Source organism: Megalops cyprinoides, chromosome 6 (assembly GCF_013368585.1).
Source record: "Megalops cyprinoides isolate fMegCyp1 chromosome 6, fMegCyp1.pri, whole genome shotgun sequence".
Classification (NCBI taxonomy): domain Eukaryota; kingdom Metazoa; phylum Chordata; class Actinopteri; order Elopiformes; family Megalopidae; genus Megalops; species Megalops cyprinoides.
Window position 1 is genome coordinate 3794754 of NC_050588.1, and position 72089 is coordinate 3866842.

General features: G+C 41.4%; 2 protein-coding genes and 1 non-coding gene across 4 annotated transcripts; 1 reads left to right on the top strand and 2 right to left on the bottom strand.

Moving 5' to 3' along the window:
• The first annotated feature begins 2642 nt into the window (after window positions 1–2642).
• LOC118779504 (bridging integrator 2-like) lies at window positions 2643–19083 on the top strand. Of its 2 annotated transcripts, none has more exons than XM_036531649.1 (13): window positions 2643–2838; window positions 3381–3536; window positions 5971–6051; window positions 8683–8737; window positions 10301–10395; window positions 11291–11386; window positions 12130–12237; window positions 12435–12520; window positions 14484–14559; window positions 15766–15848; window positions 16882–17575; window positions 18018–18113; window positions 18459–19083. In XM_036531649.1, exons 2-13 carry the CDS (start codon window positions 3444–3446, stop codon window positions 18570–18572), a joined length of 1677 nt encoding a protein of 558 aa, XP_036387542.1. In that variant the 5' UTR covers window positions 2643–2838; window positions 3381–3443; the 3' UTR covers window positions 18573–19083. The 2 variants fall into 2 exon arrangements, with proteins under 2 accessions (XP_036387542.1, XP_036387543.1); XM_036531650.1 differs by having other exon boundaries at window positions 3411–3536.
• Window positions 19084–25820: 6737 nt separating this feature from the next.
• Window positions 25821–34103, bottom strand: LOC118779823 (DAZ-associated protein 2-like). The gene is made up of 4 exons (XM_036532106.1): window positions 33909–34103; window positions 31391–31509; window positions 29257–29505; window positions 25821–27972 (listed from the first exon to the last, which is right to left on the bottom strand). The coding sequence occupies exons 1-4, from the start codon at window positions 33919–33921 to the stop codon at window positions 27844–27846; spliced, it is 510 nt and encodes a 169-aa protein (XP_036387999.1). The 5' UTR covers window positions 33922–34103; the 3' UTR covers window positions 25821–27843.
• A 21165-nt stretch (window positions 34104–55268) lies between these two features.
• On the bottom strand, window positions 55269–55430 carry LOC118780010. Its single transcript, XR_005005050.1, has one exon. It is a non-coding gene; the product is annotated as a U1 spliceosomal RNA (small nuclear RNA).
• Between the last annotated feature and the right edge of the window lie 16659 nt (window positions 55431–72089).

Genomic DNA, 72089 nt, shown 5'->3' on the forward strand with positions numbered 1-72089 from the left:
TTATACAAACATAAAAAATCACGAAAAAGAGAACGCCGAGTTGCAACAAAAAAGACGAGAGGAGGAGAGAAATCCCCCAGGCAGACCGCTGCCGGCACAGAGACAAAAGTCGCTGACAGAATCTTTTCTGTCAGTAAAAGAATATCCAGGTAGCTCCTACACAGTAGTGAAACTAATATTTTAGTCATATCGGGTCTTCAGTTTTAGTTAATGTTAATTTTCAAAGTGATACTAGTCATCATAGTTGTTACTTTAGCAGACTGATTAAATATACACCATATTAAGACATTCAAATAACACAGTCAGCTCATTACAAAGTGTTATCTAAATGAATTATTTCATTGGAAGTAAAAAATATTTTAAACCTGAAATATGAAAATGGCAGAATATAATAATCCTTTAGTGTTAACTGTCAAAGGGGCACTGGGATGTATTTAGGCTACATTTAGATATTTATATATATATATATAGATATATCTACATATAGATATATTTTCACCTTATTTACTTTATTTTTCTCAAACGTTTGTGTGCACTTTATTTATAAAAACTAGAGAAGAAATTTTTATTTTGTTATATTGTTTCTGAACAAAAACTGAATACAAAGTCTAATTGAAAAAGAGGAATTTAAGTTTTACAACATGTTCTCCAGTAATAATTTTGTAACTCTGTAACTTTAATAACTTTGTTTATTTTTTCAAAAAAGCCAGAGAAGAAGTGCAATGTTATTATATTTTTGTTTTTGAACAAAACCTCTAACTGGGAAGGAAGAATTTGACTTTTTTAAACATTTGTTCCCTAGTAATAGTTTTGTGCATTTTGTTCTTTAAAAAAGTCAGAGAAGTGTAAATAAAGGGAAAAATTGTTTTATTATATAGTTATTTCTGAACAAAAACCTCAGACTGAAGGGAAAAGGAATGCAAATTTTCAATATTGATTTTTCTTTTGTGCAGATTTTATGTTAATAAAAATATATTTTTTATTTGTCTAACTTTGCTTAAAATCTGTTATGGGTTTTAACATGCACATAATTAGTTAACAGTGGAAAGCAAAAATCACAAACACATTTAGTGGTCAGTAAATGTATTCAGATTTAACATATGATGACACACTGCTTGCCCCTACATGAAAGCACATAAGCTGCTTGTTTAAGTACAAAGTATCAGTATCGTATCGGTATCAGCAATACTGGCCCTGTATTTACTTGGTATCGGATCGGTAAAAAAAATTGCAGTATCGCACACTCCTGGTGTGCATACTAGCTATACAGTCCCTATGTCCTTCTGCTTACATAGGCACACTGCTAACAACTAAAGCTAGGATTTGACGTTAGGTAGTGTTAGTTAATAGTTGTTTTCTTATCTTCGTAGCTGTGTATATATGACGCAGCATATAATTTACATCCTTTGTCTAATTTGCTGGTTGGAGCTTTAGTGATCCTGCAAATCCGATGAACATCGGTTAATTATATTCAACTTTGGTAGCTCTTTGTAGACAGAGGGTGTAGAACGTCGCCATTGTTTAACCGGAAACAACCGAGCAGTAATAAGTAGAACGCGGAAGTGATTGTGCAACCAGCGGATTGAGAGTAAGAAGAAGAAAAAAAGAGACAGTTCATAGATCACCCACAGGCAGCGTCAAACAACAACAATAATAACAACAACAATAACAATAATATAAACACCTGAATAACATTGAAGAGATCCAGTGCTGAAGCTCGTCAGTCCCATTCAATTTTTAATCCAATGATGAAGATAACGTTTCGATTAAATTACTCACATACCTTACCAAATTCATTACGTTATATTACATTACATGCATTTAGCGGACGATCCAGCGTCTGCTAAACTCCATCACAAAAGAAGATGACTTGAATGTTGCACTTCACCTCCCAGTGGAGTTGTTTCTGTTTTTCTCCAAACAAAACAGAATCGTATTTCAGTAACTAATGTGTGAAATATTGCCCGCCAACATCGACAAATTTAATTGGTTTCGTCAGACTTGCATTTCCTGTTGCAAGCTTTTGTCTCAACAAGCCATTGAAACACGGCATAATTAGTACCACCTGAAATGTTTAGAAACAGTGTTGTGCGCCGAGCTCTGTGTTGACCTCCTAACGGGATATTATGATGTAGCCAGTTAGCTTATTAGTTTGTACATCGCGGTGGCCACGAGAACGACAGTGACCAAATCATCTCCTCACACAAGCTGGCCCTTCAGTCAGGATGCAGGCGCTCCTCTGCCGTGGGATGTCGATATTTACCTATATTTTCATTTCCTTATCAAACGCTTAATTCGATCGATGTTGTGAACAAATTTCTTACAGCTACACATCAAGATAGTGATAACCACGGTGAGTTAAAAACGCACCTAAATCACGTTTGTTAAAAAAGACCCAAAAAAGTTTGAATCAATAATTTTATTCAAAGGCGGTGTCCTAGTCGATAAAGTGGTGAATAACTCGCAAATCATACACTCACTCTGTAAGCGGCTGCCGCCCTTCCGACAGCAACCTGAAACGAAACTCAACGAATCGCTCCCAAACCGGGTTTGGTGGGCTAAGATGAGACAAGTTTGGGACCCTACCCGTGTGACAAAATTTGTTTAAAACCATCAAGAAAAACCTGTTGCGGTCACGGGGCGGGCGCTTGTCCAAGCTTGTTCTGTTTCCTCTTGCTCATTCGTCCTCATCTGCAGCTCCTTTCGGTGCAGCTTTCCGACCCGACTATCAAACTCCCCTTTAAACAACGTTGGTCAGCAGTGTCTCTTTTCTCTAGTCGGTGTTCATCAACATTTCGCTTACGTTCATCGAACCGCACACCAACAATAGCCTTTCAGGTGAGTTTTTTCCCCATCTTTTTTCGGCTTACAGGTGTCTGGTAGTCCTTAAAATCGTACGGGGGAGATCTTGAAGGATACTTGTGGTGAATATGTGAAGTAGTGAACATTTGGAGTTAGAAACTAAACCACAATTGTTTGGTAGGCTTCACACAGAGCTGTCAAACAGCTCGGACTAACCAGGAACTAGAACGTAATGTTAAATAGTGTACTGTTACTAACAGCATAATGCTCATCATCCATAAATCCCATTGTTCTGTCTCAGTCTGGCCCCCCTGGGTAGGCTACCATCTCTCTGTGTTCTCAAGTTTATGGGCTAGTGGTGCCTGTCACAGCATTGAGATTAATAGTTACAGCGGCATGTTGAAGCCTCTCATGTTTCATGGAGGAATTGAAGATCATGCTTCTGCTCTGTACAGATTAGGGTTACCCACTCGCTATGAGATAACGTGGGGTGGATTTTGTGTGGAGGAGAGCGTCTGCCAAGCCTTGTATAGTTCTGTCCCCCCCCCCCCCCCCCCCCCTTCTCTTTTGAAACTCAGATCTACAGTAAAACCGCCACACGACGACAGTTTGCAGGAGGAAGCAGAGAAGAGAGAAGAGAGATGGCGGAGAGCAGGTCAGCTGGCAGTAGTGGTGGGACGGCAGGGTTCTTGGCCAGACGGGTTCAGAAGCAGCTGAGCCGGGCCCAGGAGAAGGTAGGCAGTTGCAGGCAGGTCCAGCACCACGCTGTGTCCCTGTATGACTGAAGAAAATGTTGCATTACTTTGAAAGCGTGACTCACTGTGACCAAATGGCCACAGAGTTTTGCAGCCCTATTGCAAAGCGCCAACTTCTTGAGCAGTAGTGTTCAGCTCTGTTGGGTGTGTTGGGTAGGGTTCGTTTACACGCTGGAGGTTGGTAACAGCAACTATACACCATCTGTGGTGGCCACAACTGTGCATGCTAACCCTCTCTGAATGGGCAGAGCGCCCTGATGCCACACGTTCCCTGGACACACAGCCCTCCGTGTTTTACCTAACAGACCGAGGGGACTTTCCTAAGACCACCAAAAAAAAGTCATGTTGAGAGATTTTATTGTCAGCCCATTCATATACAAGCATACAGTAGGGTTTCCCTGGGACCCATGGTGCTACATTCATCAGAGAGCTTCAAAAAGAGCTACGCTTTAAAATGTATGCAACAACGCATGTGCCATTGCAGCTGTTTGGATGCAAATGTATGTGTCACAACCATTTAATACTGTACCTCTGGCTGTGAAAGCAAATCTCTGACCCTCCTTGTGCTTGAGGTTGTGAGAGCTTGCTTCTGTTGTGTGCTACTAATGCTGAAATTTATGGAGAAAGCATCATGTCTCAGGAAGGTTGGTGTACCCAGTTTCCAGAGAACAGCTGACTATTAAACTGGGAGAGAGACATCCAAAACATGCCAGGATGTTCCACTTTCACTCACCTATAGTAAAGAGGTAGTACAGTATCTGGCCCCCGAAGGAAAAGCAGCGCAAGTACCCTGGGTTATTGAAGTGTCACCAGTCAGAGCACTCTGAATTTTGAAACTGATACAGTTGCTGCCAATTATGCCTGGATGGCCTTTGCATAAGCGTAGCTTTAAAACATATGTGATATGTACTGTAGGGAAAACTGCTATATTTATAGTGCACACATCATAGGTCAGCTTGCATGATGTACAGAAAAAAGAATCTCAGAGCTGATGAAAGCCTGAAACACACACGTGTATGTATTTACTATTTACTTAAAACCAAGGCTCCTTCCTCCATAGTCTGACTTTAGTGGTGAATATCCTGTGTCGTAAACCCAAGGGGTAAATGGAGCACGGTTGTGCCCAGACCTCCTCAGCCTCAGAGTCCAGTTGGCTCCAGATTTGCTGAGCAAATAAATGTGTGGAGATGTTGTGTTTCTTGCCGTTGCAGCTGTTTGGACACACAGGCACAATGGAGTGCGCTTCATAGAGCTGCTGCTTGCTGCTTCCTGCCATCTGTTCACTTCCTCTCGCATGCCTCGCTGTGGCTTCTGGTCTGCCACAAAGGCAGAGCCATGCTTAATTTTCAGCGCTTCAGAAAGCATCAACATATTCACACCAGGGTTTTCGTTATCCAGTAATTACTGGTTTTTGCCTGGTAAAATTAATAAAAAACTGTTAAATTAAAAACTTGCCGGTCAAAATGTCTGGTAATAATACTCGTACAAAACGTAGCTATAATGAAGGCTATCCCTAAACAGCAAAACATGCTTATTTATGAGCTCAGCGAGGTGTACCCTGACTTGGCTACACTGGCTAAAATTGCCTGTGTTCTGCCCGTGTGAAGTGTGCCAGCAGAGAGGGGCTTCTCTGCAGAATTGAATTAAGACAGTGCAGCAAATTCGTCTGGAGGAGGAGAGAGTGACGCGACTTATGCGCATTGCAAGCTGCAAAGACACATTGGACATGTTTGATTTCAAGTTGGCAGCAGAGGACTTTGCCGTAATGAAAAAAAGGAGAAAATAAAATGTTACCTGGTAGCCTATTGGATACATTTGATGCCATGTAGGCCTAGCCTTTTTTTAACAGGTTACAGTTTACAGATGCTTCGTAATAGCCTACATTTTAGTGGCTAATGATGAGGTTTTGCTCAGTCATTACTGTTCGTTTAGCTTAATCGTTACTGTTCATTAAATAGTCAAACTGATTGGAGGTCATTGTCATTCTTTCGTCAACCTAGGTGTACATTATATTTGCTGTTATTGAAACATGACCAGTAAGTTTCAAATTTGTCCGCTAAAATAAATTCTCTCCGGACACCAGACTGGCAAGAAAAAATCCTAGCGGAAACCCTGATTCACATAGTGGTTCTGTGCTCACAAAAAACGCAATAAAAATGTTGTAACAGAATTTGATGGAAATGCGCCAGTTTGGTTTGATGCATGTTTTTGAAACAGGTAGAGCTGGCACTTTTTTGAATGAAGCAAACAGATGAGATTCCAGCTGTGATGTATGGATGTGTTTCTGAGTTGAAGCTGTTGGATGTGATGTATAGATGTGTTTCTGATTTAAAATTGTTGGATGTGATGTATAGGTTTGTTGCCGAGTTGAAGCTGTTTGTTCGAAATGACAAATAGATGTGTTGTTTTGCAGGTCTTGCAGAAGCTGGGGAAGACAGTAGAGACCAAAGATGAGCAGTTTGAGCAGTGCTCTCAGAATCTCAACAAACAGCAGGTACTGTAAGCATGTCTGCTCTGGATGGATTCTGCTGGGAGTGCAGCTACTCTGGCTAACTCTCAGTAACCCCCATGTGAGAGTTGTGGCTCAGTCAAACCCAAATCTTGGGCCATGTATCAATATCACTGCGTTCTCCTCCACCCTGTCCCACTTAACTGGTTCAATAAGTAAAGTAACACCTGTTAACACTGCAGCAAAAATATCTTAAGCGTTAGATTCAAGCCCAACCTGTAATGCAATATATACATCCATACGTTTGCAGAAAAGGCTGGGAATGCTTGGGCTTATTAAGTAATTAGGAGTGGTAGGAGTGAAACTCAGCAGCAGACAGATGGTGTGCTGGGAATGTTTGATGGCTGTGGCATAACCCAGCCCTTCATCCTTACCATAGAAGCTCAAGGTATCCCACACAGTCTCAGATTCACAGTAAGCAGCTGCTGTTCTTGATATTAATTGGAAATTCTATGTAGATGTTAATGACACATTTCGTTGCTATGGCCACTGGTTACATATTAGCAGCAGAGCAGGGCAGCTAAGACATGTTAGAGGAGACAGTGATAATCGTTTTGCCTACTGGCCTCAATGTCAGTGGCTCTGGTTTGCATTCTTAGCCTCTTTCTGGTTATTTCATTTGGATAGGAAGTCTGTTTTCTGGTGTTGGGCACTCAGTAATTTGAAAGACACCTGTAGAACCGGCTTCATGTGGATTAGGATTGGCTTATTTCCCTGTGGAAGGTGCAGTAAAAAAAATTGTACCCTGCTAGACCCAAAACAGACAGTTACACAGACTGATGAATGAATGGAGGATATGTCCCATATGCCTGAATGTCTTTGACTATCAGTCACTTCTTCATTTAAGAAGGCTACGATGACAGGTTTTTAGTGTGATTCACAGCTTTCACAATGCATTTAAACACACACATGTGGCTATGTGTTTGTGTGTATGTATGTGTGTGTGAGTGTGGCAGGGGAGTGGGGTTGGGGGAGCAGCCAGGCATCAGAGTGAGGTGGTAAAATACTGTGCTTGGTTGATTAGTTTGAACACGCTCCGCCTATGACACAGGAAGTGTGTCTCCACCCAAAGAGGAGTAGTGTTTTACCGCAGCACAGTGCTGAGCTCTGAACTTTTCCTTACATTTCAGGCCTTCAGTAAAAATTAACTCGCTCACCAGGCATGATTTCCTGCCTTCAGAATGTTTCTGTACCTATTCCATGTGAAGGATTTGTGAATTCACTGACTTATAGGCTCCTGCTGATGTTTTCCATTATGTTCGAATACAGTACATTTGTTTAGAAGATGCTCTTATGCTCTTCACCTTACTTTACAGGTTAAAGTTCTTTTAAGTCATCCATTTATACAGTATATACTTCCATGTCAAATAGGAAGTAGCAGATGATTTTTAAGAAGATTAAGCAGATAAGGTGACTTGAAAAAGCCACCTTACCACCTTACCACCTTACCGTTCCTTCTTATTCCACCCGATTTGTTGTCTGTAACTCCTCCTACAGCTTTTCCGATACAGTTATGAAATATATATATAAAGTAGCATGGTTGATGGATAGCATGCAGTTGATGTCACAATGGGCCTACTACAGCAGCCACAGATGCAGACCTTCTGAACCAGAAAAGCTTGTAAAGACTAACTACCACCATGTTAGGCTTTTTCATGCCAGTTTAGTTTGTCCTCAGAACATTCTAGGTGTTGTATTTCTCTCTAAATGACCCTGTCAAGACTCAAAAGAGAGATTCATAATCAAGACCAAGCGTGATTAAAGGCAGAAGGTGCCTGTGAATACAGTAAATAAAGAATGCATCTGGTGGAACATGTGGTTAATGTCATATCAGAAACCGCTCATTTTAACTTGCTCAGAAATGTGAAATGGCAATAGTGCCAAAACGGAACTGTTACCAATGAAATACATAGCAGATTCTGAATAAAGGTGTACCTCTATATCTCAAAGAATCAGAGTGGATGATTTCACTTTTGTATTGTAAGACTTAGGCTGTACATGCTAAATATCACAATAAGTTTACCACAAACTGCTTGATAAAATGTAGAATCCAAGCAAATCATACATATTCCTATATTCTAATATTATAATGTGAAGCATTCAGAGTGTCTTGGGAAGACAAATCCATCAAAATGCTGACCCAGGACCCCCAAAACCCTGACTGTGGCCGTCCCACCAGTCCAAATCAGGGTCATGTGTGTGGGGTTTTATGCAGACACTAGACAGTATAGATCCTCCTATCCATTTTCACATTATCAGTATCATTTTACGACTTGCCTTTTTATATCTGTTGGTTTAAGATCTGATATTTCCTCAATATTTTCTGAATATCTGGTGGTTTCATTTCCCCCTCAGCTTTTCTTTTTACCATGAACTTTTCACCAGAATTTCATACAGTTTCTGTCTTGGAGCTCCTAATGTTTTTTTTTTGTTTGTGTGTTTGCTTGCTTAGCTGTTCTATTTCTATTTTTTTCTCTGTTCATCTGTTTTACTTATTTATTTTAATTAAACTAATGTATTTATCCTCAGCGAGTTCAATTATTCATTTTGTTGTATCATAATGAAGCAACAGAAAGCAAATTGAAAAGTAATCTCTATGCTCTCCTCCATTTGCAGAATGATGGGAACAGGTTGTTCAAGGACATAAAGGCATACTTCAGTGCTGTGAAAGGTACTGTGGCTGTCTTACTTCCATATGGGTTTTTCTTTAGCATGTTTAATAAGCACCTGCTGGATTCTAAGGAGAACCTCATGCTCTGGTCCCAGCAGCCCTCCTGGGGTCTAAGGCTGTGGCTCTTACAGCTGGAGTCTACATCTGGACAGCTAAGACGAGGTTGACTTTGGCCGCGCCCTCACAGGAGGAGCCTTTTGTGATTTCTTGCTTCTATTCTGGGCATCGGGAGTGAAAGTAAAAGGAGAAGGAGAATATTGTTACACCACAAAACAGACTGCCTTTCTCACTGGAATTTCTGTGGTCCATTTCAGATGAAGGCTAGACATTATGTTGTGTTTCTGTGGTCTCTGAATGTGCTGGTCTTAATGAATGAAAGCCAGCTGTATTGTATTTCTAACTGTTGGTAAGGAGTGGTGAAAGAGACTGAAAATGAGAGCAGCAAGAAAACTTGCTGTCTCCATCCTAATCCATAGTGCTATGTTTGAAACTTGTCACAGGAAACCACTGATAGTGTGACCTTCTAGACATGGCCCAGAGAGCCACATAGCACATGGCAGCCAGCCCAAAATAACTGTCCTGAAGAATGCTACTTATTCCCTTTCACATAATTGTAACTGTCTTAGATTTGGCACAGTGCTTACCTGAATTAACCACAGTCCCCCAGTGAGCCCCTGGTAAACGCCTTCTTGAGAGAGAGGGAAGAGAGTTCTGATTAGAGACGACGAACCTCATTAATGTTCTGAAACCATTAGATGACCCGTGCAATCACACCAAACTGCCAGGGCAGGATTTTGAATTCCCTTTGAAAGGAGTGCATGGATTCGTCTCCAGTCAGACTTGTCAGACGGATGGTTGCATTTGACGGAAGATTGAAGTTTTAGAGGTGTGTGCGCTTTGACTCAGACAGCTGCCATGGAACATGCTAACATTGGCTAAGTTGCCCTGCTCTCTGATTGGCTTGAGTGGCCCTGTGATTGAGGTGGTGATTCATCATGCTGGTCATAGGTCATAGGCAGCACTGTCCCATCTTGGCAAGCCATAGTGTAGTGTTAGGAGACAGTTTTGTGGAATGGCATGGCGTTTGATCCGGAGACACGCTATGTGTATTCGAATACAAACGCTGGAGACAAGCGATGTGTGTTCAAATACAAAGCGATGTCGTTACATCCGACCGGAGCCAAACGGCTCCTCTTGTGAACCCTATGGAGCCAATTAGGTTACAGCGCTCAGGAAATACCCAATTAGAGAGGGAGCTGTTTAGCTATGCACAGCTCCACAAAACCAATCAGAAACAGCACCCCCTGTATAAAAACTGTATAACTGTATAAAAAAGAATGAAATGTTATACTAGTTGAACTTCTGCTCAATGCGAATGTTCCCACGGCCGGCTGTGCAAATAAACCTACCTGTCCTTTGCTGCAAACATCGAATCTGCTTCTTTGTTGTAGCGAAACCCGTTTGGGTGTTCCGGACTTTTACTGACAGTAGTCAGGTGAAGGCTGTGCAACGGTGCTCCCACGCTGGCTGTAAGTGATACTCTGGTCTTGTCCTGCTCTGCAGGAATGCACGAGACCTCCAAGCGTCTGTCCCAGTGCCTGAAAGACATCTACGAATCAGACTGGCAGGGCATGGAGGACCTGTCCATCATTGTGGAGGTGAGTCCCTAATGCTCCTTGTCCTATGTCACAGCAGGGTGGCGTGGTAGGGCACCCTGTAGCTGCTGGGAGTAGAATTATACTGTCTCTTGGCCAGTAAGATCTCCAGCTGCTGCATCAGTCAGGTGGCTGAAAGCCGGATCAGAAAAATACACATTTAAAACCCTCAATCTTGTACAGCCAAGTTACGGAAGTGTTTCTAATAATACCAATGCAATGAGCAGGAATATTATGACTGCGGTGATGTCAAGCCGCTGTAGAGGGGCTCAGGAAAGACCCTTGCTATGAGCACAGGGTGAGTCCTATAACCCAGGTTTGACCCATACCATGTCACGGCCCAACAATAATTAGAAGTTCACAACAGTGGAATAAATTCAATTTGCTCCCTTGGGGATAAGGATTGGGTAGTATGTCAGGGTCCCCTCGTCACACCAGGTGGCATATGTGTTTAATGGAGGGTCGCTCTGGCTACACCCTGTGCTTTTGTGCAGAGGTTGCCATCCTGAGACAAGTATAGCATACAAGTGCAGATTCCAAAATTTGGGAGAAGAAGCAGTGGAAGAAGCATAAAGGGGGAAAATGCTGTTACACTGTAGGAACATTATGAGTTCTTTAAGAGTACTCATGATTATAGAGAACATTACATTATGATTTCTGTAACAGTGCTCATGGTTATGAAGAACATTAAATTACAATTTCTCTAACATTGCTGTACCCTGTAAAATTGTAACAGGCACAGCAGTGAATTAGTTGGCTTTTAGGTGGTGTAATATGACTCATGGTACTAACAAGGTGCCCATGTGAGGAAACATTAAGCCCTGTTGTAATCGTTGAACTCTGGGCAGAGCTGACTCCTGCAGGTAGGCAGGTCATCTCTGTTTACTCTCTGTGACAGAGTGAGGACCTTCTGTGGAATGACTACGAGGAGAAGCTAGCTGACCAGACCGTTCGGACCATGGAAAATTACATCAGCCAGTTCCCTGAAGCCAAGGTGGGTCTCAACTGAACCATGTGCACCCACTGCTACTGAAGCACTCACTCCAGCACAGGCTGGGACACACTAAGTGGAGACTTTGCATAACTATGCATTATGACAGAAGCGTGCTCAAATACTCAGTGTACTTATGTATGAAATGTACTCAAATATTCAAGCCTAGTGGAAGTGCACTGGAATATTCAATGAAATATTTACTGCTTTTCCTGTAAATTATTGGATTCTGCTGCAGTAGCTGTTCCACACATTTTTCTAGGTGGTTTATTATTTACATTTACATTTATTTATTTAGCAGACGCTTTTATCCAAAGCGACATACAAAAGTGCATACAGTAAGTATAGCGACAGGATGTGTACAGTTCCACAATATTATATGGCATGTTCACATTTCGTCATTTAACTGAGTATCACCTTTTGATGGGTCGGCTGGGAAAATTTAGTTTGGTTTCACGTTTGGTTAAAAGTTGGCTCAGTGGGCAAAGCACTCATCTCTGAGTGCACACGGAGCCTTTGGAATTCCATAATTCCATCTCAGCTTTCAACAGCACCCTCTGGGGGAGACAAAATTATAGTGCTCAGATAGCAATGATTGTGAATTTGGCACAGACATTTTACCATCTGCATCTGTGTCTGGTACTTAAAAGGTGTCCACGTCTGGTCTTGTTACTGGGTGACGTGTTGCTGAAATGTAGCACAATGCCCTGACCCCTTCCCCTCATTCTGTCTACACTGTCCTCCAGGAGAGAGTGGCCAAACGTGGCAGGAAGCTGGTGGACTACGATTCCTCCCGTCACCACCTGGAGGCGCTGCAGAGTGCTAAAAAGAAAGATGAAACTAAGATAGCCAAGGTGGGCGGTCATGTGTGCACCTCACACGCCTCCTCAGATCAGCGTGAGAATGCCATTAGTGGTAGCTAATTTAATTAGTCACAGAGCTGGATGAGGAAGCTTCCCTGGTTTTATAGCAGGAAAAATGTCATTCATTTTCTGTGCTGTGACTCGGCTCATTACATACTGAGCTTCTCTCTGGACTGTGCTCTCTGCAGGCAGAGGAGGAGTTTAACAAGGCGCAGAGTGTCTTCGAGGACATCAACAAGGAACTGCGGGAAGAGCTGCCAGTGCTATATCAGAGGTGAGATCAACACAATACTGCCAGTGCCCTGTCAGTGGTGAGATCAGTGTAGTAATGCCAGAGCTCTATCAGAGCTGAGATGAGCACAGTACTGCCAGTGCTCTATTAGAGGTAAGATCAGCGTAGTGCTGCCTGTGCTCTATCAAAGGTGAGATCTGTGCAGTACACTGATGGGAGACAGCATGGACAGACAGGTCCAGCATATTTGTGACTCTGAGGGCACTCCAGTCCCATTCACATTCCACTATTGCTCACTCCGTATTCATTTCAGAAGACTTTTGAGGTTTAACCATGTTAGTCACCACCACGGGGCAACACACGTTTGACACCATGTGGCAAATGTACAACATAGAATGTTTAAATGTCTAAGGTCTGAATTTTGCCAGAACAGATCAGTTAAAGGACTACAGTTAAAGGATTTAGTGCTGTTGAGCAGCTCCAAAACCCTGCTGGACTGAGGACTCTCATTAGTGCTTTGATCACAGGGCTACATTGTGTGGCCTCTCCATGGGCATCACTGGTTCAGCCTGACTGAGTTAACCTAGGTTAACCTGGGTTTGCCAGTGATAGTGATGTGCGGTATGTTATCTGTGAAATAAACGTGTTGTGTACACTTTGTTTGTACTCAGCATTAGTAATCTGTGCTAGTTACCTGACCCATTTCTTCTCATTTTTGGCGCACAGATAAATGGGCAGAATGGAATGGTACTCAATTCAGTTATAATTAAGATATACAAGATATAGAATTTTAGGCCAAGGACAATTCATTGAATATTGACCTAGCTGAGAGAGCTGCCCCAAGATTTAAGTGCCTAATATTAAAATATGTTGAATATTCACCTTAAATGGTACCTTTCTACTGTCACAAATATACATCCAACTACACATTTTTCTTTTCACAGGTGTAATCTGGGTAACTGTCAAATAATGTTAAACATTTATTCATTTGGCAGACACTTTCATCCAAAGCAACTTACAAGTGAGAGCCAGATCAGCATTCAGTCAACAGCCCATTCACAACTTACACAATTAATAGCAATAGAACATTAATTTGTGAAATCATATTTTAAAAACATTTTTAGAATAATTCTTGGCCTTAAACATCCTTTCAGCACTCATTTTTGTCTTACAAATGGTACTTTTGGGCCCAACTACATTATCCTAAAAACAAACAACTTGGATGAAGCAGTATTTTTGAAGTGTGAAGTCATTCCGTTTCTGTGCTCTTGTTGAACAGCAATACAAATGCAAATAAGTGGTCACCACTCATTTGCATGCTGATAATCGGAGCAAGTGGTATAAATACAGTTCATACTGAACACCATTGTCAAAGCAATGGTGTGTTCAGGGCCAAGACCTCCTCCTTTCCTTTCTAAGGGTCTGCTTTCACACTGACTTGGCGTCTGGAGTTTGCACGTGTGTCCCTCCTTCAGCACTTCCTCAGCGATACTGAAGTCCTGCTGCTGTATTTATAAAATGTGCTGAGTAGTTGCTTTTTTAAAGTTCTCCCTGAAGACCAGACAGTGGCCATGTTAAAAAGGCCATTTGAATTTCTGTTTGCTTGTAAATGTATTTTATTTATTTTTCAATCCTTTTATGTCTTTTTATAGACTCCCACAGTTATCAATGTAGGCTGAGAGAAGTGGCTGAGATCCCATAACCAGTTATCATAGCCCTGAAAGCCTTTTGTCTGTGTAGGGTTTATTATTGTACTTTAATGCTAGCTGTTAATATTTTGACTGTAGTTGCACTCAGTCGGTCTTCCCAAAGGTACCCGTTATTACAGCGCTGTGTGGCTGATTTCCACATGTTCAGATGTGGTCTTGATCTACTGCTGTATATATGACTTTTTGAGATGCACATTTGCATCTGGGCTTTGTAAGTCTCCTTGAAGTGTCTCTCTGAAGAGTGGCTGCCAAATGTCTAAAAGCAGCTGACATGCTCTTTTCCTTCCTATCCAAAGCCGGATCGGATGCTATGTGACAGTTTTCCAGAACATCTCCAATCTAAGGGATGTGTTCTACAAAGAGATGAGCAAGGTAAGTTGTCTCTCCTCTTCTGACTGGGAATGTGTATGGGAGAACCAGGGAAAAATCAGCTCTGTAACTCCAGTAGGAATACATCAAAATGATAGCTCTGGTACATGAATGCTAAAAAATGGGGTTTCAACAAACACTTAGCAAGCTAATTAGTGAATGTAGCAGTGTCGATCAGTAGTGCCTGTCATTAATAGGGTGTCTGCCATGCTAATATATTAGGGTTAGTGGGCTTCCCACCATGCTGATATACAGTATTAGAGCGGATGGTCTAAATGTTAATAGGGTTCCTGTCTGAGTTGATGGAGCCAAGTAATTGAAGTGAACCAGAAATGCCATATCGGAATGTCTGTTTACTGTCTCATAACCAGGGGTGTACTGGGAAAGAAATTCAGCCCTGGACTTAACCGCTAGGACTGGCCCGGGGGGGGGGGGTGCGAATTAAAGTACCTCTTAATTAGTTAATGTGCATGGACTTTACAAACGATTATATTCTTCTGAATATACGTCACGTAACAAGTTTTATATCATTGCATATGATATGCAGCTAGCTAGCTAGGTACAACTTGGACATTAGCGGTCCTGAAGTTTCCTTTAACCTGCTATATAGCCAGCTAGCTTGCTTGCCTTGATAATGGCACACAGCGAACATTGAAAACTTGTCTCGTTTTATTTAGCGTTAATTTAAAAAACAACAGTGACAATGCAATATTTTACTTAGGTTAGATGAGCGCGTTGTTGGTAAGCTTACGCACCTAACCTCTGCTTGAACTAATCGTGATGTGACTTTGTCAAAGTAAAGGATTACAAATTAACGTGTCATTGAAAACTGCTGTACAACATGCCAGTGAACAGTGAAAGCATTCATTAAATTATGGTATCTTGTTATTGAAATAAACATTCATTTCTGAGTCCTCCCAATTGAACCATTTCATCAGATGATAGGCACACAGAGAGGGCCGGTAAAAACTTTGGATTTTTTGACGTTCCGATGTGGCCACCCACCGGGATTTGGCCCGATGGCCGGTACACCACTGCTCATTACACCGCTGTAAATATTCCTTTACATAGTTTTATTGTACCTTAAGAAAATTATTTCTTTGAAGAATAGTTCCTCAAATGTAAAACTAAGGGGGTGTGGGGTTGGGGCGGGGAGGGAAGAATTTGTGCTTTGGCTTTAATGGGGAAATATGGATTCCTGTCTTTCAGCTCAACAATGAGCTGTACAGCATCATGAAGAAACTGGAAACACAGCATTCAGACAGGGCCTTCATCATCAAAGGCTGGCAGAGGTAGGCACCTCTAAACTGCACAAATGAGCCATGTGCTTCAAACAACAGTAGACAAGGACAGCTCCTTGATGAACACGACCATCTGTGTAGTATCACACACAAAATACATGCTCAAATTGTATAAAAAAGCAAAATTGGCAGAAAATTAACTGAACTCCAAATTGCTCCTGTTTTCAAGGTGTGAACATAAATCCCTAAAGCTGTAATTATTTCTGTGAAACATGGTTGAGTATATTTAACTCTACATGTCACTGGCAATGAATTGGACACTCAAAATCAATTGACCCACATTCTAACTACTTGACTGCTGAGCTTTGTCATCGTCAAATGGGGTTTGGATTTTACATGATCAGGCACTCATTTTTGATTTTGTGTTTAAGTAGTAAATATGAAGTCATAATAAACCACTCTTCATATTTGTGCTAAATTTGTACATGAAGTTTGTACTATCCTCTAATAAAATTAAAAAAAAATGTTGTAACTTTATCCATCTGAAAAGCATTGCCAGCCAATTACATTGCAGCTTTCACAAATTTGCTATATAACTGCTGTAAAGCCCAGTATGCATTTTACTAAGAAAATATTGGCTAAAGATAAATGTCAACTAAGTTGTAGCCAGTTATACATTGCAGCCTAATAATGGGCTAAATTGTCACTAATTTCATGGATTGTCAGGTTTGCTGAATTTTTTTTTTTTTTTCCTATCAGTGGTATTTTAATTTGATTTTTTGCTCATTTTTCAAGATTGACATTTTTTCAGGATTGTTGTACAAAAATAATACAATTGCAGCTACCTGTTTTATCTGTCTCCAGTCAATTTAAAACAGTGAAGTGATCAGAAAATTTAATATGTGAAACTGTATGCCTAATTTGAACTAGAATGGCATTGCCAACACGATGAAGATTAATCCCAGGATAAATCTTTCTTCAGAAGCATGTTCTGAATTTATTTATTTAGGAATGCTGGGAAGGGAATAGCTCCATGGGTGATCATTTTGTGTGTCCTCTTTGTTTCTGCTCTTTCCTCCCTAAGCAATAGCACTGGCAATGGGACCAAGAAGAGGCGGTCCCTGATGATCTCTGCCCCCATCCCATGCAACACCGCATTCCCCTCGGATCACAGCACCAGCCTCACCCCCATCCAGAAGGATGGCACCAGCTCCGCAGAGTCACGGGAGAAGGAGGCAGAGGCTGCTCCTGTGCCAGCCACAGGGAGTGCACAGGACCCCCATGGTACCCCCACTGATGAGACCTCTGAATGTGAAAGTCCTAAGAGGGATTCGAGCCCCATCCCTGACCCCATGGCTGGACACCCTGGCTGGGAGGAAGCCATGCCTGTGGATTTGGCCATGAAGGCAGGGGGAGCAGAAGAGAAGCATGAGGAGGAAGGGGAAAAGGAAGTGGAGGATTTGGAGCCCCCTGGAGCCCAAACAGAGCACAGTTCCACTCAGGACTGGATGGTCCATGCTCCAACGCATGACAGAAGTGACAAGGGTGATGGTGCCTTTGAGGTGGAGCCACCAGGGACGGCAGACAGCAGACCCAAACCCGCCCCGCGACGCTCCCTTCCTTCCCTGGAGTTAACACCTTCAGTGGCACTGGGCCCAGAGCCCATGGAGGGAGATAGAGACGAGGCTGCAGAACAGCCCTCTTTGGACACAAATGGCATAGACGCAGACACTGCTGGCCAATCAGACGCTGAGAATCCCACCAGCTTTCTCTACAAGGTATGGGAGATTCAGGTGACTGGGGCTGATGTTACAGAGAGTGTGATGGGTGGGAGTGGGATAACTCTGTGTCTGAGCCATATTACAGAAGAGGCGTACTGCAGTGCTTCTGCAGGGCTCATCCTTGCCTTTATTAACAGTGGAACCAATCTGCTCCTGACTTGTAAGAAATGTTATGAATATTTAATATTATAATGTCGACAAATTCATACTGATTTGACTGAATCACCTCAGGATTAATGGTGTAATATGGATAAATTCCTACTGATGTGTTGTAATGTGGGTAAATTCACACTGATTTGGTCTAACCATGTTGTAATGTGGGTAAATTCACACTGATTTAATCTGACTGTATTGTAATGTGGGTAAATTCACACCGACTTGGCCTAACCTTGCTGAAATGTACATAAATTCATACTTGATTTTTTTTACGTGATTCCAGGGGGTGGCATTGGAGAGCCATCTATCGCAGGAGCCAGGAGAGCTACAGTTCCAAGAGGGCGATATAATTCTAGTCCTGGACAATATCAAGCAAATGGTTAGTAGACTTTAAAATGTATATTATAATTTATTTTAGAATTACAGCCATGTCGGGCAATACAGGATTCATAGAGGACTAAATTCCTGAAAGTATTTTTCAGATTTTTAGACAGTGCCTGTCATTAGTGCGGTGTCACTCGCTGTTTGGTGTTAGGCCGGGGTTGCTCAGTGCTTGGTGTTGCTTGGTGTCTGTGTTTAGCCTGTGTTCTTTGGAGCCTGTGTTTAGTGTGATGTTGCTCGGTGCTTGCGTTTAACGTGGTCTTGATTGGTGACTGTCTTGTTGCTTGGAGCCTGCATTCAGCCTGTGTTGACAGTAACATGTTTTTTTGTTCTTGTCCCTCAGCCTGAAGGCATGGTGAGGGGAGTGAAGGAGAGTGACTGGATTCAGCACAGGAGTGCAGTGGATCACTCTGGGATCTTCATGGAGGACTTGATCCAGCGGGTTGAAGCAGAGTAATGCTGAAGACATCTGGGGATTGTGGGAAATAAAGCCATTGGGAGACTGGCATTCTGTTAGAGGACTTCTCATTCACTGTTTTTGTGGTTGCAATAGTTTTTCCCCCTCATAGTGGACATAATCAAACACACACAGTATGGACCACCCCCAGATCTCGCCCTGCTATCCATTTCAGAGGCACTTCAGCAGAAAATGGAGCACATGTGATTGGTTGACTGAATCATCTCCAGATCTGTGACTTGGCTGAATTAATCAAAATATTTTTCCTCCTGGCTAATTGCAAAGTGTTGTCCTATATTGAATATTTACATTAGGCATAGTGCTGACCCAGAATGCCAAACTGTATTGATACATACTGATAAATTTCTATTGTGGTAAGTACCAAAACAATCGGCATCCATAGGGAATAGATATGTAATTTGCAGTTATTCAGAACACCTTTGCAGATTTATGGCAACCTACTGTAAAAAGATAATTTGCTATTTTGACATGATTGGCTTCATAAGTGTTTTGTGTCTCTGTCTTAGATTTTCAGATTTTGCACTGATAAATGGTTTGTGTTAAATACAAGACATGTAATGTAGATAAGGTAAGTCCGCTATCTTTATAAGGGATTTTAAAACAAAAAGAAGAGTCAAATAAAGATGAATATTTTAAATGGACTTTGTGAATTGCACTGTGGAGCAATGCTGTATTTCCAGTGCAAGTTGTTCATTGCTGTTCCTATCAGTAATCTGTTACCTTTCCTCATTTTTATGAGGTCTCGGAGTGAAAAAGTGTGGCATTTTCAGGTCATGTTACAAATCACAAAAAATGTTTTTTTTTTTGTCTGCCTGTAATGTTTATCTTTCATATAGGCAAATGAAATAATGTTCTAACTCAATCTGGCTTGATGCTTTTTCATACTTCTTTTTCATACATCTCACAACATGAAAGCTGGCCACATTTGTCAGGTTGAAATTTGCGCTCAGTGGAAGTCATTTCAACCAACAGGACTGCAGAAGGGCAGCCAGCTAAATATCCATGTTAACATGCCAACTTGTCTCAAATTTTTCTTTTAACTTTGCCTGCTTCATTGTTCCAATAACAATAAAACCATCTGTCTAAAATAAGCTTGATGCACTGCTATGTTTACACTTACTTATGCTAAACAGTATGCCAGGCTCTCGCTTGGCTCCGCTCTAATCCATGCCTGCTACTGCCAGTAACTTGGCCCTGCTGTGTTGCAGACCTATGCCCTAAGTTTCTTTTCCCATGACAGATAGATGCTTGATTACTGAATAACTGAGGCAAACTCTTTTCTCTTTCTGCCTGCAGTGCATGGCAAAAGCTGAGAATGGCCAATCTTCCTATGTCCTTTCATTCAGAGGGAATAGGTGGTTTTCAAGAAAATTATGATGGGGAAGAAGCAGAGGAAGCAGTGAAAAGTGTCTCCAAGTCTAGTCATGTATTGTGTGTTGTTGTGTCTGAACTCTGTGTCAGACCTCTGTGTTACTGTGTTTTTTCAGTAGGAGACCTCCCAAAAGGACATGAGTCTGCCCTGCAGAAGTATGGGGTTTACCATGCCAACGTGTAACTTGGCAGACGGCTCATCTGAGTGATGCAGGCAGCTGAAAAGGTCTTAAATGATTCTTAACATAAGTGTTGGATTTGCCACATGAAATAACACTGTTCTCTTATTCTTCCTTTTGCGAGAGACATTTTGTAGTGAACTTAACATTTTATTGGCAGCAAAGTCCACTCCTGTCACAGGGCAACATGAAGACATGATGATAAAAACATCCCTAACCATGTATTAAGTGCTCGTTTTACTGACTCGTGGTGTGATAATTTTAATCTGCCATGAAAAAATTTGTATTATCTAAACCCTCTTGATATGATCTGCTATTCTTCATCTAACAAGTAAAAAACAAATTTTTGGATACCTCAATATGATCTAATAGTCACAATGTGACACGTAAAAATCCAAGTTCTTAAAAAAAATGACCATCACAGTTTATTGCCCTGTCTCTTTGCAAGACCACTTTGTTTTTAACTGTCAGTATAAAATGTACATACGGTTTTCAAGATGGTTTCCCTGCCTGTAGTTGAGGGAACTACCCAGCAGAGGGGGCTCCCTGTGACATGGTCATATGGGAATGATTGTGTTGATGGCTGAGCCACATGTATGTACAGGTGACTGTCAAAATGAAGGAAATACCAACATAAAGTATATTAATAGTGCATGGGCCACCATGAACCACCAGAACAGCTTCAATACACCTTGATACTACAAGTGTCTGGAACACTGTCAGAGGGATACAACATCATTTTTCCATGGGAAACTCCATTATTTGGTGTTTTGTTCAAGGTGCTGGTAAATGCAGTCTCAAGCTAAGCTCTAGAATTTCTCAACTGAGTTGAGATTTGGTGACTAAAATGGGCTTTGCATATGGTTTACATCACTTTCATGCTTATCAAACCGTTCATTGACCACTCGTGCCCTGTGGATGGGGGCATTGTCATCCTGGAAGAGATCAGTCCCATCAGGATAAAATGCTTCACCATGGGATGAAGGTGATCACTAAGAATGCTTTATATTCATAGGTGTTCTCTATGTCCTCTCAGGGGTTGAGTGGAGCTTAACAATGCCAGGAGAATGTACCCCACTCATAATGGACCCGCCAGAACTCTTCACCATGGAAAACAAACACTCAGGCCTGCAGGTGTCTGTTGGAGTGCACTACACATATACTCATCTGCTAGTGGAGAACAGGGTGAAGGATGACTCATCTGACCATATTACTTTCCACCGCTTAGCAGACAACTACCTGGGTTCTTTGCACATTGTGGGTAATGATGGATTGATGTACTGCAATTTTACCGTGGTTTCCCTCTCTGTGAAGTTCTTTCAGAAATTGCCTGCTCATGCCCTAGATTGATATATGCATTCAGCTGATTCAGAGTTGCTTGTCTGTTTTGTCTTGCATTTCTAACCAATGCATGGACATCATGGTCAAGCAACATGCGCTATAAACCAGTTGCCCCAAGCTGTGGATGTTTTTCCCTCAGATTTCCATGTCAGCATCTCCTTGGCCAATGCTTCTTGTGAGACATCAACAAGTTGAATACTCATCACCAAAGTTCCTGCCAAACATGCCCCAACAATCACCCCTTTCTCAAATTCACTGAATCTTTTCTTCTAGCCATGATAACCAAAATAAATGCCCAGCATTTTTACGAATGACCTAAGCATGATGTTAATTACCTAGTTACCTCAGGAACCACACCTGTATGGAAGCACTTGCTTTCAATATACTGTGTACTAGGGGTGGGCGGATCGATCCAAATATGGATAGTATCAATACCAACGATGGTATCACTATCGGATCGATACTAGCGTGATAAGATCAATTCTTTTGTTCCAGTTTCTCTTCTACGTTCAGTATGTTACTCCAATTTCATCAAAAGGTAGACACGTGTGTGTAAAGCACAGCTCCCTTTACGTCTTGCCTGCTCACTCTGCTCCCCCTCTCCTCCCCGCTCTACTGTTTTTCATGTGACTCCGCAGCGCCTAGCAAACACTGTTAGTTGCACTGAGCGAGAGCATGGCAGAGAGAAAGGGGAACGCTGTTTGGAGTTATTTTACAAGCGAAAATGAAAATATTGCAAAATGAAATGTGTGTAAGAGAGCTGTTCGTTACTGTGGCAACACCACCAATTTATACAAACATATAAAAAAAATCACGAAAAGGAGAATGCCGAGTTGCAACAAAAAATGAGAGGAGGAGAGAAATCCCCCAGGCAGACCGCTGCCGGCACAGAGACAAAAGTCGCTGACAGAATCTTTTCTGCCAGTCAAAGAATATCCAGGTAGCCCCTACACAGCAGTGAAACTAATATTTTAGTCATATCGGATCTTCAGTTTTAGTTAATGTTAATTTTCAAAGTGATACTAGTCATCATAGTTGTTACTTTAGCAGACTGATTAAATATACACCATATTAAGACATTCAAATAACACAGTCAGCTCATTACAAAGTGTTATCTAAATGAATTATTTCATTGGAAGTAAAAAATATTTTAAACCTGAAATATGAAAATGGTAGAATATAATAATCCTTTAGTGTTAACTGTCAAAGGGGCACTGGGATGTATTTAGGCTACATTTAGATATATTTATATATATATATATAGATAGATATATCTACATATAGATATATTTTCACCTTATTTACTTTATTTTTCTCAAACGTTTGTGTGCACTTTATTTATAAAAACTAGAGAAGAAATTTTTATTTTGTTATGTTATTGTTTCTGAACAAAAACTGAATACAAAGTCTAATTGAAAAAGAGGAATTTAAGTTTTACATGTTCTCCAGTAATAATTTTGTAACTTTGTAACTTTAATAACTTTGTTTATTTTTTCAAAAAAGCCAGAGAAGAAGTGCAATGTTACTATATTTTTGTTTTTGAACAAAACCTCTAACTGGGAAGGAAGAATTTGACTTTTTTAAACATTTGTTCCCTAGTAATAGTTTTGTGCATTTTGTTCTTAAAAAAAGTCAGAGAAATGTAAATAAAGGGAAAAATTGTTTTATTATATAGTTATTTCTGAACAAAAACCTCAGACTGAAGGGAAAAGGAATGCAAATTTTCAATATTGATTTTTCTTTTGTGCAGATTTTATGTTAATAAAAATATATTTTTTATTTGTCTAACTTTGCTTAAAATCTGTTCTGGGTTTTAACATGCACATAATTAGTTAACAGTGGAAAGCAAAAATCACAAACACATTTAGTGGTCAGTAAATGTATTCAGATTTAACATATGACACACTGCTTGCCCCTACATGAAAGCACATAAGCTGCTTGTTTAAGTACAAAGTATCGGTATCGTATCGGTATCGGCAATACTGGCCCTGTATTTACTTGGTATCAGATCGGTAAAAAAATTGCAGTATCGCAAACCCCTACTGTGTACCCCTCATTTAGTCAAGTGCTACCTTTATTTGGCAGTTACCTATATGTACTTGCACGATACCCAGTTGTGGACAGTTGATGACAATAATGAACACAAGAGACATAAGTACAATGGCTAGTTGTGTAATTAGGAAGCACATAATCCTGTTATGGCCTGAAGGACACCAAGAAAAGCTCCAAGATTGTATGAGCATGGCTTAAGACTTTGTGCTACCTATAAATATCTGTTATACCGACATGTCAGGGTGTTGTAAAACTAATCCTGACTTTCTGCTATCGCCTCCGGGTTAGGTAACACAGGTGTCGCTTTTCCTTTAACGCTTTCCCTTAACTACATAGGTTATTAAACTGAATGAATATATAAAAAGGGTTCAAAAAACAACAAAAGTTGGGATTTCAATTAACAAAATAATCCTTTTATTCTAAATTTTAACCTTATTTTTTGTTTAGCATAAAAAGTTCATTACATCACAACTCACAAAATTCTGTTCACTTAACAGACTTTACACAGCAAACAGTCACTCTCAGTTCCTTCTTAACTTAAAAAAGAAAAATATATTCACCAATGCATTAAATCATTGAAATAATTACACAAGAAAACAAACAATATTTAAGAGAATCCCTGAACTATTGTTGTCAGTAAATATCACACAGGCTTGCCTTTTCCAGCCAAAGAGAGCTGGAATGGCTTCATCTGAAAAGCCTCACATCACACTGACAGGACTAAAGCACTTCTATACCACTGCAACTGCATTACGGACACATGTTGCCCCCATAGGTAAGACTAGTGGAAATAAATGACTTAAAAATGGCTTATCCTTCAAAACATTTGGGTTTCTGTGCATCTTCAGTGGGTAGGCACCTGGCTGCAAGTCCACATCAAATCCATGCACTCCTTTTGAGAATGGTGCCCCTTGTTACACCAGTCAATGTAAAAACCAGAAAGAAGGGGAAAACAAACAGGAAGTGAAAGGCATTCACTTCCAGTAATCTGTGACATAAGAAAAATCCCACTTGTCTTTTGGCCTGAAGCTGATCCTCTTGCATGACTTTTTTAGGGAAGCTACTTTGCATGTAGGAACTGGGGTTTGGCGCATCTGAAGGCCCGGCAGCCTTAGTCTGTCCCAGCTCCTGGCCTTCTGGCACTGCTGCCCACTGGGATCATACTGCCCACCTATTGTCTGGATTCATTGCTCAGTGACCCTGGAGTGCTTTTACACTACCAAGTTGCACTGCCTTTGGTGTGCTCTGAGGGCCAAACATTAAATGAGCTTGAGGTATTAGATAACCAGTGATAAGGCTGCCCAGGTTAGTCCTGCCTATGTCATCCCTAATCCAATAGAAATAAGAGCACAGAGGCCAGAGCCCAGTAATCACAGAAATGGCATGGGGGTGTGCAGGAGGCCTGGGCAGTCTTGTACTCTATCACATATACAACTGTCTCATTGCAGACTTCCCTCTCTTTGAAGCCACCCAAACTGGCAGCACATTTAAGTGAATGTTAAAAACTAAAAACTACTGCTGTGTGTCTCAATGCCATGACTAGTGCGCATAAGTGGTCAGAACATGAAAGGCTTCGTGAGAAGAAAGTGTTGATGAAAAACGAGTGAGGTTAAAATTTCCACATCTGTGTAAAGCCACAGCAGTTGTGCCTGACAGAAGAAATTTGAATGGCAGCTCCAGTTCAGCCAAATCATTCAGTAAGAGCACCATCCACCTACATGAACTGTTTCCATACTGTACAAAAGCATTCAGCTCCTCATAATTGATGTGTAACATATATTCAGACTTTTACAGATGAGATTCCAATAAGCAATATTTTATTACCTTTATAACCAAAAATGAAAATTAGATAAAATGGAAAATCATTTCATTGTTGTAGCTTTGACTACATATAATATATCTGAAATCAGTGCTAAAAATCACAATGATAATATTACAACTTAATTAGAAATTTTATTGGATAATAATGTGTAAAAAAGCATACAACATAATCAAAATGCAATCATGCTCAAAATGCATATTTTAGTACATTTCTCTGCAAAGAACTGCTGGCTCAGCAGAGAGAAGGCCAAAGGGACAGATTCAGAGCTATTTAAGGGTGCTTTCACACTAGAGCTTTTGGTGCAGACCAAAGTCTGCTTGAGCCATTAGTTTGGTTCGTTTTGTTGATGTGAACGCTGTTTTCCAAACTCAGGTGCGCACCAGGGACCGTACCCGAGTCCTCCAGAAAACAGGGGTCTGGGGTATGGTTCACCTGAACTCCAGTGCAGTTCGCATTTGGTGTGAAAGCTATTCGATCTAAAACCAGGAAGAAAACGCTATTGATGACGTGTAATTTGTTATTTGCTTGTCACATCTAAAAACTATTCGGGAAGTAACTGCAGGTAGCCACACTGTTCGCTCACTTTGAGGGTATGCGTGCATGCTCTGCAAGCAAAGCTGCAAATTCATTTCGCAAATCCTTCTTATCCGCGCAACTTGCATCACTCACAAACAGTGGGACGCATTTATGGCATAGTGAAAATGCCGAACACGGTTATTTTGGTGCTGACACCATAATAAAAAAAGATGAATAAGAAAACTAGTGTGGCTTTCCATTTTGCCTCCCTATTGCGTCGTTGCCTAGCGACATTGGTAAATAAAAGCTGCATGTTCCTTACGTGTTGATGACGTAAACAGACCAGGGTTCGCAACCAAAAAATGTAATGTGAAAGGAGACCAGTGGGGGCAGGGGGAGGGGGGAATAATCACACTCAAGTTCGGACCAGCAAAACGGACCAAGTGTGAAAACAGCCTAAGATGTGATGGGCCCATACAGTAAAAACTACATCTTTGCTACAATCCAATTCCTTGGCTGCATGTTCTGTTAATGGTTAACAAGCTTGATGTGCCATTTATCATGTTGTGTGTATGGGACAGAAAAAGCTCCTGTCCAATATACACTCTCCAGCTTGAGTCAGAGTATTTATAAAAAGTGTGCAATGGAAAAAATGGCTTAAACAAAGAGCTGTACACCATTTCATACGTACATTAATCATGTCATGTTCATGTTTTCATAATTTGAGGCAGCTGAAAAGAAGCTTTACCACATAAGCATGTTTATAAACTACGATAAGTAACTGTCTGTGATCTGTACAATTCTGGGTGTCTGACAGAAAAGAAGCTAACCCACCCTTCACACACAAGATAGGACTCGCATCAGCACTTCGATGTAATTCTGGATGTTTCTTTAAGTCGAGGTGCCAACAGAATTGCAGCAGCCCATAAAGTTCCTCTGAAAGTTGCCCTAAAAGGTACAGTATGCCACTGTAACAGTGCCTGTTAAGATTTTATTTGTTTGAGCCTATGGTTTTAACAGGTCCACAGCTCCTACTCGTTATCAGTTGGGTTCAAATAAATACCCGAATCTCTGGACAGGATTTGTCTGTAAAATTGGTTCCTTTCCCTCAAATTAATGTTGCAATATAACAGCTAACAAGCAATAATAATAACAATAATAATAATCAGACCTGAAATGAACATTGCAAACAGGGATCACAAAGATGTGACAGGAAATGATGTAGAGAATGTACAGAAGGGACTGTGAATAAGCTGTACTAGGATCAGCACTGAACACTGAGGAAGACAAACCTGGTAAAATCTGATTTAAAGTGTCAGTCTGATGGCTGCCAGATTTCTCATTTCTCATACCCTCTGGCCCTTGGCTTGCCAATTTTGACTGAGTTCTCAATCTGGAAGAGACATTTTTATCTGGGGGATTTTGTGCCTGACCTTAGCTGGGGTCAATCCCACTCAATCCGGGAATCACGTCATGATTTGGGGGCTTTTGGATCTAAGAGGTAAAAGGGATATGAGCCTAACAAGTCTACTCTGAAGGTCACTGGAGGAAAAAAATAAAAACAGACCTGTATAACTGAAAATACTGAACTGATGTTCTCAGCAGCAATATAAGTAAATAGGCAGGAACAGAACTACTCAATACTAACTAAGTGCTTTCCCCAAATGTGGCCTTAATGTCCTTGTAGGTTAAAAATGGTACAAAAGAAAGAGAGGATACCAAATGATGTAACTTCCTGTTTGCTGTACAAATATTTAAGCCCCCCACCATTGCAACCCACCTGCTGCAAAGTAAATTTCAGTGGGGGTGGGGTGAGCCTTATGCCAAAATGGAGTACTTCTAGGCGCTAGAATGTTCTATTCTGTTAAGCAATGTCAGTGTGGCGACAGTATGGCCACAGAAGATGGTGGAGACGGGGGTGCTGTGATGGAGGGGCAGAGGAGGGTAGGGGGACGCATGGGGGTCACTGTTACCAAACCGTGTAGCCCCCGCTGGAGCCCCCCATGAAGAAGTTGTTCTTGCGCTGTGTCACCACCACATTGGCGCCCTGCATAGTGGCCAGCTGAGCTGCATTAGGCAGGTGACCCGGGGGTGGAGGCTGAGGAGGCAGAGAGGGGGAGCGACACGTTAACCCAAAAATACTCGGGGGCAAAAACAAGAAAAAAAACATTTGCTTGTGCTGAAATCTTCCCTTTGCCTTTGAGAGAGGTTGCTAAGCCTTACCACCAAATACCTTCCAGATGGCTGCATGTGCTGCTCTTTTTAAAAATGTACACTAAGAAGAGACAGTGGATTTCATGTATTCCTTGAGACTCTCTAAACTTCTCAGATGGATTTGGGTTACGGTTAGCCTTCACTGCCTCCCCATAATTCAACACTTCAGTGGATGAAGAGACATGGGCGCAGCTTCGGTCACATGCATGCTAGTGTTACTGTGTAGAGACCTGAGCATGACTCCATTCAGAATTTAGCTTTAGTGAGTAGAGATACAGGCTCAGCTCCATTAGCACGTTAGCATGAATCTGGGCTCAGTTCTGTTAACACTACTGCGTACAGATATGGGCACAGCTCCATTCACATCTTAGCTTTAGTGTGCAGAAATGTGGGCTCAGAGCCATTGCCAAATTAGCATTACTGTGTAGAGACACGGTCAAAGCAGAGCTTGACATCAGTTGCATCCATTTTAAACCTTGATAACAACCAATGCACATTATAAGATGGTACTGTATTTTAAAGCCAAAAATCCGGAAGGGTCATACTTTTTTAGTCAGATAACAAGATATTTCCCTTGAACATAAAAAGTGAGTAAAATACTGACAAAATGACTAGGGGCCTAGTGACTATTTGGTAATTCATTTTAACTATCTGGCCAGTAACCTAGTATCACCACTTAACTAGCTGCCTATAAAATGTTTTATCAACATAACATGATATATAATCACAAGCTAGAAAATGGTGACAGTATAATTACAACTAGCTGTACAGTGAGTCATTTTATGGTGTTATGAGTGAGAAACATATTGCTACCTAGCTTTAACGAAACATACTCTATGGACATGGATGCTGTTGGCAACCAGTCTTCACAGGGAACAGCTCAGATGAAGACGTCTTGTTTGATTCTCGGCAAGAAATCAACAAATTGACATGCCAAACAGAGGTGCCTTGGCCATTCTGTGGATAGTGTGAGGTTATATGTGATCACATCTGGCCATTCTGTGGGTAGCCTGAGGTTATACATGATTATACCTGGCCTTTCTGTGAGAAGCCTAAAGTTTTACATGATTACATCTGGCCTTTCTGTGGGTAGCATGAGGTTATACATGATTATATGTAACATTACATAGCACTGGAACAGCATGGCCAGTATTGAGGAGATACTCACTGGAATGGTAGGGCTACTGCCAGCACCAAAACGAGCACCGGTGTCAAACCCCCCCTCTACCACCACTGTGGAACCTGGGGGGTACACAGGGCCCATGGGGTAGTAGGCCATCGGTATGCTGGGGGCCATGGGGGCCACAGGCGCAGACTGTGTCAGGGGTACGAACATCTGAGTACCAGGGTACGCTGATGACACCTGTGGCAACTGGCCTGGTACCTGGGGGGGGTGTATATACCTGGGCTGGTAGATCTGCAGGGCAATACAGGAGAGATTTACAGAAACAACAGCTGTCTGTGCATACAGGACAATTTACACAGAGGCAGCAGCTGGGTTTTGTCTGAACCATGCTTTTAAAATGGGGCACATACAGTACAGTAAACACAGTTCATTAGGTAAAACTGGGATGGGCTGAAGCGCCCATTACCCTCACAACAGAAACATTTACCGTAATTACTGTTATGCAAGACATATTCTTTTTTTAAAGATGCCCATAAAATTACCCTAGATCTTGTATACTAACACAATACAATACAATACAATACAATACAATAAAAGACTGTGATGATTGGTGGCCTCTGTTGGTCTATATGCTTAATCTATACGAGGGTTACCCCAGTCAGGTTTCCAGCTTACATATTTTCTAAATAGTCTTGCCATTATATTATAAGTGGTATGGTTAAAGCAAGTCCCACTAAGTTTCATTTCTCCTGGTGGCAGTGCTGCCTGTGAGCCCTGACTGTGCGCTGCAGGCAATTCGTTTATCAAAAGTTAGCATATGTAAACAGAAATATCTGTACTATTTTTCTAAATATGACAACTTGCACAGGCTCCCCCCCAGGGATGTGTTTTATCACCTTTATTGTTTATTTTACACACTAACTCTTGCACTAGCACCTTCCCAAATAGGCACTTTATTAAGTACGAAGATGATACTGCCTTGGTGAGCCTGCTATATGATGGGGAAGAGGAGCATGGGCCAGTTCTTGACTACTTCCTAAACTGGTGTGAGAGGTCAAACCTTCTCCTAAACACCACTAAAACAAAAGCAATGTCCATTGATTTTAGGAAGATTCAATCCTCAAACCTTACCTTTATGCATGGGGAGACAATACAACCTGTCACAAATTTCAAGTACCTTGGCATTGTGCTCGACCATAAACTTAAATGGTACCTGTGGACTGATGTCATAAGCACTAAGACACTACAAAGAATGTACTTTTTAAAGAAACTGTTATCTTTTAATGTCCATAAGAAAATTCTCCAAATGTTTTGCTGTGTGTTTATTGAAAGTGTTTTAGCCTTCTGCATCATCTGTTGGTTTGACAATGCTACTGAGGCACAAAATAGCATTGTGGGTGACAAGAGGCATCCCCTTGCCTTCTCATTTGAATTGTTGCCATCTGGGCAATGATACTGCCCCCCACTAATCACAAAAATTAGATATAAATTTTCATTTGTTCCACAAGCCATTAAGTTTTTAAACGGGTAAATAAGCAGGATGTCCAGCTGGTCTGGCCATCCTAATCTGTTGCAAGGTGCAAGGCACGTGTATGAGTACGTCTGCTTGGTGACTCTGTATGTTTGTGATGTTGTATGGGTATGTGTATGAGTATGTCTCTTGGTCTACTGGTAACTCTGTGATGTTGTGGTGAAATGCCTTGTGATTGTGCTGCAAACCAATTTCCTCACGGGGACAAATAAAGTTTCTATTCTGAATATTCTATTCTAAATGTTGATGTTTATGTCTCCACACAGAAATATGTAATTATACATGATGTGGATGTTTTGATGTTTTGGTTGATGTTACTAGTGGTTCATATTTATTACTGGGATTTACCTAATGTGGTATTCAAATGAATATTTTTTCTTTTTTGCTTCTTTGGTGTTCCTTTCCATTATAATACAACTAAATATAAATAAATATAAGGCATTACTGGTATTTCACCAAAATATTTTTAATGACCATCTAAAGTCTTCTCATACACTAAGTGCTTGTCATACACTAGTGTACCTTATATAACAGCAGAAGTGGTAGTTTCCATGTGTTCATGTATCTTATGTGGTGTAGCTGCAGTCTCATTGGTTAGGATTGTGTTTGCATGTCTGTTTGATTAGGTAAGTGTTATACTGTTACCTCGGAGTAGGTAGGGGGAGAGTCGGAGTAGGGGGGTGCCTGAGGAGAAACCTGTGCAGTCGTAGGATAGAGAGGCGCAGTTGCCTGCTGAGGGTATGCAGTTTGCTGGGGATAAGGAACTGGAACACACAGAGGCATCAGTAAGTTAGATCATCAGACTTCAGTCAACTTCCTGGTAGACTGTTGGATAGAGGAGTATGGGACAGTTGCATTCCAATGTATATCTAATCTGAGGCACAGGTGATGCAGGGGAAACCATAGCAGGAAAAGCAATGTCTGTCCCGTGTTTATTTACAGAAGTGAGGAATGAGAGCCAGGCTCAACAAACCCGGCAAAAGATTTACATTGTGTCCAATCAGAAATCTGCAACAAAAACAAACCACTGATGACTTCAGATGCAAATTTAAAAATAACGATTGGATGTGCTGTTTTCCATTGAAAATCTGTTCTAATCACAATGCCCCATTAGGTTTGGGCAGTGTGTACCTGACTGGAATCTTTGAAAGCTACAGCAATGTCAGTCATCTGAGAGACATATGGATTATATTTCATCTTTCAGTTCAGTCTGTGTGGCTGCAGAAACATGAACATGTGGGCCACAGCGTGGCACAGGCACGGGAATTTCAAAACTTGTTTGTCTCGCTCAGTAGAAAACCGGATTCTGACAACCTCAGAGCCAAGGTCAAAAAGACAATACTGACATTTGGCTCAAAGTTGTACATGAATCTTAAAAGTCACAGAATGGATCTTATGTTTCTGCATCTGTCAAAGGCTGGCAAACCTCTATGCAGTGGCCTCTCACTTTAGAGTGTACCACTCCAACATTGTAAAAATAGGACCTTGACGTTCAGATTCACTCAATATTCAATCAGTAACACATTTTAAAGAACAATTCAGTGATTTAGAGAATGTTCAGTTAATTATGACTTGTTTCTGGCAGCACAGGAGTGAGGCTGTTCTCTAATGAAGATTCTAGGACAGCAAATTGCCAAACTATCCATCAGGAACTGTTCTGTTTTGTATCACCAACTCCTAAAAGTCATTTAATTTCATTAAAATCCTGCATTAACTGTCATGTGTTAAATGCTACTTTGGACAGAAAAGGGAAAATGTGCTGAGCAAAATTTAACCATTATACATCAGCCTTTCACAACACATTATCTATAGGAATGGCTGCATTATAGCTACTTACTGCAATTCCTGACATACAGTTCTCCCACACAGTGCAGCATTTAAATGAGCACACATAAGCTTTAGTCAGGGGTCATATCTGCTATTCATAAAGTGTTGAATTAATTGAAGGAGATCCTGTAAAATGGATAATCCATATTTCAACGCACAGGAAAGGCACACAACCATGCCGGTATCCACGTATTTCCTAAACGACAACGAGAAATGAATGATATCGCCATTGTCTTTCACACAAATCTTTCCAAAATATAAACACTTCCCAGGCTTCTCTCACCTATTAGCATTGTTATATGCTTGGTCATCTGCAGAGGTGGAAAACCCCGGCTTCAGAAGTAAAAGTCCTACCATGTATTCGTTCTAGCCATTCACTAAACAAGGTGATTTCACTAATTACCTCCTCTACCTGGCTGAAAAGTTGTGCTAATTAAATTCAGCTGGTGTAGTGCAAAGGTGGAACAAATACATGGTAGGACTTTTACTTTCTTAAGCCGGGGTTTTCCACCCCTGGTTATCTGAGAAAAAATTGGCTAAACTAGTTACACCACCTGAATATCAAACTATAATATCTTAAAACCACTCGTCTAATGTTTTCCACAGACTTTGTGTATTTTTGATAAGACTTTAGAAAACATTTTTTTTTTCCGTTTTACCAAATCAAAACACTAAACACAATACACTACTACATACTGTATGTAGCATATAGCTGTTGTCTTATCGTTTCAGAATTCAAAATATGTCAGGCGCACACCACCTAGCTAATGGAAATAGTTTAGTCAGCTGATTACGTAGCTACTGTATCCCTCTCATTTTACTTATTTTATCCTGCGCAATGAAACAAATAAATATGACTTGCCAGTTTGCTAATCATTTTAGCCAGATAGTAAATTTTGCATAATAGGCAGTTATTAATCTAGACAATGGTTAACGTTAAGGCAAGGACACATGCAGCGTTAGCTACATAACCCGGGGGGAGGTTCATTTTGATAATAATTTTCAAACTGCTAGCTTATTGAGCTGATGTCTAAACTACGCAGAGGAATTGGGGAGGTTAGCATAGATACCTGACACTACGCTACTGCTGACTGACCGTGTCGCTTATGTTAGCTAGCTTGCGAGGTAGTTCTATGAATACATTCGACAAAGGCCTAATAGCTGACATTTGTCTATACCCAAAAGCTAGCTGGACATGATCCATCAAGACAGATATCTCTAGCCAACAAGCAATTAAATAACAAAAAGCAAAGAGCAAGTGATCGCTCCAGCTACCTCTAGAGCTCATTTCTCAGAAGGCCTAAAAGCAGACATGATCAAACGGGAACCCCTGTACCTTTGCTGTTCATTGTCTTGGGACGGTCTGTGGAAATTCGCAATATTTCTGTTTATGACAGTCGGTGGTATTGAGTCTCGGCTCTTTACAATAGAGAGCACCTCAGTACACACGTCAAAGTTCGGCGTTGCACTTCGCTGTTTGCTGGTGGCGTTGTTCCGGGGATTGAGCGTCAGTGCCACTCCTCAAAGAGACGCTTCCGCACACAGCTGTGCGTAAAGAAACACCCAATGCTCTTCTTTTCCGCATATTGTGCCTGATGGGCTGCGTTGCCTGGCAGGCCAACAGTTAGAGGAACCAGCTCAGAGGAAAAGGCTTGTCCAACACTTCAGAAGGGAGCACACCGCTGAAACGGAAAATTCTTTTCAGCTTGAAAGTGATAGGCCTACACATCGTGGTACACTTTTAAATCAACGTTTTTATTTCAGTTTGGGTTTCGCTTTATTTCCACACCAGAAAATGCAAATCAGTTCATTTTCTTTTCCCACTTTTAGGCGAAGACCAGTATAGTTTGGTCTCACATTTTAATTTCAGCTGCACAGCTCTGGACAATATATAGGTATGATGGAACATACAAGCAGCCCACGTACTGGGGTCTTGCTTACTGAATATTTGTTGTTGATGATATTACTACTTTCACAAATTAATTGCAGCAGAACAGGGTCATACTGCCTACCTGTTATACCGACACTGTCATTCTGGAAACGAAGTGACACCTGGAAAATATAGGGTGACTGAGGGACTATTCCACCAGATGTCACTGTTTTGTTTGTACTTTGGGTTCTTCAATAACAACACCGTAGTCTAACTTGAAAGAGATTATTCTTTATTAATGTAACTTCATTCACGTTTACAGGAGACACTGTCAGAACATGCGCCGTTCGCCTAGTGTTAACTCACATACACCAACAACCCCTCCTCTGCGCATGCTCCATCTGACAGGCACACAAATGAGAACAAGCAAACCACCATTCGCTCCTATCTTTACATCTCCCTCTCTTAAAATAAAAGTATTCTACTTTTATGAAAATAACTTTTTCAAAAAAAACTTATTATAAACTTACTAAGCTCTTAACTAACTTAACGTATCACCATTAATGCAAGTTACTCTTATCTTAGTCTGTTCAACTTTAGTGTCAACTATAGTAAAACTTAAAGAGAGATTATTACATCATAACCTTACAACTAAGCAAATGTCCTTAAATCTGTTCAATGAGTCTCTCAGGTTGCTTCACATGTCTTGAGGATCTTCTGATGGTTTGTTCCTGAACTCGAGCTGGCGCCTCAGGTGATGGATTCTCGAGTGCGTGCTGAGGTTGTCTGGCAGCATCAGTCCTCTCATCTGCTGTGGCTGGTCCCATGAGAAGATCTCGACAATTCCGTTTCAGAACCGCACCGTCTTCTGTCTGAATGGTGTATGACCTTGGTTGGATTTCACTGAGAACTGTTGCTTTCTGTGTCCATGTGTTTGTTTTGTCTTTGAACCTCACCTGGTCGCCAGTATGAAGTTCAGGTAGGTTCTGTGTTCCTCTGTCATAACAGAACTTCTACTTTGCTTTTTGCTGTTCCTTGAACCTCTTCACCTTCTCCCCCTCCTTTGTTTTCAGCAGGTTCTCCCGGATGAGTATGTTTGATCTCAGGTGACGTCCCATAAGGAGCTACGCTGGTGACATACCACACTAAAGTAGTGTTGTGCGGTACACCAGCAGGCTCTGGTAGATGTCCATTCCACTGTCCTGTGCCGTGTGCATCAGCCTCTTCACTGTCTGGACTGACTTTTCCACTAATCCATTAGACTGTGGGTAGTGAGGACTTGATGTCGTGTGCACAAAGTTCCATTCTTCTGCAAAGTGACTCGCACTGGAAAATTGCGGTCCGTTGTCTGTGAGGACCTCACCTGGCACACCATGTCTGGAGAATATGGCTTTCATTGATGTTATTACGGCCTCTGCAGTTGTTGTGTGCAGTCTACAGACCTCTGGATACGGGGAATAGTAGTCTGTAACCACAATGTAGTCTTTCCCTTCAGAAACAAATAGGTCAGTGCCTACCTTCTGATATGGTCTGTCTGGCACTGGGTATGGGTTTAGTGGCTCGGCAGGATAGCTTGCTTGATATTTCAGGCATGCCATGCAGTTTGACACTTCCTTTGTCACATCTTCGTTGATCCGCGGCCAGTACATCACCTCACATGCTCTTTTCTCACAAGATGTCCTCCATGGATCTTCTTGAGCATTTCTTGTCACAGACTCTTCGGGATAACTATTCTACTTCCCTTGTAGATGATGCCTTCCACCACTGACAGATCTGCTCTGCAGTTCCAGTACTCTGCGATATCAGGTGAGCAATCTTGCTTCATGTTGGGCCATCCATCAATGATGGCTTTGCTCAGTCTTCTTAGAGTTTCATCTCTGTTTGTCTCGGTTTTTATGAGCTCCATCTTCCCATCTACCACGGGCAGCACACGAGTGATCACGTTCACATAGGTGTTCATGTCGTCGTTTATCTTGGTGCTCGCTGGCTCCTTCGAGTCAACAACTCTGGACAATGTGTCAGCTGTGTACATCAGCTTACTCAGGGTGTACATCACATTCAGTTGTGTAGTGTTGCAGCCGGATCATCATTCTTTGGATTCTAAGTGGACAGTCATTGAATGGCTTTTGGAATAACGCAATCAATGGCTTATGGTCAGTTTCAACACTGATTGCCTGTCCTGACACAAACTGGTGGAATCTTTCACAAGCATATGTTATGCTGTATGTAATGCATATGTAATTCTTTTTTAATTTGTGCGTATCGCTTCTCCGTGTCATCATACTTCTGCAAGAGAACAGCTCCGAGCTCTGTGATGCGTCTGATGAAATCTTGATGGGTCTCGCCGGATCATAAAACCTTAGAACTGGTTCTTCTGTGAGCAGCTTCTTCAGGTCACTCCATGACTTCTCATGCTCATGATTCCACTCCCATACCCATGTAGTTTATCATTCCATTAAACCTCTGTATGTCCTTTTTGCATTGTGGCCTTGGGATGTTTTCAATTACTGACACTTTTCTGGGATCTTGCCTGATGCCCTCAATGCTCAGGATGTCTCCCACAAACTCTTTCACTCCAAGCTGGCATTTCTCTTTATTCAGCTTCATGTTAGCTTTTCTTGTTGCCTCCAGGACATTTTTAAGTCTCTCATCATGTTCAGCTTTCGTGCTTCCCCATACTATGATGTCATCCATTGATGTGTCCACTCCTTCCAGGTGCTCATAGATCATGTGGATTGTCTTGTGATACACCTCAGGCACTGAAGCGATGCCGAATGGATCAAAGGAATCTATATCTGCCAAAGGGACTGTTGACTGTGCACAATTTAGAACTTGCGTTGTCCAGCTTAAGTTGCCAAAATTCTGATGATGCATCTAGCTTGCTGAAGTACTTTGCATTCACAAACTGTGACATTATTTCTTCTCTTGTAAGAAGTAAGAAGTGTTCTCTCCTTATTGCTCTGTTCAGATTTTGTGGATCCGTGCAGACTCTGAGCTTTCCATTCTTTTTGTCCGCGATGACAAGGGAACTCACCCACTCAGTCAGCTCATCAATTTTTTCAATCACTTTCAGGCTTTCCATCCTGTCCAACTCTGCTTTCAGCTGCTTTTGAAGAGCAAATGGCACCTTGCAGCATGGATGAATGACTGGTGGCACACTTTTATCCACCCTGATTGTGTGTTCCCCAGGAAGGCAGCCAAGACCCTGGAACAGGTCATTATATTCTTTCATGAGTTCATCATACTCTGTATCTCCCTTCACTTTCTACAATGTACGCTCTCTTTACTAGGTTCAGTCTCACAGAGGCAGATAAACCTAGTATGGCCTGCACATCCTGTGACACCACTATGAATCCAGGTGTTTGCTCTCTGTCCTTGTGTGTCACTTTCACCATGCATTTTCCTTTCACAGGTATTGCTGCTTCTGAGTATCCTCTTACCTTCACTTTTGTGTCATGTAGTTTAGGTCTGGTTCTAATTTTCTTGAACTCAGTCTCTGATATCACATTGGCTTGAGCTGCAGTATCCAGTTTCATTACAATGCATTCACTTTCATTCACTTTCAGCGTCATTAACCAGTTCTGTCACTACATCCATGTAGAATTCCTCTATGTCACTTTCATCTACTGTATGGACTTTGCTTTGTTGTGTTTGATTTTTACAGCACCGTACATAATGGTTGTTTTTGTTTTGTACATGTTTTGCCAAATACTGGACATTTTTTTTAGGATGCTGCATGCCACATTGACCACATGTATTTTCTTTGTCCATCTCTGTTTGCTGGTTTCGTTCCCTTTTTCACCTCGGGGTCGGTGCTCTTCTTTTTTACTGCTCTGTGTGTGTCCTTTCTCACTGCATCCACACTGCAGCTTTCACCGAACAGCTCTTTTGCTTGTGTTTTCACAGTCTCTGCTGCTCTACACAGTGTTATTGCTCTTTCCAGGTCCAAATCATGCTCCCTCAATAGCCTCTCCCTTAGACTATTATTTGGAATCCCCCACACAAGCCTGTCCTTTATCAAAGAGTCTGTCAGCCCTCCAAATTCGCATGTCTTGCTTCTGTTCCTCAACTAGGTCACATATTGATCAATTGTCTCTCTCGTTTTCTGTACACGTGAAAAATCTGTGCCTCTCAAACGTCACATTTCTTTTAGGTATACAGTAAGCCTCAAACTTCTCAGTTATTTTATCCAGCTTCACCTTGTCCTCATCAGCATCAAACGTGAAGTTATTATAAACCTCCAGCGCTTCATCAACCCACAACATGCAAAAACACCGACGCTTTCATTTTTCTTGTCAGCGCTTGTCAGCTAGGTACAACTCAAAACGTTGCTTATATCTTCTCCAATTTTCAGCCACATTATCTGTCAGCTGAAGTTTGGGTGGTGGATGCAATCCTTCCATTTTCACTTTGTTAGGTCCTCTTTCTCCCACAGTAAGTAGGTTCAGGATATGGTCTGCCGACTCGTTGATGTATTAATTCGCGGTTAATTTGCTGGGTGGTTTACACTGCTAGTATGATCCAACAACGTGGCTAGTCTTCTGTGCTAACTCTAAAGTTTGTTTTTTCTCTTCAAGTCCGTCTTCTGACACCATGTTTTGTTTGTACTGTGGGTTTTTCAATAATGACACCGTAGTCTAACTTCCCAGCTAACAAAGTTACGTTGTGGCAACGTTGTGATTACGTACCGCATTGGTCACCGCGACATGCTTCGATAATGTTGTGGAGACGTATATTTCTGAATCTCCTGGACGTCATGGCGACGTCTTTCTGTGACCAAAAGTTATGTGCAGAGGACGTTTGGCGACGTCGTTTACATTGCTACAACGACCCCTGGATGTCACTGTAAATATTTATTTGAAATTGTTAGAATTATTTAAAGTTACTTAGTCGTTTATTAGTCAAATAGTTATTATAGGCTTATATATTAGGCCTATATTCTTAATTGAATAGCAGCATAGTTTCATCACTGTCACTGTCGTTCCGATTTTCAGGTGATCCATTCTGCTGCTGCACCTGAAAGAAAACAAATAGGTAGGCCTAGTATTTTAGTGATCTCTGTAGGCTATGCATTGTCATTAATTGTTTAAATGGCTTCTGTGCTAACCAGTGACGATTTTTGATATTTTGGCTTGATCTGAAGGCTAATACGATTGCTTATACAGGTAACCTAGGCAGTAACCGCTGATCACTAAAGGTACATGTTTCAAAAGTGACATTGTTTTGAGATCAGCAAATACTCCTGACAGACATGGCCTGGGTAAGCAAATAACCTCGCTTTGTCGTAGGCTATAGCCCTCCGTTTCTTTGAACAGTTTTACACAAAACGGTGTGCAACAGGTAAATAAGGTAGCCTAGGTTTTTCTGTCGTTCTGTGGGTGTGTCAGAGGTAATACATTGGTATACCTGCAGCTTTTTAAATGTCTCGTTAACGCTTGTCATGCCCAGCTGGAACCAGACTAATTAATATATAATAATAATTAAATTTCTGAAATGTGGCGTGTGTGAGAAGCTTACATTTTTACGACACCGTGCTGGAGCATGCTTCAGATCTCCCCAATGATGTCCTGTACCTTGTTTAATTGTAAACTGGGAAATAACTTCATGACTGCCTCTGCAACAAGAACAGAAACGGTAAGTTTCAGTTGGTGAATAATTTACAGAGTTTACAGACTTTTAATGTTTATGAATATTTGTGTTTTATTTTAGACTACTTTGTATTGATTCCGATAGCTATTCGACACCTGATAGCCTCGAGTTTTAGGTTTATTAACTAATTTACATAATTTATTTTACATAACTGTGGTATAACGTTAGCATTAGTCTGTCACGGTAACATACAGTACGTGTGTGAGACCTTGTACTTACAACTGCGTTTGTGTACCCGACTATGAAACATTACCGTTATTTGTTTTTGCTTTTGGTCCGGTGTTGGACCACTATTTAACTTATCGTGAATATTAAGAAAAGACATGAAATGTTATTAAAATGAAGGAAGAAGTATAACTTAATAAATAAATAAGTGTTTGGACCAAAGGTGGTAAAATGGTACGTGAGCCAAACTTCGATACAGAACAAGCAAGCAACAAAGCCAATGGGTTCAAGTTCAATGGCTGGAAAAATGACCGTTGTCACAGTAGCGTGCGATGTGTGTCAAACTGACTTTAGCTAGTCAAACAAAATATGCTATGCTAACTTAACTAACTAACTTAACTAACAGTAACCTTAACCTGTTCAAACTGTAACGTTACGTATTTTACTTACCTTTAAAGGGTGATACTGTGGTAGGCTACTTACACTAATCTAATCTAATCTAATCTATTCTACATTTCTATACTAAACTATATCAAACTTGTACCTAACATTATATGACATAGACAAGACAAACGAAGATTGCCTACTAAACTATCACTATTTACACTAACATTCAGAACAAACTAACCACACTAAAACTATTTTATTCTATTAATATATTAAACAACAAAATTAACTATCTAAATATAATCCTATAATATCTAATCCTCTAAATTCTCTCCTTATCTCTCCGTCTGTCACACCACAGTCTCAACCCACAAAGCCGTCCGCCTGTCACCCCGGGATACTCATACGTTGTATATAGCATGAGACAACGTTATCTTTGATTCTGCTGAATCACACGAACATTTGGAAGACATCAAATTAGTCTTTCTTCAAATTGCCACTCATAAAAAATAGCCAGATTAGTTTGAAACACGGGGCATAAAGTGTCAGTTCTCAGTTTGAATTAGTGATGATACTCATTTTCCCTACCATTATGTCTATTCTGAATTTGTAGGCCTGTAGCCTACAGTATATATTGAGGGAATTCCTTTAAACAAAAATAACAAATAATAGGTGCACTCAATACATGTTTAAAATTTTATCCATATACCATGGAGCATACGTGACCTGCTTAAGACAGAGTCCCGACTCAGGTGGGGTTGTACTGGATGTCTCTGCACAGCCTCTCTGCTTGCCCTCCCCCACACAGCTCCTGTGGGGCCCTGCTGCTGGCGCCGCCATGCACTGGGGGTCCAGAGGCCTCATATTCACAACCTGACCATCCCCAAAACTCAGTGTAGCTTTTCCCAGGTCTAACTGACAGTCCTGGTCCTGCAACTCCCGTACAGTTACTGTACGGAGTTGAACTGCTGTGTCCCCGCCGGCACCACCTCCGGGTGGACCACTATGACTGTCAAACTTGTGTCCACCAAAGCTGTACATGGAACCCCCCCTATGAAGATAGGCACGTGGCAAAAGTCTGATATAGAAGTTCTTCCCACCACGACAACGTGCTGCTCCCGGTCCTCCCCACATCATTTCCCACCCCCTTAGCCTGGACAGGGCAATTTTTCACCATGTGTCCAGCCTTGCCACAGCCCCAGCAGAGGCGAGTCTGTGCCTTGACGCCACACGCGCTGTAGCATGACTGGAGGCAGCACCAGCCCCCGGATCATCTCAGTCACCTCGTCCAGTCACGGTGGTCGCTGTGCGATATGCCAACATTTACCTGTGCTCGTGTATTTCTTGTAATAATAATAGTAGTAGTAGTAATAATAATACTAATAAATGTGGTGGAAAATTTTTGATAAAGTGTATACCCCATATGTAAATAATGAGTATTGCCACTTTCACCCCCCCCCCCCTCCCCCCCAGAGAAAAGTGGAGCTTGACGTGGTACAATTAAGCTTGTTACATGGTGGAAATAAGTTATTGCCAGCAAACATCATAAGCATTGCCAACAGATGTTAGCTTTAGATTTTAACCACAGTTATTGACATATTAACTGAAGTTATTGATATATTACATTAGCTATTTATTTTATCTTTACTGTACATGTGGAGGTCTGGAAGTGTATAAGGAAACCAGACAATCTAATATGTTAGCCTTAAATAATATGTATTCTATTATACTTTGTATAGTGGAAAATATTGTTTGCATTAAGCACTACTACTGAAAAGTAATATGATGTGATTCTATGCCTAAATAATGCTGGGGGTTACCCTAGGTCATAAACATTGCATGTAGGCCATTGTAAGACACCGCTAGGGGGGTAATCTTGGGGGCTATTACAGGACAGTGGGTGACCTTGGAGAAGGAACACTGCCTTCAGCATTGGCCCTCCCTGGAAGTCACCCCAGAACCTTTGTGCACTATGTTGCTGTTCTATAGTCATGCCAACTTCTATTGGTTCATGGTCTACGCTTATTGTATCTTTTTTGCCTTCACTTCTCCTATTGGTTCATAATCTACGCTTATTGTATCTTCTCTCCCTTCACTTCTCCTATTGGTTTACGGTCTACGCTTATCGTATCCTTTTTCTCTGACTCATAGTCATGCCACCTTCGCTTATTGTATTTTCTCCCCCTGACATGCCCGTACAGCATGTCAGCATGTTTTTGCCTCCTTTTAACATATGCACCCCATTTTAGTTTTATATTTTCTTTTAGGAGTCATACAGCTAGAAAATAAGAGCTGATTGCCTGCTTTGGCCTAGCTGACATCTACTGGCAAATGCTTGTGAACTGTATGTGGATTTACTGCAGTTTGTCATAGTTGCCCATCATAGTAGTGCTAAGCCAACGGCCCCCCTTTGCGGGGTTTAATTCTTCTTTGTCTTGTTCCTGTGGCCCGTCTTCTGGGCCGTGTCTAGACGGGGCCTAGTTCTTACATTAACCCTTTGCTTTAAGGCCTAACCTTATGGCACATAGATATCTGTGTGCCTTCTTTCAGTCTGCAGCACCGCGGTCTGGCTAACTGAGTTACTTAACCTTTTTTATTATTTAAATGTGGGCCTGGAAATAATGGTAATATTCCAGGCATATATGCTGTGTATTATTTATCTATGTTTAAAAATCATAAAGGTGTGGAGTGGAAATAATGGGAAATTTCAGAAGTGTTATGTTTAAAAATAATATACAATTAATGACTATGGAGTTTATGGGACTTTCCAGGCAGGGTAAATGTAACAGCTTAAAAATTAAATAATGGTGTATTAAAATGGAAAATGGGATGATCTTGAAGGAGGAGCCTGGGAGGAGTTGGAAGTTGTGGTCTGGGATAGGAGGAGTGAGAAAAGGCATAAAGGATGGATGTAGGCTGAGGGGAAGGCGGAGTGATTGGGGAGTGTTTGTGAATGTATACACACCGCATATACACCTGTTGCTCCGCGGACCAACCCGGTTTACTGTATGTGATTGATCACCATATGCAATAAACCAAACAACTATGATTACATCAGACTCTGTGAGGACTTATTATTTTCTGGAAGGCATCAAAATGTGGAGGAAGACCCTCGGTCCATTTGGCCCAGACCAGGGGGATATCCACCACATAAACTTTATTTATATAGCACCTTTCATACAAGAAATGCAGCTCAAAGTGCTTGACAATAAAGAAGTTACATGCACCAAGTGCTTCACATCAAATGAACATAGAAACAGGGATAGAATGCCATAACTAATGTAAATTAAGATGGAAAATAAAAATAATAACAAAAATATCAATAAAATCTAAATGAGAATACATAATTGCATAATAAAATAAAATAAAAATAAAGTTAGAAGATAGAATACATAGAATGCATAAAGTTAATTAAAAAACAGCATTTTAAAAGAAGTACAGTATTGCATAAAAATAATTTCAGGCCTGTATCAGGGAAGTCATTGCTAGCTAATTTTATCTTTGAGGAAACAACGATTTAATGTTAAAAAATATAGTAAATTCTAACTGAAGACTATAAGAAGCTTAATAACGCTAATGAAAACGTAACAAACCATGTAAGGTAACACGCGCACTACATAGCATAAAAATAAGTTACATGCGAAAGGGTTAAGCATATAAAAAGGTAAATAGAAAACACTTTTCAACCATAGTTCTGTGTCACGTTCACTTTCCTGCCTGCATCCGTGCAGTGTGGAAGAACGCAAAGCGTCGTCCAAATGATGAAAAATATTCCCATAAAGTGTGTGATTTGCGACACAACGAAATAAACGATAGAGCATAACCGATAGATGTTTTTTTATCGTCACACGATATATATATCGTCATATTGCACAGTCCTATCTCAGATGGGTCTTCGTTCAGGTAAACCAGACAGGACTGCTGCTCTTGTTGCCTGTATGTCATTCTTATCCTGTTAGACATGTGTTGAGCAAAGGACAATGCACTTTGTGATTTTGACACTTCTATAGCATTTAAGATCAAAATATTGAAATTATGCTATGAATAGAGAAATATATGGGGCAACTGTAGTATCAAAAAATAAACATTCCTGTCATCAATTTGTGCCTTATTTTTCTAAAAATCCAACACAGTGTCATCCAATAACCCTTGCATGATGTCTACCTGCCTACTGTAGTCCAACAGAAGATCTGCCATCTTCTGCCCACAAGTTCCAGACCTCTTCTGTTTGTACAGCTTCAGGCGCTGTGGTGTATATTTATCCAGGGCAGCAAAGAAGGTAAATGGCAGGTTCTGATTGGTGATGCAATGAAACTCCTTGTATAGCTGTATCAACAACAATGGCATATGTAAAAACATCAAGTAAATAAGGCACTCTGATTTAGAGAATATTCTTTTAATAATTTACGATCACAATTCCCACAGAGCATCAACTTTTCACTTACTTGGACCTCACAAAAGAGGGCAGGCCATCGATTTTTCAGCTCTGCTATGGGCATTGTAGAATTGATGATCTCTTCACGTCTTAGTGCAAAGGTGCGTTGAATGAGCAGGTACATGAGCGCCGCGTCCCTTTCCGGTGAAGCCTTCTGGAACTCCCCCACCATTTCTAGCCTCTGAGCCTCCAAAGTGTCCTTGCTCTCCCCCGAAGGATAATTGGGAAGAAAGTTCACCTCCCTCTTCTGGATCTTTTAATGTCTGACCGGGATGGTGCAGCCCCTGGACTGCTCCGACTGCACTTTCCTGCATTGATGGATACATCCCCTATGCCAGCTTGGTTTAGTTTGGTTGGATAGTTTCCCCATCTTGTAGCGCAAACTGTTCTTCCAGCCATCACAGCCTGTTCTATAGCCCTTCTTCCTCAAGCATGGGTGTCACTAGTGCATCTGCAGTCTTTCCTATTTGCTTGCTACTTGGGTAGACTTTATATCTATACATTTCAGCAGCCATACACTCCAATACATTATGCTTTTGATCTTTGGTTAGTCTCAGACTTTTCCCCTCTTTTGCAAAAGCACTGTTGCCTTCACTCATAGTGAACTCCACCTCCACCTCCACCTCTCCACCATAGGAGAATGTGGGCACAACAAACACGTCAGGCCATCTACAGGTCTGATCAGGTGAGTCAGTGTTTTCTGACAGGATCACTGTGTCATCGGTACTACAAGAACTGAGATCTAAGTCAGTTAGACCAACTACCTTTATGATTACTTTGGATGGAAGGTCCTCTACATTCACCAAATTGCAGAGAGCATTATCAAAATCAGGGTCTTCAGACTGCAGTCTGAAGTCACAGGTCAGGTTGAACTTATTTTTGATTTCAGATATTATATATATATATGATGATATATATCATTGACCATCTCAGGGCAAAAGTGCAAGATGACTTTTTCTGAATTTTCATCATCAAGGATAACACGCAGCTTTAGAAGTGAAGCCATTTGTTCTGGGCTAGGTAAGCCTAAAACAAATAAAACACAAAAGATAATGCCATGTAATCGTGTAACATCTGCCATCCCCTTGTAATTGTATATTAGTGAATGTCAGCCCTCATCTTCAACTGTTTAGATGTCTTGGCCAGAATGAAATGATGGGAGTCACTGCTCCTCTATTCAGAGACTGGAATAAAGTGTTTAGGTGTGAGAATTAGTTTATCAGACACCCTGTAAGCAAACAATGGAGTCTGGTCCCTCAGCTGATGTACATGTGTAACAGTATGGCCCTTTCCTTCATGAACAGTCAACTCAAATGAGTGCAAATGCTCAACATACCATGCTTCGAAATCTTTAGGTACAAAAGTGATTTCATTGGCAAGCAGTAATTTTTTTTGATCTCCATAAACTCAGGTAAGGCGTTTTGGACACCAGTGCAGACAAACATGCCAACCACAAAAGGTGTTCCATCAATGGTGGCCTCTTTTGCACTAAGGACATTGGAGTATTTCGTGAAGCTTGATACACAGGCATGTACATCAGAGGGCAAGTAATTGATGAAGACTTTTGAAGTCTGCACTGGTGGTTTAAAAAATCTTGGTGACGACAAAAAGTCATCATTTTTTGGTGTCAGATATTATATATGATGTTATATGATATATGATTATGGTGTTATATGATATATGATTATATATATGATATCAAGGTTTATTTTCTTAAAAACCTTGTGCATCCCTTCAAACCTCATTGTCCAGAGATGTACAAGGGGACCAAAGCACTTAATGAGGTGAGGGTAGTGCTCCATGGTGTTTTGGGCTCAACAGCAAATTGGGGAAGACCTCCTGAAGTAACTGCCTGTGTTCAGAAATTTTACAGGCCATATACTGTAAAGATTCATCTGTGAATTGATAAGACACAGTAAGTTTGACTACAGTTTTTAACGCCATTAGGATGTCCCAAAATTTGTCCCCTTCTGGCATTCTTGAGCCTATGAGAAGTGGGAGCAATCGCAGGAGAGTATGGTTCTCATGACCATTTCCACCTATTGTTCCTCGAGAGGAAAAACTAAGTGGAATTGGATGGCGACAGCCAACTTTGTCAGAGTGCTGATAAGGATAGGGTATTATTGCCTTATTCAGATCTTCTAGCGAGAAATATTTTAATGACATCATACCTTTCAAGCAAATGGCAAGCTCCACTGTAACTACACCTTCAAACAGGCCATGAAGGATGCCTGGGAGAAATCCTGTGATGGGGTGAAAATATGAGAGATGATCAGAGAAAACACACGTATCTTTGACACCATATGCTTCATCATCATTGTGCCGCATTTCTTGAATGACAAATGACAACTATCAGTGGTTACACCTGATGTCTGCATATCTGTTCTGGTATAAAGGCAAAATCGGCAACAATGGGTAGACCTAAAACTCTTATTAAAACCAGCAAGCACTTGAGCAGCAATGTTATCGGCGACAACAGAGAAGACTGTGCCTTTTATGGAGTCACCCAATGTCTCAACATAGACACCTTCCTGTTCTAGTGTCTTTAAATTATTCAAGAGCGATGCAAACACTTTTGCATATCCAAATTTTTGAACATCATTGGAATTGCACAACAAGGCAAGCTGAATATTATGCAGTGCAGAGTGATATTTTACTGGCAGGTTGGCTAATGGCCAATAAACTGCACATACTTTGTACATTTTCCTTGATGTTCCAAGAGGGTTTGCAATTTCAAAATCATCTACATAGAAAATTAAATAAAACTTGAGACCTTCTGCAAAAAGTGGGTTTTCCTGATAGTAACAGCCATCAACATATGATGAAAACTCACCAGGCTTTCTTGCACCACCTGCAGAGAGGACAGAATGGGCACATACGTAAAGGTTCGCCTTGTGGAGTCAATAAGGTACTCAATAGCCTTGACATGTAGAAACCTCTGCTTAACATAAGACTTTTGCCTCTTGGTAGTTGACAATGGGCCTTCACTGGTGACTGATTTGTGTAAAATATTGCTCTCTGAAACTGCCTGAAGAATTTCATTTACAAGTATGTCAGTAAAAGAGCCATTGTGCTTATTGTGCAGTATTTTAATGACTACTTCTTTGAGAATAGGTTCAGAGAGAGAAAATAATTGATCAATGTGTTCAATGATTTCCTACGTTGCTCTGTCCGAAACATGGAGGATTGTTTGCATTTTCAAAAAGAAGGCAGCCAAATTATACTCCAACTGTTCTGCTTGTTGCTCAGTGTTGCTACCTAGCTCTTGAGAGGATTCATCATTATCGGACACAACAGAATCTTGCTCGCTCTCATAATTGTGGGGAATATCCAACTCATTTTGCTGAACAAACTCAACAGCATACTCTGAGGAACTGTAATGTTCTCTGGATTTGTGTAAATTAAACATAGTATATACATTTGTTTTAAATGTGCAACATCTAAATGGACAAGGGACAATTTGCTTTCATTTCAAGTGCCCCCTTAAATGAAGGAACATGTTCCTTTTGACAAAAGGCTGTCTAAACTCACAAAGAGGACATTGAAATGCCATGGTATTGACAACATTTTCTCTGAGGTTACTGCCTACCCCTTTTACAGTAACATTATGCACAGTGCACATATGAACTTTCAATGAATTAAATGTCTTAAAGGTGCACAAGCAACTGTGGTACAAGCATGGTAATGGAGACCTTGGGTAACGTTACATTGCATCACCTGCAACTTACCTAATGAGAAGGGTGATGTTGCTGTATAGCAGCTGTCAAAGTCTTGATGCCTGGCTGAATGGATGTCAGCTTTAGGCAGTCTTTAAAGCTACAAGCGCTGAAAATCCAGTTTCACACAGATAAGTGGTAGCAAAAGGCATCAGAAACATCAATGCCTTGTTAGAGTAAGCATGCAACCAGAAATGTGCCAAGTGCTTCTGTGTGAAGATCGGTTTCAAAGCAGTATCACAAGATAACTCCACAAGGCTGTCCTGCTCCCTGGAACTGAGGCCTGCTATGGCATCCTCATTATGGGGGCCAAATGGATTCTGTATCCAGCTGTGTTGCTCACGGATCACAGGGAAGTATTCCCAGAGCTGCCTCTGAGGTCGGGATCTGCCTCTCCTCTTTGTTGAGAAATTCACACAGATTGTCAAAGGACTCCTGGTTGTTCTGAAGCACTCTTCTGTCCCACAGCTTGAGCTTCCTTTCTGTGGCTTCTATCTTACTGTGGACATGAAACGTGGTCACTGCTTTTCCTTGGAGGGATACATTGAGATTGATTTAAATAGCCGAAAATGTCGGCCAAATACACCAACTTACAAAGCCACTTGAAGTCACAGAATTGATCCACGATCCACGAAAAATGTCCTGACTTCATCATGCAGTTCAAAAAGTTGAGTGAGCACCTTACCACATGAAAGCCGCCGGACTTCAGTGTGCAGGAGAAGCGGCCATTAGTCACTTCCCATCTCCATGCATAAAATGGCAAACTGGTGTGACCGCAGTGGATGACTTTTGATGAAATTTACTGTTCTCACTGCTTCATCCAAAACCGTCTTTAAATCTGCAGGCATCGTCTTTGTGGCCAGTCTATTTCATTGGAAACCATGAATGCATTCAGAGTTTAAAAAAAAATGGTTTCCGCTGTAGTATGTGAGGGTAAAGGCTTGCAAAACAGAAAATCTTCATGTACAGTGGCATGCAAAAGTTTGGGCACCCCTTGTCAAAATTTCTGTTACTGTGAATACCTAAGCGAGTAAAAGATGACCAGAATTCCAAAAGACATAAAGCTTGCACCACTTGAGGTAGTCTATTGTGGATTTTGAGCTGTGTTTAGGATCATTATCCTTTTGTAGAAGCCATCCTCTTTTCATCTTCAGCTTTTTTACAGACGGTGTGATGTTTGCTTCCAGAATTTGCTGGTATTTAATTGAATCCATTCTTCCCTCTACCAGTGAAATGTTCCCCATGCCACTGGCTGCAACACAAGCCCAAAGCATGATCAATCCACCCCCGTGCTTAACAGTTAGAGGGGTGTTCTTTTCATGAGATTCTGCACCCTTTTTCCTCCAAACATACCTTAGCTCACTGCAGCCAAAAAGTTCTATTTTAACTTCATCAGTCCACAGGACTTGTTTCCAAAATGCATCAGGCTTTTTAGATGTTCCTTTGCAAACTTCTGACACTGAATTTTGTGGTGAGGCCGCAGGAAAGGTTTTCTTCTGATGACTCTTCCATGAAGGTCATTTTTGTGCAGGTGTCGCTGCACAGTAGAACAGTGCACAACCACTCCAGAGTCTGCTAAATCTTCCTGAAGGTCTTGGGTTGCAGTCAAAGTGGTTTTGATTTGCCTTTCTAGCAATCCTACAAGCAGTTCTCTCTGAAAGTTTTCTTGGTCTTCCAGACCTCAACTTGACCTCCACTGTTCCTGTTAACTGCCATTTCTTAATTACATTACGAACTCAGGAAACGGCTACCTGAAAACGTTTTGCTATCTTCTCATAGCCTTCATCAATTATTTTAATTTTCAGAGTGCTAGGCAGCTGCTTAGAGGAGCCCATGGCTGCTGATTGTTGGGACAAGGTTTGAGGAGTCAGAGTATTTATAAAGCTTTGATATTTATAAAGCCTTTCCTAGCGATGATTGTGAACAAGCCATAGCCCTAACACGCTAATTAAGGTCTGAGACCTTGGTAAATCTTATCTGAGAGCTCAAATCTCTCTTCTCCACTAACAGCTTTCCTTTTGCCACCTGATAGCCACCGCTCCATTTTAACTCTTTCCCTGGCACAGATAAGGTATTCCGTCAATTACAATTCCGCCAATGACAAGATATAAGAATTGTTCTGGATCAAATAAATGAAGAATAACACATAACACAACACACACATTTAAATCCCATGGCTTTGTTTTATTAGTTCTGATTACTTTTTTAAAAGTAAATATTTAATCATAAATATATTATGGTAATTTCTAACTTAATTACAAAATTGAAATTAAAAGCATTTTATTTATTTATTGTAAATGACCTCTTGCAGCCCACCTGCAGTACCTTCATGGCACACCAGGGGGCTGTGGCCCACACTGGGAAACACTGCTCTAGTCTATTTTAGACCCACCTAGTTTGCTTTGCAACGCCCACTTGTCTCTTGTTGCTGTAAATCGCCAACTCTCTTTGAAAATGAACGGGAGCTGGTTGCTTTGTCTCTCTCCTGTGTCATCCGTGTGACCATAGGATTACTTTTATAAATCCTATGCCGCAGCTACACATTGCCATGTGGTAAATTAACAAGCTAATTTCATTTCCCTCCATGTTGGTTTGTTTGATGTCAACATTACTTCCGGGCACAAGGTCATTATTATAGCAACCAGTGAAGTGGACACACAGATCGGATCTGATCACTTGCAATATATAATGCAGACAGTCAATCAGGAAGATCGGATTCTGATTGGATATGCAGGAAATTGGACTGTGAACCTAGCCAAACACTTGGTTTCAAGTTGGTAATTTCATCATGTTTGTTAACATTTGATGCAAGATCTAGCGAGAAAAACACTATTAAGTGTTTTAAATGTTTGTGTAGCGAGTTCAACAGTCTTGACTGTGGCTCCCGTAGGCTTTCCCCACAACAGCCTTATCCCTGGCCATGGGAGATGGCGGTGTCCCTTACCTCTGGATGGGACTAAGATAAAATTCAGTTTTGGCCAAACACCTGCCAATTTGTTTTTTTTTTTAAGATGAGAAGTATAATCCATAAATGTATTTGGCATGTATAAATAGGCAATAAGCCTTTTTACAATTACATTTTGGAATAGAACTTAATATAAATTTAGACAAAAACAGTGAATTTAACTCATTGTAATCAATTAATCACTATTCAAATAAGGCTGAAAAAACAAGCAAACTTGAATTGTTTGAGTTATTTAAATTTCTGCCATTTTTAATTAATGTTGACTTAATTCTTTCATTAAGATACACTGTTAGGTTTTACAATGCAGATGCAACAGTGACAGGAAGTGTTTTTCCATCATTACCCCCAGTGGTGGAATGAACTCACCCACCCCCCCCCCCCCCCCCCCCCCCCGAGAACAACTCCTTCTCTTCAACCCTTCAGACGTGGGCTGACGACACACCTCTTCAGACTGTACCTGGACTGACACCCTTGCCATTGACCTTGTAAACCCTAGATTCTTGGCTCGTACTTGTAGCAATATCTCTAACGTTGTATTTGTAGCACGTTTTTGGCCTAGGTAGTATAGCAGCACTTTATTGTCCCAGTGACTGTATTTGGGATATGTAACCTTATGTAACCTTAGATCAGATAGGTAACCTTATGTATCCTTAGATCAGATTAGTTCTGTCTCGCTACACTGACCTTGTGCTCAGCTTCAGCACTAGCTGCATGGTATGACCTGTACACATCTTGCCCTTGTGCCAGTTGTTTGCCCACTATATGCACTTTTGTACGTCACTTTGGATAAAAGCGTCTGCTAAATGAATAAATGTAAATGTATGTGTTAACAGGAACCGTAGGGCAATACTGAGATTCCCATAGAGATCTAGAAGTTCCTCCTTGTATATGTAGTCTAACATCACTAGAGCTGATGTCTAGCCATGGTTAAAGTATTTAGTCACTCCATGTCCAGGCAGTTTCTCTACCCATGGTCTGCCCCACCTTGATTGTAGCTTACTTGCACTGTCTGGAACTTGATCCAAACCAGGCTGATGTGGATTTTTCATAAGTGACTTTGAACAGGTTTTGTTCTTGGTCAAGTTCATAAACAAACACTCATTGCAAATAAAAATAAGCCTAATTAAAATTATATTTGTAGCTTTTCCAAAGGCCAAGAAGCTAATCAGGGAGGAGATGATGAGGTGGAAGAGCAAAACAGAGAGCCTGCAAAGGCTCAATCACCTTCCTCATCTATTTATATGTTGCTGAATTTATAGATTCTCAGCTATTTTTCACTTTACTTTGGTAGTCCAAGTGAAAATTTACAGAAATTAACTGGTTATGCAAGTGAGAATCAACTTCATTTTTACATATGTAGTTGAAATGCTGGGATAAAAGATAAGGTGTATGAATGTTCTACATACGTGAATAAGCCAGTAGTCCACAGTATTCTGGTTAAGTAAATGGTAAATGGACAGCATTTATATAGTGTCTACTCTGAGCACTCAAAGCGTTTTACAATTCCATGCCTCACACTCACCCATTCACACACTCACACTCTCACTCTCACTCTCACTCTCACTCTCACTCTCACTCTCTCTCACACACACACACACACACACACACACACACACACTCACACTCACACTCACTCACACTCACACTCACACTCACACTCACACTCACACTCACACTCACGGTGGAGGCTACCATGCAAGGCCCCAACCTGCACATTGGGAGCAGTTTGGGGTTAGGTGTCTTGCTCAAGGACAATTCGACAGGGTCAGGAGGAATCGGGATTGAACCAACAACCTTCCTCTTGCTGGACGCCTCCTCTATCTCCTGAGTTTGCATGCATATAATATTGAACATTAGTTGAGCTTTAGAATTAGAACAAAGATTAATGAAGCAGTTTTTTGTTGAATGTTTGTATCTACATTGTTGGATATTAGAATATTCAACAAAGATTAATGAAATGGTTCACTAATTGTTGAATATTTGTATCTACATTGTTGAATATTTGTATACCATAGGCTGAGTGAGAATATGTGGGTATATTCATGAATCATTACATATACTCTATAGATAATCTAGTAAACATCAACAGACAGAGTGAAACAGTTGAATTGTTGAATCTCAACTAATAAGTTGTTGAAATGTTAGAAATACTCTGTAAACCCTCTGTGGGTGGACTATCCAAGTAAAGTGTTACCGATTCTTCTGATGACACCTGTAAGATTTTGGTCCAAATTCCTAAACCAGCTCACTCAGTGTAGCATAAGAGAGCACAGATCCTCTCACTTAAGGTATGCAAATACCTGTATTCACTTGTCTAGACGGCCTTATTGTAACCACAGTTCTACTCACAGACTTTAATTGTCACTTTGGCCACAGCTAGCCGTTGCGGCAATTGATCCTTCTAAAGAAACCGGTGATGGATGATTGAGAAGTGCTCTTGCTAGGGCAGATAATCTAATTACCAGACCTCCTGTATTTTACCACACGTACTCTATTGTCTATCCTGATCAAAGCTAAGATAATGTCATTACCAAACCTCTGGTATTTCACCACATGTACTCCCACTCCCATATTGATAGTTAATTAATTATTGTCTACCCTGATCAAAGCGCTGTATCAGTATAAAGAATGCTTTCAGTGAACCCTCGGGGTTCGATTTGACGCCGCTGAACCCAGAGTGCGTTTCACGTACTTCTGACAACTGCTGTTCCAGTAAATAAAGAAGTCTTTTCCACGAAGATCGGAATTGCGTTCTTTTTCCTTATAACTGGCGAGCCACCCAGCAAGGGATTCCGAAGAAAAAAAACTCAGGGACTGAGGTAAGAAACGTTCTTCTTTTATGCTGCTGGTTTTATTTTAGGGAACCCCTTCGTTTACAAAAAAACAGAGAGAAAATAGTTTTAAGGCCTTCAAAAAGCCATATGTGTCTCATATGTGTCCCCTTGAATTTCAGCATGACCTCATGGATTTCACCATTTACACCATTCATGACTTCAGTGTCATCATGGAAGCCTAAATGTTAATCCAGGACAATCATTGCAGCAAGTGCAAAAGCGTTCTTAAGTGTTAAGGCGCTCTTGTTCAAAATCCAGCCAAAATACACACAAGCACACTTCATTCTTAGCTGCATATCGACTTTAATGCTACACTCATTCTCCATTGCACTGTAAAATGCACAGGCAGCGTACTCACAACAGTGAAAAAAAAAGTTTTAGGTGCTCTTCACTCACAGCTCCGATTCTGCTTAGCTTCTAAGAGCAAATGACATTATGCGTGTTCAGTGTAACATGGACGTATACAACAAAGATTTGTCAAAACGGAAGTTCTTGCTTGTCATCCGCCTTGAAAGTAAGCACTAAGTAAATGATACCACACCATCTAGTAGACTATTAAAAATGAAATGACTAATAAACACAAGCGCACATGTCAACCCTCACACATTATGTTACATATTTCACACATTCATATATGACAGGCATTCACCATCCATTTTTCAAGAAGAAAATCCAGAGAGAAGTGCAAATGACATCCCCGCTAGCAGAAATGATGCAGTCAAGATTGCCGCATTAAAGGAAATTGGCAGGGCCCAGCAAAGCCACAGAGAAGTGACCGAGCCTCAACCTGAGTGAGCCACATTCAAGATCACAGAATCTTTGCTGCCATGTAACGACCAAGTACACAACACAACCAAAAAGGCGTCATTGCACCTCATGTACTGTACACTGACGGTTGCCACGTCCTGCAAGTGGGCTGCGCAGCGCCACAAGGAAACAGCTGAAGGAAAGGTTTCATTCGTCCTGTCTGTATTGAAAGCAATTTCTTTTTTAAAAGCTGAATTTTTAAAAAAAAATGTATTGTGTCGTGCCTATCGTGTAGTGCTTATTTTAACCAGATATTGAGCCCCAAGTCTGTGTGCCAGTGCACTAAAAGGGGAACCCCTTGTGACGGAGTGCCGTCACTACGGTTGAGTATGCGCTCTGACTGCTATACCAACTAGCCTGGCTCTTTGGCGTCGTGGTCAAAGTCACATGGTTGGTACCCTGTAGACCCAGGTTCGAGGCCAGGTGAGGTGACTGCTCTCGCCCTTTGCTACACCCCTGCTAATTAAAATTATTATATCAACAGAAAACCCTAACCCCAACCCTACACACAAAAAATCCAACACTAGGGTAACAAAAAACTGGCTACCCAATGGCTCCAGTACACTGAATGGCCAGTGTAAACTTTTCTTTCCTAGGGACCCTCACAGGGGACAACTTAGGAAAGAAAGATTTTTCCTAACCTAAGCTCACCAGTTATTTTGCATTTTGGCAATTTGGTCGCAGAAGGACGGGGGGGGGGGGGTACCAATCAATCGGGCATCACCAAAAACCCCTGCCGTAGGAAATGGTTCCAACTCTCTGCGACATTCTGACGAAAAACTATTCCAAAATAACCGGTGTCGGGGTGGTTATCATCCTATATCATCCTGGGATTTTCTTCATTGGACTCTGGGAGTCTTCCAGATCAAATTTCGGGCCATCCACTGTAAACTCTAAATTTAGTGGTTGTCATTCCTGTGAATCACTTTTTTGCACTCTGGGAGTGTTCCAGATAGAGTTTCTGGCATTCTACTGGAAACTCATTGCTGAGTGGTGGTCAACTCTGGGATTCGCTCTTTTGGACTGGGAGTTTTCCCGATTGCGTTTCTGGACTTCCACTGTAAACTCAAACTTTTGGGAGTCTCTGAGAGTCTTTAATACAATAACTGCCAGACGGTTCTGGAACACTGACCCCCTACAGTGCCAAGCCTATATGGCTGCCAACATTCTAAGTGAGAAAATGAACCTTAGAAATAAGACAACTTCTAATAAAACAATGTATTTATCTTCCTGCAAAGTCTAACAACTTCAATATGGAAAACCACATGTATGAGGAGACATGTAGCTCCAATTCTAGTCACATTATTCCAGTATTACGTGATGTAAATCATTACAAATATTTATTTACTTTCCTTGAAAGTATTAGTCTTTCATTACAGATGGCTTAAAAAGAATTGGCACAATGATGAACTTATCACATAGAAAATGTAAGTACCGTCCAAGTGCTAGTAAGTTAGCAGGGAGTGAACATTCAGTTATAAAAAGTGACAATGGTATGAATGTAAACATAATAACCTAACATAAATACACTGCAAGTAAACAAAAGTACATATGAATGCAAATTCAGTAGTTACATATTCAAAGAGTAAGTGCAATATACAGTAGTGCATAAATTACTTATGTAAACATCTAAAGTTTGTATAATTATTTGCATAGACTTGTGAAAAATGAACAATAATTGGAATTAATACTCAAAGAGTGGACTGGGAAATCTGAGAAATTAGGAGTGGCTCGTAGATTGTAAAAATAAAAAATAAATATGACCTATGATCATTTGTATAGATTTGTAAAAACAAACATAGATACAGCTTCTGGCCATTTGTGTAAATTTGTAAAAGTGAACAATAAACAACATCTCATTACCTGTATACTGTAAATTTGTAAAAAATAAACAACAAACACACTCTGGTCATTTGTATATATTTGTAAAAATGAACAACAAACAACTATTGTAACAATATTAACTGAAAAAAAAACACATTTGATTGAAAAATTAGCTATTATAAACATCATCAACAACATCAACAGTCAACCTATTTTGTGAGTGTGTGTGTGTGTGTGTGAGAGAGAGAGAGAGAGATTGAAAATGAGTGAGTGTGTGTGTGTGTGTGTGTGTGTGTGTGTGTGTATGACGCGCACACATATGCCTGCAGACGTCATGCTTTCCCTTGCAGATGAATGAATAGGCCAGCAGACAGTTGGAGAGGCCAGGGACAGCAATCAAAAGAGGGAGGATGGACAAAGAAAATGTCATTCTTACTGTAGAGGTTACCTTACTATTCAATATATCACCATCCAATACAGAAAACATTATAAACTTTCAAACCAAAATAAATGGAAAAAGTGAAAAACTCACCAATCACTGTTTGTAGACCATCTTGGTGTGGTACAGCTCAAAGCATATGGTGGGGCACAGGGCAAGTTTGTCTGGGCAGGTCTTGCAGAAGAAAAACGTCTGTTTCCTTCCATTCTTCCCATCACTGGTCCTCATCCTAGAAGAGCAGACTTTGCAGTCTGGCTTAGATACTGAGTTCTGCCCCAAGAAGTGTCGCCCCACCAGATGTTCAGGTACTACTGCCATGTCAAGTGATGGCACTTGCGCATCCCTGGACCTCCCTCTCTGCAAAAGCCCCTCCCCCACTTTCTGAAATCCACAGCATCCAATGGGTTGCCACACTCCTGGTACACAATAAAAGTATTCACTAAGGCCACTTCTTTCACATGGTGGTAGAACCGGTGGTACCACTTCACACTGCGGTGCCCATATTAATAGTAGGTGCAGAGCTGGTCTGCTCTGTCCACACCACCCATGTAAATTATAATCTTCCACACTAAGTGGTTTTCTTACAGTCCTAAAAATAGTGGGCCCTTTAGACCTTACTCTTTTTGATATACTGTAACTGTAGTGTCATGCTCTGTTGACAAAACAGTGACAACTCCTGTGGCACGAAATAACACTGCTAGCAGTGGGCCACTCTCAAAGAAAACAGGTGGGTCTGTTGGATTTAGCTTCAGGGTCTTCAGCTGGGGAGGCATTCCTCTACAATTTTGGTGTATTGTTCCACATGCCCCTGTGTTTGCCCTATGAAGGCTCTGAAACAGTTCAGGTGAGGAATAAAAGTTGTCCGGAGAGGTACAGCTGCACATGTAAACAACATGACCCTTCTCCAGCATGACCCTTCTCCAGCAGTCCAGCATTTGGGCCCTGCTTGACTGCTCTTGGGCTCTGTTCGACTGCTCTTGCCTGACAAGCTCGTGCTGTGTTTGTGGAGTGGCCTGTCTGCTCCTGCATCCAAACAGATAAAAATAAATATTGGGCTATTCATCTAGCTATTTAGGACAGAGGGGGAGAGGGAATTTTCCACTTTTTTCCTCTGTCAAAGTGTTGCCAATGAGTTATGTCGTTAGCAAATGCAGCTAATTTGGCACACATTCTAGCCGATGAGAGGTTTTTTGTGGTTTTTCACCCTCTCAGGAACAAATCTTTAAATCTCTAGGCAGCATACTTCAGCTAGCTAGTCGGGTAGTTTAGCGAGCCAGCCAGTTCGCTTGTTTACTTTGTTTTTTACCATTCTTCTTCGTTTCCTTTTTGGATATCCTGATTCTGGTTGTGTTAGCGTGTTTGCTTTTGCTGAACTGTAGGCGTAGTTTATTGTATCCTGACTAAGTGGCATTTCTTGTGTTTAATTGCTGCCTTTGACTGTTCTAAACCACCTTGGTGCTTTTAGCACTTTTTAAGCTGGTAATTCTGTCTCGGCAGTAAATCTTTACGTGTTCAGTTAGGGGAAAAAAATGTAGCCAAAACTGTGCGAGAGTTGCCGGATGATCAGATTTCTGGAGGGAGACCTCCAGGATGAGTTCATCTGCGATCGTTGCCGACTCGTTGAGCACTTGGAGAACAAGATTCTTGATCTCAAGGCCCAACTAGCTGGACTCCACAGTAATCCTGAATTGTTAGAGTTTCAGGAACTGATTATTATGCCCCATAGGGAGATAGTGTGCTCAACAAAGCCGGGTAGGGGGGAAGATACAGACCAGATACAGCGAGAGAGCTGGGTTACAGTAGGGCGTAGGAGTGACCAACCGTTTCATGCCACTGCAGGACGAGTTGGTCCACAATCCTGAGAGTGGGAGGACTGATGAGCCCCAGGGCACCCAGGCGGCCTCATCCTCCAAGAAAAGGGAGGTAGTGATAGTGGGGGACGCAACAAGGAGTCTCGCATGGTCTGTTGCCTGTCTGGTGCCCAGGTTGGAGACCTCCTGGAGCGTGCGGACAAGCTCCATGCCAGAGCGGGGGAGGATCCAGTGGTCATGGTCTATGTTGGAGCCAATGACATAGGAAGGGGTAGGTTTGGAGTTCTGCAGGACAAATTTATTGAGCTAGCGGGTAAGATTAGGAACAGAACCTCCATGGTAGTCTTCTCTGGAATTCTACCGGTACCACGTGCAAGCAGAGGGAAGCAAGCCTTTATGTGGAGATTTAACACGTGGCTACAAACCTGGTGTAGAAAAGAGGGGTACAGGTTTATGGGGCACTGAGACTCCTTTTGGAACAGGGGTGACTTGTACAAGCAGGACGGGTTACACCTGAACCGGAGGGGTACAGCTGCACTGGGACAGTGTATGCTTAGGGTAGCAGAGTGTTATTTAAACTAGGGCTTGGGGGGACAGGGAGGTTATATAGTGAGATGGGTAGGGATAGACAGACTGCCGGAATAGAACACACCATGGCTAAATATTTTATTAGTAGTGAGGGAACCATGAGTGTAAATCAGAGCAGCATTGTAATAGAGGTGATTTTGAGCAGTTGGGGGTAGAGGGGAAGGACAGGAAAAGCACACGTGGTACCCTGAAATTCCTCTGTTTTAATGCTAGAAGCATAAAAAATAAAATTTTGGATCTAGGAACTGTTATGATTAATAGTAATTATGATGTTGTTGGGATCACAGAGACGTGGCTTGGTGCAGGGGATGGGGGTGAGTATAACGTAGAGGGATACAAGCCGCTAAGAAAAGATAGAATTAATAGAAGAGCAGGAGGCATAGCTCTCTATGTAAAGGATAATCTTACTGTTCAGGAAATTCCAGGAATGGAGCCCCTTGGTGTTAGTGAAGACATATGGATTAAAATATTGGGGGAAAATGAAAAGGGTCTGAATGTTGGAGTATGTTATAGGCCACCAGCCTCAGACAGCAATGTCAATAGTATGCTCTTTGATAACATTAAACTAGCATGTCAGGGGGGTGAGACAATAGTAATGGGGGGCTTCAATTACCCTTCAATCAATTGGGAAGCTGTGTCATGTCAAGGTAAATGTGAGGAAGAGTTTTTAGATATTGTAAATGACTGCTTTTTGATACAGTATGTTACTCAACCTACAAGAGAGAACACAATTCTAGATCTGGTTTTGTGGAATAATCCTGATAAAATTTGCAGTACTGAGGTAGGGGAGCGACTCAAAACAAGTGACCATAGTGCAATTACATTTGAAGTTTTTTGGCAAGTTAAGTCTGCATTCTCCAATGCTAGAGTTTTTAACTTTAGACGAGCTGACTTTATTAAGATGCATGACTATACAAGGAGTATAAACTGAGTACCTCTTCTGGATGGCAAAACTGTGAAAGAAATGTGGAGCATATTTAAAACAATTATTCTGGATGTACAGCATATATTCATTCCGCATTTGAGAAAAGGGAAGCTGAAAAAGAAGCATCCACAGTGGATGAATAAGGCATTATGGGACAGTTTGAAACAAAAAAGGAAACTATTCAGAAAATACAAGTTGGACAGCTCAGAGAGTAATAAGATTGAATACAATAATATGCAAGTTCAAGTTAAGAAAAAAATAAGGGAAGCTAAAAGACATTTTGAAAGACAGATTGCACTAGATGCAAAGAGCAACTCAACGCTTTTTAAATACTATAGTTGTAAAAGGATAGTTAAGGATGAGATAAGAGGTATAAAAAATAAGGACGGAGTTATGGTTTATGATAACAAAGCTATTGCTGATACCCTAAATAATCACTTTGTGGAGAGTTTCAGTAGTGAAGTGTTTTCACGTATGCCCTCAAGTGCATTCAATTCTGAGAGTCTTATGGAGGAAATTGAGTTAAATGATGCAAAAGTACTAGATAAACTCCAAAAACTTAATACAAATAAGGCAGCAGGCTCCGATGGAATATATCCAAGAGTTCTCAGGGAAGTAGCGGAAGTGGTTTACAAGCCTCTGACAGTTATTTTTAAACATAATCTCACAAAACTAGAGAAATACCAGATGACTGGAAACATGGCAGTGTAGTACCTATCTACAAGAAAGGCGACCAGACTGATCCAGGAAATTATAGGCCTGTCAGCTTAACTTGTATCACATGTAAATTACTGGAATCCATCATTAGGGATAATTTGGAAATATACCTTGAACAAAATGGTATCTTAAATGATAGCCAGCAAGGTTTTTGCAGAGGGAGGTCATGCTTAACAAACCTCCTGGATTTTTTTGAGGAAGCTACAGTGTGTTTAGACTCAAAACAAGCTTTTGATATTATCTATTTGGATTTTCTAAAGGCATTTGACAAAGTACCACATGAGAGGCTCAGAGTGAAAATGAAATCTGCAGGAATTACAGGAGCTATCACTGAGTGGGTTCGAAGTTGGTTGTCTAATAGAAAGCAGACTGTAACTGTGGGAGGTATTGTATCAGAGCAGGGTCCTGTACAAAGTGGAGTCCTGCAGGGATCCGTGTTGGGGCCTTTGCTATTTCTTATATACATAAATGATCTTAATGCAGAGGTTAGCAGTAAAATAGTAAAATTTGCAGATGATACGAAACTAGGGGGTCTAGCCAACAGTATAGAATCAACTAAGGTAATACAGGAAGACCTAAACAGCATCCAAAAGTGGGCAGATACCTGGCAGATGACATTCAATTTAACTAAATGTAAAGTCTTGCATGTGGGAAATAAGAACCTTAGACAAGACTGCTTCATGGGGGGAAAAAAACCAGAATGTGCTCAATTTGAAAAAGACTTGGGAGTAATAGTTGACCCAAGCTTAACAGGATCTAGGCAGCGTGCTGTAGCAGTAAAAAAGGCCAACAGGATGTTGGGATATATAGCCAAAAGTATTGATTATAAATCTAAAGAGGTTATATTGAAATTATACAATGCTTTAGTCAGACCTCACTTGGAATATTGTGTGCAGTTCTGGGCACCGCAATATAAAAAAGATACTGAGGCTCTTGAAAAGTTCAAAGAAGGGCAACTAAATTAGTTCCTGGCGTGAAATATAAAAGCTACGAGCTTTTATACAGCTTTAAATGTGTTGTGGGCTTGATATAGTTTCCATGGTTTTAGCGCCCTCTCATGGTCACCATGGTATCATGGTTAGAATTCGATCGGCTTGTGTTTATGCAACTCTAGTTCAGTTTCAGTTGCTCATCCGAAAGTACAATCACAGTCTTTCACTCGGTGAAATCTTGACCCACATATGGCTGTACGTTTGCCATCCTGTGTTGTTGCCTTGATATTTTTTGTTACGATGCCTTTATGATGTAAGTACAACAGTTTGCTGTGTGTGTAAATTGTGCTAAGTATGTTACCATCTATGCTAGCGCGTTTATATCGTGCTACGTACGTTAGTGTTTACGCTGGCGCATTTATATTGTGCTACATACATTTGTGTTTATGCTAGCGCGTTTATATGATAAACAATGGAGCTAGTCCACTGCTAGTCCAAATGCTAAAATGTAGGCCTAAGGTATACAGAGCTATCTCTAATGTGATGGGAATTTTATGTTGTTACTGTTATTGAAACTAACTCAGTGATCTTAAGTAAGCTAGCCTAAGCCTATGTATACTCAATGAATGAGAAATTGAGGTTCTGTACTGTTTTCTGTTTATTTCAGTTTTACAGAGAAAAAAAAGAAAAAGCAAAAAGAGACATGTAAAGCAAACTCGAAGAAATTAATGAACAACTGTAATTTGAAGAAGAAAATCAAAGTAAAGAATTTGAGTTTGAACACATTCTCTTCTGTTCACTGTCTGTCTAACTGGATAACCTCAGCCAGTCCTACGTCTAGTGAGGACAGAAGAGTAAAAAGACATATAACTCAGCGGATGCCACCACATGAAGGCGATTACTGCATACGTCATGTCTGAGCCATCAGCTATGAAATCCCAAACCCAGCAGGTGGAGCGCCCTGAAGTGGACGCTCAATCTGAGTTGCTTGATACAAGATCCCGTTGTTCTAGCTCATCAAAGCTCCCCAGTAGGTCATCAGCAATCGTTGCAGCGCTCAGAGCGTGTGCCAAAGCAGAGGCTGCACAAGCACAGTTGGCCTATGCAGAGCAAGAAGCAGAAGCTATGAAACAACAAGCCCATATTCAAGCTCAACTGCATGTTCTTCAGATAAAGAAAATGGCTGCTGCTGCATCAGCTGAAGCAGAGATCTTGGAGGCTGCTGCTCAGTACGAGGAACCACAATCCCACAAAAATGAGCATTCTCCATTCGCCTCTGCGGATCATAAGCAAAGAGTGCAAGACTATGTTGACAGTCAACTGTATGCATAAATTAACCAGGTAACAATTCAGTCTGCAGCCAATGCCATACAGACATCGACATACTGCACAGGAGAGAATACAAACACCGTCACGTCACGACCAGCTCCACCCAATGCGCCTGTTTGGAAGGAAGAAGACCTACGCGTGTATCAGGAGCTGATGCAGCGACGCCCTCCCAGCAATCACCACAACTCACAACCCATTCAGCTGTGACGGATGTGGCAAAATATCTGATGAGATGAGAGTTAGTGTCAGCTACTTTACAGAAATTTGATGATAACCCACGAAACTACCGCGGATGGAAATCCTCCTTTCTGAATGTGACCAGAGACTTATCTCTGTCACCTAGAGAGGAACTTGATCTTCTCATCAAATGGCTAGGGCCGCAGTCGTCAGAGCAAGCGAAGAGAGTCAGCTCTGCACAAGTTCACAACGTTACGGTGGGCCTCAGAATGGTTTGGCAGCGCTTAGAAGAAACGTATAGAGCTCCCGAGGTGATTGAATATGCCCTCTTCAAGAAAATTGAAGGCTTTCCAAAAATATCTGCCAGAGAGAATGGCAAGTTAAGAGAATTAGTTACTTACTTGAATTAGAACTCGCTAAAGCAGAAGGATACTCACCTGGACTCGCCTTCCTGGACACAGCACGTGGCATCAATCCCATCATGGAGAAGCTACCTTATACACTGCATGAGAAATGGATTTCATGGGCGTACAAGTTCAAAATAGATCACAACGTTACATTCCCACGTTTCTCTGTCTTTTCCAAATTCATACAAGAGCAAGCTAGGATCAGGAATGACCCCAGATTTTCCTTTCTGCTGGTGGTCATGGGGAACGTTGAGAGACCTGTCAAGAACAACAGTAGAGCACAGATATCAGTGAGAAAGTCAGATGTCTCACATGAGTCTACTGCAAAGGAATCTGATAAGTGTGATGACCCAGACAAGTAATGCACCCTCCATAAGAAACCACACCCTCTCAGAAAATGTCGCAGCTTCCACAGCAAGCCTCTTGAGGAAAGGAAAGCATACCTGAAAGAGAAGAACATCTGTTTTAGGTGTTGTGCATCCACCAAACACCTAGCTAAGAATTGTACAGTCCAAATCACCTGTAAGGAGTGTGAAAGTAGCAAGCACGATTCAGCGTTACATCCAGGCCCTGCCCCTCATGACATCAGACCGTCGCCAGAGATGGAACAGCATGGTAGGGAGCCTGAAACAAGGGCAGCCTCAACCTCAGCAACAGCAATGTGCACTGAAGTATGTGGAGACTGGCGTAGCCCTAGGTCTTGCGCCAAGATCTGCCTAGCTAAGGTGTATCCATTAGGGCAGAGGGACAAGGCAGTCAAATTATACGCAGTCTTAGATGATCAGAGTAACAGCTCTCTTGCACGCTCAGAGTTTTTTTATCTCTTCGGTGTTAAGGGAAGCGTAAAGCCTTACACACTCAAGACATGCTCAGGCATTATGGAAATGGAAGGAAGGAGAGCCAAACACTTTATCATCGAGTCCATTAATGGTCGTGCAAAGGTACCTCTTCCCCCATTGCTGGAATGTGACATGATTCCGGAAGACCGGTCTGAGATACCCACTCCTGATGTTGCACAACACTATCCTCACTTAAAGGCCATTGTGCACAAAATCCCACCCATTGATTCAAAGGCAAAATTCTTCTGCTCTTAGGCAGAGATGTGTTACGGCTGCACAAGGTATGAGAACAGTGCAACGGGCCGCAGGATGTGCCATTCGCCCAGCGCCTCGACCCAGGCTGGGTTGTCATAGGCGACGTCTGTCTGGGAAGAACATGCAAGCCGGCCTCTGTGATGACCTACAAAACCAACACACTGCTCAATGGGAGACCATGATATCTCAGTCCATGCACCAACAGTATACATGTAAAAGAGAAGGTGTCAGCAAACCAACTGAGCTGCACCACACAAAACTATAGAGGTACTTACCTCAGAGTCCAAACAGACAGCCTTGGTGACATAGTGTTCATCAGGAAGGAAGACAATGAAAGGCCAGGGCCTTTGCTAGAAGATGAATGTTTCCTCACAATCATGTGAGGTGAGATGTATCAAGACGAGTCAAACAGTTGGGTTGCGCCTCTGCCCTTTGTAACACCTAGGCAGCGACTACCAAACAACCGAGACCAGGCTCTCAAACCGCTCTACACCCTCAGACAGAGCCTTGACAAGAAAGCAGACATGAGAGATCACTTTGTGAAATTCATGCAAAAGATTCTTGACAATCAGCAAGCAGAGCTAGCGCCTGCCTTGAAGCCCGATGAAGAGTGCTGGTACCTTCCACTGTTTGGAGTGTACCACCCGCAAAAGCCTGGACAAATATGGGTAGTCTTTGACTCAAGTGCCAAACATGAAGGTATGTCATTGAATGACGTCCTCTTAAGCGGCCCAGACTTAAAAAATGCTCTGGTCGGTGTCCTGATTCGGTTCCGAAAGGAGCCCATAGCGATAACAGCAGATGTGGAGCAGATGTTCTACTGTTTCACTGTAAGAGAAGATCACTGCAATTATCTACGCTTTCTCTGGTACCAAGACAACGACGTTGACACAAAAGAGGTTACGGAGTACCGCATGAAGGTGCACGTGTTCAGGAACAGCCCCTCGCCAGCTCTGGCAATCTATGGGCTAAGAAGAGCTGCTCAAGCTGAGGAAGTGGAATATGGCAAAGATGCAAAGCAGTTTGTCACCAGGAGCTTTTACGTTGACAATGGTCTGACCTCTCTCCCCACTGAAACAGAGGCTGTCAATCTCCTACAAAAAACACAGAAGATGTTAGCTGAGTCAAATTTACAACTATACAAAATTTCCTCAAACAATAGCAACGTGATGGAGGCATTCCCAGCTGATGATCTAGCAAAGGACCTCAAAGACTTAGACCTAGGAGCTGACCCTCTACCTCTTCAACAAAGTCTCGGTCTGAGCTGGAGCCTTCAATCAGACGCCTTCACCTTCCAAGTCTCTAGGGAGGAAAGGCCCTTCACTAAGTGAGGCATACTCTCTACTGTCAATAGTTTATACGACCCTTTAGGATTCGTAGCTCCCATCACTGTGCAAGGGAAGGCCCTTATCCGAGAACTTACCGCTGAACCATGTGACTGGGACAATCCTCTTCCACCTGCCAAAGAAAAGCAATGGAATGCATGGAAAGACTCTCTTTTGGATGTAGAGCTCTTACATATCCCCAGACCTTATGTTACACAGTCTCTGTCCTCAACTCAGCACCGAGAACTTTGTGTCTTCTCTGATGCCTCATCAACGGCAATTGCAGCTGTTGCCTACATACATGTTCTTGACAAACGGGGACAGTGCCTCACCGGATTTGTCATGGGAAAGGCCAAGCTAGCACCGAAACCTGCACACACAATCCCACGGTTGGAGCTGTGTGCTGCAGTTCTTGCCGTGGAGATGGCAGAGCTCATTTGCTAAGAGATGGACCTTGAGTTTCAAGCTGTAAAGTATTACACAGACAGCAAGATTGGGTTAGGATACATCCATAATACTTCAAGACCGGTTTATGTGTACGTATCAAACAGTCTCAAGAATTAGGAAGTCCACTACACCCGCACAATGGCATCATGTCTCAACAGACATGATGCCATTGTGTTAAACACAGCGTTAAATAGGCTACAGAGGTGGAAAACCCCAGGTTCAGAAAGTAAAAGTCCTGCCACATATTTGTTCCACCCATGCACTACACCAGCTGAATTTAATTAGCAGAACTCTTTAGCCAGGTAGAACAAATGGTAGGACTTTTACTTTCCGAACCCGGGGTTTTCCACCTCTGGTTAAATAACGAACGTATCTGAAACCTATTTCTAACGCTTAACGGTGGTGTTTATGTGGTGTGATTTTTAGACAGAATACCGAAGTGTTAAAAAATGTTTCATAAACATGTTTACCACATGTTGTCATGATTCGGGTTGTCAGAATCGTGGACTGAATCTTTAACCCTTTAACTTATTTTTATGCTATGTAGCGCTCATGTTACGTTTTCATTAGCGTTATTATGCGTCTCATAGTTTTCAGTTAGCATTTGCTATATTTTTTATGTTAAGTCGCTGTTTCCTCAAAGCTAAAATTAGCTAGAATTTTTCCAATCTAGTTTTCTAATCACACCAGTTTTAGCATTCTCGCTAAATGGCTAATCACACTGGTGTGGCCGTACACGTGAAAGGGTTCAATTTCGTGAGTTCTTTTCGTCTTGCAGCACAGTAAGACATGCGTAGGCTACTTACGGTTGAGTTGATGCAGATGCACGTACCTCCCAAAAAGGTCATCAAATTGAACTGTTGTAAAAGGCTTGGTAAATAATGATGTTTTTTTAGAATAATACTTGAGAATTGCAAGTTACTGTGGCTACCCCACATACAACAGACTGAAGACAAAATAAATGAATCACAATCCGCATGCATAAGTGAAAATTGGCACGTCTGAATCAATGCAAGTGCCAAAGAACCTTTTATCATATTTTCTAATAGCCTCGTGAGACATCGCTGTGAAGTGACTTGCCTACAAACACCACTCTCACTGACACTGACGATTAATTGTTGCCACACGACAATGTAGGCTACTCTACAGGTGGGAAACTGGACCAACATGTTCAGTATACAATCAAAACACCATAAAACCCCATTCGAAAAAAAAAATCAACGTAATCTGCTGTTCCCGGGGCCCCCTAGTGGCCGGGGCCCTGGGCTGCAGCCCATGTTGCCCAATAGGTTAACGCGGCCCTGGGTAGTACTCATGTTTGAAATTTCTCAGCACTTTGTCCAGAAGAGGTCGAAGTTTAAAAAGCTGATCGTAGTTTGGGTGTTCTCTCTCAACTCTCAAAGTGTTGTCGTTAAAATGTAAACAGGAGCTGATGATTTGGAATTGATTTCGGGACATGACATGGGAAAAATTTGGTGTCCACATCAGTGACTGACTGTCTGAACTCCAGTAATTAGCGATTTTCGACTTTTTCAGAATTCCTAAGCTAATCTGTATAGCAAGAAAAACTTGCATCTCTGCTGCATCTGTGGGCTTCCATTCCCTCAGGCAAGTGTTCAGTGCTAGCTCGAGAGCTCGCACAGCTTCATCCTACCTGTTGGTTTTGGTCACCATCAGATCGATCATGTCAGGTAACAACATGAACAGAAAATAATCCACTGGGTCACTGCTACTCCATACTCGCTGTGGACCAGGCCTGGGAAGGTTTGAAAACTCCTGTCCTCTTCTTCCCTCAGAGGTGCCTAGTCATCTCCCGGACAAGCTAGCATCAACCTGACACCACTCGCCGCTGCCATGGAGTGCCCTCTCTCCCTCTTCCTCCTCCTCAGCCACCCCCTCCAGCTCCTCTTCTTCACTGTGCCAAGTAAAAAACTCGCTACATACAGCACTCGCCATTTTCTTGCTCTGTAATCGCTGATAACACACTACAATAATAATGACTACGAAATTGGCTTTTAGAGGACTAGATATGAAAATTAGGTAAACGTCAACAACAACACAGATCATCTTTGATGATTTTGCTGGCTCGGTTCCTTGTAGTGATATCCTATTCCTACAGACTTGTGTCACTTATGCGAAGTTGACAGCGTAGTGTCAGGTAGCTACCTAACTTATGCACTTTTGTATAAGTAATTGAGAACCAGTTTTTTAAGCAATGCCAATCGGTCAGCCTCATATACAGTAATGTCTGCGTATGTCAAAGAGTTTGAGGTAAGACATTTCATAAACTTGTATAGCTAGCTAGCTAGCTGCTTTGCGTTTGCATTTGCTATACGTTCAGTTAAAACCCACATCAGTATCCACGTAAGAAGCTATGTTACGCTCCTAATTTTTATTTATAATTACGTATTTTAGGTTGGTAACTAATACACACTATGATATAATTATTGGCACAAATTATTGACTCATCAGCTCATTCCATTACACAGTATAACTGTATTTTGATTGGACAAAATTACATCTTTCGTTGCTGATGCATTTCTGTTGACTAAATTCACCCTTGGCACTCTAGAACGTTCATTGTTTGGGCGACGTAAGTGGATAACGGCACTGAGTGGGTTTAGATAGCATTTCTGACATTCTACTGGAAACTCATTGCTGAGTTGTGGTCAACCCTGAGAATCACTTTTTTGGACTCTGGGAGTGTTCCTGATAGCATTTCTGGCATTCTACTGGAAACTCATTGCTGAGTGGTAGTCAACCCTGGGATTCGCTTTTTTGGACTCTGGGAGTCTTCCAGATTGTATTTCTGGACTTCCACTGTCAACTCAAAATTGAGTGATTCTCATCCCTGCAAATCACGTTTTTGGACTCTGGGAGTCCTCCAGATTTAATTTCTGGATTTCCACTGGAAACTCATTGCTGAGTTGTGGTCAACCCTAAGAATCACTTTTTTGGGCTCTGGGAGTCTTCCGGATCAAGCTTCTGGCTGTCCTCTGCAAACTCATCATTGAGTCGTGGTCAACCCTGGGAATCACTTTGGACTCTGGAAGTGTTCCAGATCAACTTTCTGGCCGTCTATTGTAAACTCAAAATTGAGTGGTTGTCTTCCTTGGGAATCACTTTTTTGGACTCTGGGAGTGTTCCAGATAGGGTTTCTGGCATTCTACTGGAAACTCATTGCTGAGTTGTGGTCAACCCTGAGAATCGCTTTTTTGGGCACATCAATAGTTCATGCTGCATCAACAGCAGCATCACATCCGAGACACCAAGTTACAGCAACAACACTATATACCTTGTTATAGCAAGTGCTCTACAGCAACACTATAGAAAAGTACCCACAAGAATGGCCCAATGCCAAAAAACTCTCTCTCTTTCTCTTTCTCTCTCTCTCTCTCACACACACACACACACACACCATTTGACTATTTTTCTCTAAAGCTAAAGGAAAGCTAAAGGAAACGTGTGATGGTCTTTTAAGAAGTCTGTAGGCTTGGGCCTACCTTATTTGAAGAGAGGCTCACATCAACGACCTTTCTGGGATGCAAACAGGTTAATCACCATGTCATTGAAGTCCCGTGATTTTTGGATGGAGTCCCAAAGGCTCGAATAGTTCCTAATTGTGGCTAGTCACAAGCAGCATTGGCCAAAAAATATCCAGCAACAACGTAGAAAATTGAATCATTATGATTTTTTAATGTTCAACTTGCTAGATCGATAAGCTAAATTTGAAGAACAGTCAGGGATTAATTTAACGGAGTATTTCCCGTCATTTAGCTACCATTTTTGAAAGCTTTGAGGGATAGGTCCAAAATCACCTCTTATTCTAACCAACAAAATATGTCTTCAATATACACTATATGGACAAGAGTATTTGCCCACACCTGTTTTTCAGGGTTTGGGCTAGGCCCCTTATCTCCAGTGAAGGGCAAGCTTAATGCTTCAGCATACCAAGACATTTTGGACAATGCTATGCTTCCAAATTTGTGGCAACAGTTTGGGGAAGGCCCTTTTCTATTCCAACATGCCTGTGCCCCAGTGCACAAAGCAAGGACTATAAAAACATGGCTTCATGAGTTCGGTGTGGAAGAACTTGACTGGCCCGCACAGAGCCCTGACCTCAACCCCATTGAGCAACTTTGGGATGAACTGGAATGGAGATTGCGAGCCAGGCCTTCTCGTCCAACATCAGTGCCTGACCTCATAAATGCTCTACAGAATGAACGGGCACAATTTCCCACAGAAACACTCCAAAATCTTGTGGAAAGCCTTCCAAGAAGAGTGGGAGCTGTTATAGCTGCAAAAGGGGGACCAACTCCATATTAAAGTATAGGTATTTGAATACAATGTCATTACAATGTAATGGTCAGGTGTCCAAATACTTTTGTCCATATAGTGTATCATCACTATATTAGATTGACTGAGAGCTATTTGACAATACTAGCTAGCTAACATTGGTTGACAAATAGTGAAAAGGTTATCTAGCTAGGAAGCTAGTGATAGCTAATGTAAGCTATTAACTAGCTACCTATTGACAGCCGCTCTTTTTTTAGCCACTCTACTTTTGCCGTGATCATGTGATTATTAGAAGAAACGTGCAAAACAGTCAATAGATGTCAGTTACCTGTATTCTAGATGACAAATATATAGTCTGATACTGTAAATGATCTAGTT

Bases quoted from the DNA above. Each gene is read 5' to 3' on its own strand.
- LOC118779504 (XM_036531649.1), top strand. From the start codon at position 3,444: ATGGCGGAGAGCAGGTCAGCTGGCAGTAGTGGTGGGACGGCAGGGTTC. The intron at 15,849-16,881 runs GTAGGCACCTCT...TTCCTCCCTAAG, and splicing joins ATCATCAAAGGCTGGCAGAG to CAATAGCACTGGCAATGGGA. The intron at 18,114-18,458 runs GTTAGTAGACTT...CTTGTCCCTCAG, and splicing joins TGGACAATATCAAGCAAATG to CCTGAAGGCATGGTGAGGGG.
- LOC118779823 (XM_036532106.1), bottom strand. The intron at 29,506-31,390 runs GTAACAGTATAA...ATTGCCCTGCAG, and splicing joins CTCCCCCTACCTACTCCGAG to ATCTACCAGCCCAGGTATAT. The intron at 27,973-29,256 runs GTGAGTATCTCC...CTGCCTCCTCAG, and splicing joins GCAGTAGCCCTACCATTCCA to CCTCCACCCCCGGGTCACCT.